The sequence below is a fragment of the Taurulus bubalis genome, assembly GCF_910589615.1.
Source record: "Taurulus bubalis genome assembly, chromosome: 13".
Lineage (NCBI taxonomy): Eukaryota > Metazoa > Chordata > Actinopteri > Perciformes > Cottidae > Taurulus > Taurulus bubalis.
This window is the reverse complement of record NC_136601.1, coordinates 18,467,710-18,539,798: the sequence shown is the minus strand read 5'-3', so window position 1 is coordinate 18,539,798 and position 72,089 is coordinate 18,467,710. Positions and strand designations below refer to the sequence as shown.

Sequence of the window (72,089 nt, the reverse complement as noted above, 5' to 3'; positions counted from 1 at the left end):
CACGAGGTTCACGCTGGAGGAAGACATCAACATTGCAACAAGTACTTAGGGGTACAGTTTATTTCAACTTGTTGCACAAGAGCAGCAGGGCTTAAAAGGTTTACATCAGAGTGGCCAACATTGAGGTCAAGATGCTATTTGTAGTTGCTTAATATGCAAACAGGATTACAGGAAATTTGTCAAACTCATATGGGAATGTTCAATATATTTAGATTAAACTAGTGCAGTGACCGTTCAAAACATGCCTTTTCAGACAGATGCTTCACCGGTGGTGTTTCTGCTTACAGTTTTGTCAGGAACCACTTATAAAAACTTCACACTCAACACTTTGCTTTCTTTGGTCCTGAGCTTTGCCGTGGCACGGTTGCATCACACGCCCAAGTTGTGGCTATGAATGGTCAGAAACCAAGGTGAAATACAACGTGGTTGCAGGGACAAAAACCCAGGGGCAGATTTAGCAGTAAGGCAAGGGAAGCAACCTTGGTCTTGTGCCTTCAACTAAAAGCGCCCAAAACTTAACTTCATTATGATGTTTAGATATGACAAATTTCGCTTTTTTTAACGTTGCGCCATTCGCACCATTTGCAACGTCCGTTTACTTGCGTCCATTCACGTCTTTGCATTGACTTTGTATTTAATATACTCACGCAAAACAATCCATGCTGCGTTTGGTGTGAACACAACTTTGTTCTTTGCCTGGGGAAGTACTGTGTGGGTGGGTTGGGAACATGTCCACAGTTTGTTTAATACATGTGTTATTTTACACGGAAGCATGTGGTTTTTATGTGTTGTGATTTATTATGTTCTGTGTTATTTTGGGTGGACTGTTTTCATCTCAGGGTCTATGTCAGTATCTGACAACATTGCACATAACAGCATTAATAATAACCTCTTATTGGTCTTGAGGAATCTGAAGGGTCTTGATCGTGTAATCAAAAGGGGTCACGTATTCTCGCATCTCAAATTGTTGAAGTCCGACTTAATTTCTTTTCAGGAAACACATTTTTTTGTGCAAATAAATAGCGCACACTGGATTTCTCAGCAGAGGTGTTCCTATTCTTTTTCATAAAACATTTAGTCTTGACTCTATGTGGGCAGACCCATATGGCAGGTACAGTATGTTATGATTTCAGGTCATATACATTCTCTTCCAATAATAATGCTGTATTATTAATGGCCCAAATCTTGACAATCCTGATTTAAGTCTTTTGATATGATGCCAGCTTCCAGCCCAGACCCAATGTCACTGTTGGGGGTGACTTTAATTGTTATCTGGATCAGTTATTAGACAGATTCTCAATTGCCTCCAGCCATGGCCTCAGTCCAAACTTTGAACAATTTAACTAAAACAAGGAACATGGTTGATAGCTGGCAACTGCAGCATCCTTCTGACAAAGACTTTTCTTTTTACTCTCATGTCCATATGTCTTACACTAGGATTGACTCTTCCCTCATATCTTCTGAATTACTACCCAGCATTTCAACTCTACTTGTCACAATATTTTGATATCTGATCATAGCCCAGTCTTACTTCAATTTAAAAGTATCCTGCCTCAACAAAAGTACAGCTGGCGCTTCAACCCTGTCTTGCTTGAAGACCACTCTTTCATTGAGCATATGACTGCACGTATATGAGTTTCTTGCCCCGAATAATAATGGGGGAGGTCTCTGATTCTTCTCTGTGGGCCTTAAGGTTATGATCTGGGGCCACATCATCTCATTTGAATCGTCTAAAAAAAATAACTTAATAGTCGTCTTATGGATATTGAAAATTTGCTCCCAGTACTCGTAGAAACTTATAGCTCTTACAGTCTGACGGCAATAATAATTTAAAACTGAAATATGAATATAATACTATAACTAGCAAATGTATCAGCAGCCTTCTACTAAAACTCAAACAAACATTTTTAAAATAGAAAATATGAGCAAGTATCCTCAGGTGAACAGTTAACCAAGCCATCCATAAATCTAAATCAGGTAAACTAGTTACTAGACCAAAGGAGATAAATACTTCAGGGTATATCTATTATATTCCAGCAAAGTAAAGGCCACTGAAGCGGATGTTTTTTGTTTAGTTTTAATAACCTAGATTTTCCCCAACTAGATGGCGCTGCAAGTGATAACGATAGACACCCCGATTTCTGAGGTTGACTATTTGGATGCAATTCAAGCTTTCCCTTCCGGAAAAGCAGCAGGCCCAGATGGCTTTGGCTGTGAATTATACATATGAATTCATTCTATGGAAACAATAGTCGCTCTCATGTTAAGGAAGGCACAATGGTAAAAATGGACTGTACTTGTATCGTGCTTTTCTAGTCTTAAAGCGCTTTAACACTACATGTCATCATTCACTCATTCACACCCATTCATCCACTGATGAAAGGGCCTACCTGCCCATTCATACACCGTAGGGACAGCTACAGGAGCAATTTGGGACTAAGTGTCTTGCCCAAGGACACATCGACATGGGCTAGCGGAGCCACTGACTGAACCACTGATCCTCTAATTGAAGGACGACCCTGCTCACCACTCAGCCACAGTCACCTCTTTTCAATGAAAAACAAGAGGCTCCCCTGCTCACTTTATGAAGCAAATATCTGTCTGCATTGAAAAAAGGGAAAGGAAGAGACCGACCCTGCAAGTTATAGACCCATTGCTCGGTTTTTATTGTCATCAGAAGCTAACAACCAAAATCCTGGCCACAAAATGAATCACATCTCTACAATTTTACATCTTGATCAGAATTATTCAGATTATTCCTGGTAGGTTCTCATTTAGTAATGTTTGTCGGCTTTTAAAACCCCAAACTTTTACTGAAGTTAAATGTCTTGGACAGGGTAGACAAACTAAAAGCTAACATCAGGAACTGGAAGTTGCTTTCCTTCTCCATGATTGGCCGCAACAACGCTATAGAAATGGTTGCACTTCCAAGGTTTCTGTATACCTTTTACAAAACCTTCCTGTCTATCTACCATTGTCTTTCTTTAAACATCTAGATTCAACTATCCTCACGTTTGTCTGAGCAAATGAACCCCCTCGCATCTCTAAAGCCCACTTACAGAAGAATGTAAACAGGGGTGGCCTCGGCCTTCCGGTATTTAGGCATTATTACTGGGCTGAAAATGTGAGGTCTCTCAATGCAAATGGTCTGCTGTGTACCTACTCTGGTTGAAAATAAAATCCAGGTCAGGCTCAGGAACCTCTCTTCCAGTTCTGCTCTTTTCTCGTACACAGCCTTCCTATAAATGACTTAGTCAGAACTTCATTCTCAATAAACCCCTTGAACGGCCAATTGTCTTTGTCCACACCCCTTCAGCATGCAATCACTTGTTCAAACCAGTATGGAGTGTTTCTGGACTGGAGGGAGAGGGGACTGTGCCGTATTAGAGATCTTAATAAATTTGCCTCATTCCTTCAGCTCCAAACTACATTTCACTTTCCTCAATTACATTTGTGCCGCTACCTTAAAGTCAGGCATTTCATAAAACAGTTTACAAAATGCAGACTTCAAAAACAAAAACAAATTGCTACATGTTTTATGATTTACTTCTCTCACAGCCAAACTCTAAACATTTTATCTCCCGCTTTGCTATTACTTTTATGGTACCAGTGAATGCCAGTCATCTCAGGGAGGCCTGGGCCGAAGCATCACAGTATCAGATGAACTATGTCCAGTAAACAGAGCTGTTAAACATTTTAGATACATATTAATTCAATTTAAAGTTTTACACTGACTGGATTACTCTAAAACTAAACTTAGAAAGATATTTGAATCCGTTTCTCCTATGTGTTATATATGTGGTATTACCGAAGGATCACACACTTATTCTGGCACTGTCCAGTACTGAGTAAATTCTGGTGTGATATATTTAAATGGTTTCCAAACAATATTTAAAAAAACATCCACCCAGACTATAATTTGGCAATATGTGGATGCTCTGACCGGGCAAGGGCCTTTTCCCCTCCATCAAAATTAGGCTTTCAAGGCAGCTGATGATGCTGTTGATATTACTAAATTGCTAAAATTACTAAATTGGATTCAGGAGGTGGCTCAACAAATATATTTCTATTGCTAAGATGGGACAGTGCCGTTTTAGCAAACGTAATTCACAAAGCTTTCTCCAAAAGGTGTGGAAACCATTTTGACATTGCTTGATGGGACCTAAATGTAAAGCTCGTAGCTTTGCTGCTACGTTGTATCCTTACTCTTCATTCTACATGCTGATATTCTGGTAGTCCCCCACCCATATGTGTTTTTCTTGGTATCTTTGTTTTGTGTTTTAGTTTTTTCTTCCTCTCACCCTTGGCCCTAAGGGGTCAGTGTCCTTGCCAATATTGCTCTTGGTAGGCAGCTTTGCATTTGTTTTCGGGAGGTATCCCCTGTCTTTCTGTCATTCTGAGTCATGGTAATCAGTGTTCTATGTCTTCTGGTTGTACTTAATGTAAAAAGGTCAAAATAAAAATAATCACCAAAAAAATGAAACATTGGTCAAATACACTTAAATGGCGGTAACATGATTTGTTAGTATCAAGTATTACAGTTTGGGAAATTTACTCACAGGGGACTAAAAAACTCTGCACAAGTAGGCAACTGACTGCAACATTGGGGAAATATGCTTTTTTTTCTAAATAGGCATGTTAATTGCTTGCTTTGACATTATAAAGCACTGTTACTGTTGGCTATCTGCTTGTGCTGAAGTAGATTGGATGAGTGTTCTTGAGATATATTAAAAATACAAATACAGACAGAGATTGCTTTAGAGAAAGATATAAGGCACTTTGAATGTATCTCAATGTCTATTTAATCTATTTGGAGCTTCCTCAATGACCTTGAAAACAGAATTATAACCCACAAAATTCGGGGACTTAAAATCAATCCAAAAGGTTAAGAAATGATGATTCAGACATAGCTATTCACTTATATTTATGCCTTGAACTCCAACGAACCACACAGAGAACACATTTATTACATGACTCAATGAAATGTACCAAGAGGCAATGAATAAGTACAGCTTTATGGGATAGATCTGGCATTGTGAGCTGGATAAAAAGTGTGTTCTGTGTGTGCACAAACGGGAGAAGGCAGCCTGCTCCCTCTCTCTCTCACTGTGATCTTTCAGCACAAGGTAATGATGACTTCCAGGGTTCAGTGAGTTGGTCTACAAGCACTCCACTGACCCCCCTCTGTGCACTCAGCTCTGATGCTTGGCCATGCAAGGAATGTTCACACATACGGATACAAACACAAACACTCAGGCATGGGCTGAAAACTGGTAGCAGGCAATCTAACATTCCTGACCTGCAAGACATTGGCTAAATCTGGAGACCAGTCCACACAAAAAACAGCACTGGTTGTTTGTTCAAATGCCTTAAAAGTTAACGATTTTCTGAAAAGGACCTCATGTGGCCATGCGAATTATGACTGTTGTCTGTCAGAAGCAAAGGTGGCAGCAGAGTGATGTTGTTAAAGTACCGCAAAAGCTCTTAGGGAAGAGGTCTGAATGGATGGTTGGGTGACTAGGGACTGCTTTTGCGTCACCTTTTTACTACCAGCTGTCAACATTGTTTTTACCATGACCACCATCCTCCCCTAAACTTAACCCAAACCACAATATGTTATGTATATACATGAGGGCCATAAGTATTTGGACTGTGACACCATCTTTAACAATTTTGCATATTTACACAGCTGCAACGGATTTTATATAAAGCAGTCAATATGTATATATTCCACCCCATAGTCATCACTAAAAGCTGAGTTTCCTCCCTTGCTTTGCCAGGCCTTTATTGCAGCCTCCTTCAGTTTCTGCTTGTGTGTGGGTCTTTCTGCTTTCAGTTTTTTCTAAAGTAAATGAAAAGCATGCTCACTTGGGTTGAGATCAGGTGACTGACTTGGCCATTGAAGAATATTCAATTGTTCTGCCTTGAGAAGCTTTTGGGCTGTTTTCACAGTATGTTTTGGGTCATTATTCATCTTTACTGAGAAGCAAAATCCAAACAGTTTAGCAGAATTTGCCTGAATCTGAGTGTTTGCAGGTGTGCTTTTTATAGCGTATATATACCCAGAGTCAATCCTAATACTGACGGAGGAATAAAAACAACGTGGGTCATCACTTAGGTTTCGGTGGAACTCCTTTATTCAAAAAGCAGAACTTTATTACCACACGTCAACTTGACAACTTGAGCGCTTCATTGGCTGTTGTACTTGTCCATCTAGACAGTTGCTGGATTAACCCCATACATCCTGCATATGGCAATACACATAATAACATATAGTTGAGAACATACTTGTGTATGTTAACACCTCCACTTGTTCACACTGTTATCTTCAAAAGAAACAAAAACATCATAACAAGGTTTTCTCCCTTTCCATCATGTACATTTTCATACACATGGTTAATCCCCAAACATAAACTTTTCAAATTTATTCAACTTGAACTTTGTTGCAGGTTTTGTCATCACGTCTGCAACCATCTCGTCTGTTGGACAATAGTTCAAACTTATTCTCCCATCTTTAACAGTTGACCTTATGAAATGATACTTGATGTCAACATGTTTACACCTCTGCCTTCTTACAGGGTTCTTTGCTAAGACCATTGCACCTTGGTTATCCTCGTAAACCTTAGGATGTGCGTATTGACAACCGTCAATGCCCTCTAGTAGTTGAACTAGGTACATACACTCTTGTGTGGTCGTGGCTAGCGCCATATATTCTGCCTCACAAGTTGAAAGTGCAACAGTGGGCTGCTTCTTGGATTTCCATGAAATCAAAGAACCATTTTCATTTAGGCTTAAACAGTAACCTGTTGTACTACGCCTGTCAGTTACATCAGCTGCCCAATCTGCATCACTGTATGCATGTAGTCCCAGTTTCTCACTGGCACATTTTCTGTAGCACAACTCTTTGTCAATTGTGCCTTTCAGATATCTCATTCATGTTTTACAGTAGTCCAATGCTCTTCTGTTGGCTCAGTAAAGTACTGCGACAGTTTACTTACTACAAAACTCAGATCGGGTCTTGTACATGTAGTCAAATAGATTAGGCTACCCACTGCCTCTCTATATTTTCTGACATCACTCATTATTTCTGAATCATCAGTGTAGTTACGTTTTTCTTCACATGGTGTTCTAGGTTTACAATCATGCATATCAAACCTTTCAAGTATTTTCTCCACATATCTCTTCTGTGACATTTTTACACATGAATCACTCTGGTCAAAATCAATACCAAGAAAATGTTTCAGTTTACCCAAATCTTTCATCTTAAATTTTGCTGTGAGCATCCCCTTCACAACCTTCAGTGCATTTTCATCACTGGTAGCGATGATCAAGTCATCAACCCATATTACCAAGATCACTTTTTCATTTTCTGTTTCTCTGGTGTAAACACAATGATCGGCAGGATTTTGCACAAAGTCGTTTTCAATCAGATACTCATGCAGCATCTTGTTCCAATTTCTGCCTGATTGTTTTAGTCCATATAGTGACTTTTCTAGTTTACACACCAACTGTTCATCTGTGCTAGATTTCACTTCACAACCTTCTGGTTGTGTCATGTAAATCTCGCAATCTATTTGTGCATGCAGGTAGGCAGTTTTGACATCCATCTGATGTAAAATCAGGTTTTCCTGCGCCGCTTTTTGCATCAATACCCTGATACTGGTCAGGTCTGCAGTAGGAGAAAATGTCTCCTCGTAGTCTACACCCATCTTTTGGCTGTACCCTTTGGCTACATATCTTGCCTTGTATTTTTCAGATCCGTCTCCATTGTTCTTAATCGCATATACCCATCTACCCCCCACTGCTTTCTTACCATCAGGCAAGTTGGTTAGAGTAAATGTGTCATTTTCTCTCAGAGATAGCATTTTGTTGTCCATCGCATTAACCCATTCTTTTGAGTCAGATGAGGTTACAGCTTGCTTGAATGTTAGGGGTACATTGCACATTAATCTGTAACAATAATCTATGTTAGTCAGTACCTGATCATCGTTCTCCCCATCAGATACATATTCCCTTAAATACCCTGGTTTCTTCCTCTCTCTGGAAGGGTATCGCCTCGGCTCACAGTTAGTTTCCTCTGTCTGTGCTTGGCTATTCACCTCAGGAACAGTTACTGGAACCTGACCCTGAGTATGTCCTGGACTCACATCAGCATTTGGTCTGGATTTGCTAGTCCTAGTCTGCATCTCAAAATCATCCTCGCTAGCGGTCATGTCAGTTTGTGTCTGCTGCTCTGCAACTGTTTTGGTCACAAACTTCACCAACCTGTGCTTCTGCACTTTCCCCATGTCAGGATAGTAGACCATGTATGCTGGGCTATTCTTGTCGTACCCAACAAAAATTCCTTTCTCAGACCTTGGGTCCAACTTTTTCTTGTCCTGTTTATAGGCATAACACAATGACCCAAACTGTTGCATCCTAGAAAGGTTAGGATGTCTTCCTGTCAGCATTAGGTAGGGTGTCTGTTTTGTTCGATTGTTAAAGCATCTGTTCCTCACTACCGCTGCTGTCTGCACGGCATAGGTCCATAAAAGATGTCCTGCGGGTATGAGGGGATGTACAACGCCCGCCTCAGCGTCACGTTGTGGCGTTGACCTCTGCTGTCGATCAAGCAAACCTCCGCATCTCCTCTGTGCTCCGCGATTCCGTTGCACGGTGTGCCATCAGCCAACTCCACGAAGTGAGTATCGGCCTGGAACTTGTCGTCGCTCTTCTTGAACTTCGCAATATCCGTGATTATGTGTGAAGTCGCTCCTGTGTCCATCATCAGACCGCACTCCTTGACACCACGGCCTGGCTGGGTCTGCGCGTCCCTGTTGCTTATCCGGAATGCAGACTCTTTGCTGCTCACCTCCTCGGAAACCATCCGCGCGTCGTCCCGCCGTTGTTTCCGTCTGCATGTCGCGTCTCGATGTGTGTTGCTTTTACACTGGCTACACCACTGCTTGTGCACCACACATGTTCTGGCTTTGTGTCCTCGGATGCCACAGCTCAAGCACACCATGTCCGCACTCTCAGACCCGTGGTCACTTGCACTTGCCACAGCGGGTCGTCTGACACTTTGCTGCGTCCGCGCCAGCATGACATTGTCTTCGGACGCCGTTTCACGCATCCTCTCGGTGTCCTCGTAGCTCCGTAGTTTTGTTTAAAACTCGGCAAAAAGCATCGCCACCTCACTTTGCGTGACATGAATAGCAAACGGCTTAAATGATTCTGGCAGTTCCTTCAAAACCATTGCTACTAACAGCCCGTCACTCAATGTCTCACCTGCGTTTCTCAAAGCGGTGATGGCGGTCTCTGCGTGTATAATGTACTCAGTCACACTCTCACTGCTCGACTTTTGAAGTGAAGTCAGTTCTGTATACAAACTAATTACACGTGGCTTCCCTTTACCAGCATAATAGTCTCTCAGAATATGTAGTGCTTTCCGCCCGTCATCTGCAGCTTCTCTCATTACAAGCGACAAACTTTTATCGTCCAGAAACTGGATTAGCTCTGCGTATGCTTCGGCATTCTTCGACTCTTCTTCCTCCTCTTCGGTAGGCTCATTCAGGATAGTATCCTTAAGCTTTTGCAGCCGAAGATGGCCCAAAAATTTCGTCTCCCACAGTTCATAGTTCCTTTCATCTCCGTCGAAAACTAGCCGGGACCAACGGCTACTCGGCTCGCTGTTACGCCGACTCATGGTGTTAGCATCAGTAAGCTAACCCTCACCAGACACGCGGTACGTTGCGACTTTCACGGTGATACTTCGCAGGATATTCTTCTTCTGGCTGACCTCGGGTAACTCTGGGTAACCCCTGGGCCCATAACCTGTTAGCAGGTGTGCTTTTATAGCGTATATATACCCAGAGTCAATCCTAATACTGACGGAGGAATAAAAACAACGTGGGTCATCACTTAGGTTTCAGTGGAACTCCTTTATTCAAAAAGCAAAACTTTATTACCACACGTCAACTTGACAACTTGAGCGCTTCATTGGCTGTTGTACTTATCCATCTAGACAGTTGCTGGATTAACCCCATACATCCTGCATATGACAATACACATAATAACATATAGTTGAGAACATACTTGTGTATGTTAACACTGAGTAGATAGTAAAGCCCTAAACACCTCAAAACTCATCCTGCTACTTCTATCAGCTGTGACATCATCAATGAACACCAGTGACCCAGCTCCATTGGCAGCCATACCAGCCCATGCCATAGCACTGGCTCCACCGTGTTAACCAGAACTTGTGGTTTGCTCCGGATCAGGAGCTGCTCCTTTCCTTCCTTTTTAGGAATGTACCAAACTGTTGATTTGGTCAATCCTAAATCTTCTGCTAGCTGCTTGATTTTCTGTTACCTGCCTGGCCTCCTTCACTTGCAATGACACCTCTTTGGTCCTCAAGCAAATGCAAATCAAACATTTTGTATCATCTCCAAACCTTCTTATCTGCTTTATTTGTCATGAAAAAACACCTGGCCATCAAACCATTTGTAGAACAATTGTCAAATAATTTTTGAGAAAATGTGGGGGACTGTGTAAAATTTGTTGTAATTCCTAAACGGTTAATGCGATAGTTTTGTTATATTCATTGAATTAAAGCTGAAAGTCTACACTTCAACCACATATTGACTGCCTCATTTCAAATCCATTGGAGTCATGTAAAGAGGAAAATAATAAAAATTGTGTCACAGTCCAAAATCTTCTGCATAATATGTTATGTCTAAACTTGGCCAAGACGTTTCTTGCTACGCTAGTGGCTCTACATGGACATGTCAGTCCATTGGTCTGTCGGTCCACCACTTCGGTCCAGAATGAAACATCTTCACAAATACAGAAAGGATTGTCATACAATTTTGTACAGACATTTATGGACCCCAGAGCATAAAGCGGTGGACCTTTGACTTCACATGATGGCTGATGACTCATGCTGTTCTTCTCAAGGCCTTCCGCAATCGATATAGGAGCATCACGTAGTAATAGGGGCAATAAAACCTTGGGCAGAATGACATACTGGTATGTCCAAGCCTTAATCAGCTTCAGTACAAACACTGTCCCAGACTCCTCTAGCATCTGAGTGATCTGGCTGAGGGAAGAGTTGTCAACCAGTGGAGGTGTGCCGAGGATGGCAGAGGATGATGTTGCTGCCTAAACAACTGCCTGCACTGCTTTCCACCTCGTTTTCTTCTAGTCAAACTTTGTTGGAGGGTGTGCTGGGTTTATCAGGGATTTGTTGTGGCCAAGCTCCTACTCTCTTGCCAGGTAACTCCGGGTGCTATGAAGAAAGGTGGGGACTTTGTCCGCTGAACACTCAAGGTGGCTGCCCAGATTATCACCAAACAGCTTCTTGGTAAAAGCCAAAGGGGTTGGCAATGAAAGATGTTCTTCTGACGCTTTTTGGCCCTCTCTTTTTATCTCTGCTCTACAAAGCTTCTAAGCTTTTAATTCAGGATGTCTCACAGCTCTCCTAGTGGCTAGTGTTTCTCTTCACTGGCCACCTTATACAGCTTCTTGATAGTTGTATGCTCTTGCTGTTGTCCCTCCTGTTCTTGTTTTTCCCTGTTTCGACATGGTGGAATCTCTCAGACGCATAGCTGACATTGATAGTTGTCACTGCATGAAGCAGTCTGTCAGCATCAACATTGGCTGTTGTTTGTAAGATTCCACACACACCCTTTTCAAACGGCTGCCATTCACTCTAGTTGTTTGATGGAGCGCATTTGATCTGCAGTCAACCCACACTGCATAGGGCTGGGCCCTGTGATGTGGGTCCTGGCCGTGCTCCTTCTGTGTCGAACCAAGAAGTGCGTACCACCTGTTTCTCCTTGTCCAAACACTTCTTTCTAGCCAGATGGATTCTGAGGCCAGGTAGATTCTTGCACTTGTTCCTGCAGAGGCATCCTGCATAAATCATTGTCTGGCCATAAGCATGAGTAGAAAATGTTGGGTCTGCCTCAAAAAAAATGCTGAAGATATTCCTATTGAACAAATTAAACTCTTGGATAGTTTGCCATGGTATATGGACATTCAAGGTTCCTAGGGGGGGACTGTACACTCTTTAGTGATCGTTTGTATACTTTGCTATTAGAAAATGTAACATGCTAAACATCAGCATGTTCATTTGTAGCATGCGGTCATCTAGCATCTCACTCAAATCACTGCTATGCTTACCTTCACAGAGCTGCTAGCATAACTGTAGCCAATTAGCCTTGTTTAAACTCAATCCATGATCTTCCCCTAACCAGAACCAAATGGAAGAACCAAATCAAACCTTAGCCATAGAGATGTCAGATTAGAAATGGATATATGGATCCTATTTGTGGCAGCTGTATGCAGTTTTCATCTGGGAAGTGTTGATAAAAATGCCGATGATCGAGATCACCCATGGCATTTGGAATTGCTTTTTAGAACACATTCATGGAATCAGCCAATGCTAATAATGTAGACTAATATAGCATTGGCTAACAATGATTAGTAGCTTTTTTCTGCAAAAGTCCCTCAGAGCTTTTATATGAAGTGTATGGTGTTTATCCAACTGCTTCTGTGTGTTTTTCATCCAGTATCACACAATATAGATTTTTCCCTTTCTCTTTCATCTGCTTTTATGTTTACCCCGTCTGTTTCTTTCTCTCATTCTCTTTCTCTTGGTCGAAGAGCAGTGGAGAGGGGAGAGAAAGAGAGTACCCCATAAGGCTGGACTCCATCAGCCATTCATCATTGGTAACCGCACTCTCATATGCTTATGTCAGATGTTATAAAGTGCCCATGTGGGCCTTATGAAGGGCCCCTGTGTGCCATCTCTAATAAAGGGCCCTTCTATCCTCACGGCGACTCACAGAGTGGTCTGGCCAGGGGCTCGATCCTAAAAATAAAGAAGCAAGCATATGCATTTTAGGAATTGGTATATTTATGTCATAGAGAACTCATGCAGACTCACTGATGCTCAAACCAGAGATTTATTTAGAAGACAAATTAAAAAAGAAAAAAAAGAAAGTACTTCATGGGTTTTAATTAAAACGATTCATTACAGTTTTACAGGCTGACAGCAGCATAGAAATATGCAGTCTTCTGACCCTTTTTTCAGACGGCATTGGGATGAGGTTGGGAACATGTTGGTCAGCAATGCTGTTTACAGAACTGCCAAGCACATACATTCATCTTCACTCCCTGTGAGTTGACATATTGTCAAAATAGTAGCACTTAATCAGTGAGATTTCCCCGAGGAACAAAATGTACAGAGCAAACAGAAACAACCATGCACAGTTTGTACCTCCCACGGCTCACACCAGAGAATTTGTGTCCCAAAGCACTTCTGGCACATGAAATTAAGGGAGCTATAGCCTATGTAAAGCCAGGCTGACAACCCAGTTAATCAGCCCTACACTGCTTGATTTGTATGGGAAATGTGGGAGCAAGAAGCTTGATAGTCAGAAAGTTCGTATTTTTGAAATCATTTTTATATTTTTCCTACTTAAAATTGCTGATAGCAATATTCATATACTAACAATTGATTACATTACTTGTTCTATGTGAAAGAGGTCTCTCGCAGTGATGAACCCATCACCTGCCTCTTCTACTCCCCTTATCTTTAGAGAGCATTATGACTATAACATCTTTCAACTCATTGTCTTGGTTTTCTAGCCCCAACTCATGCCTCTCTCTCACTGCTTTGGCGCATTACGCCACTATATTTATCAAAGAAGTACTAAAGTTAGACTGTAAACTGGCAGACTGGCTGCCTGACGGACTAGCTAGTGAACATAGTGGAGCATTTAGCAGCTAATGAGCCAGATATTCCCCTCAAGAGTTGGTTGAGGCCATAAACAGTGCTAAAAAGAGAGAATACTGGACTTGTTATAAGGTGACCAGAAACACAACTCCATATGAATGCTAATGTATCTTCATCTGTTGGCCGGATGTGCAAATAGACAACTGTACTAACAACTGTCCTCCATATCAAGTTAAAAGGTGATAATATCTCAGTGTTGTGTTTAGAGCTTATTCCTGCTGCCCCCAAGTGGCAACATATGTTAGTTATTGCAGGTTTAACTAAAGTAACAAAAACCTATGGATGTCTTTTAAGTACACCGCGTGCAGTGAGCACTATATTGATAACCGAGATTAGCCTAGCTTAGCTCAATTTAGATCAGTTAATATAGTATACCAACAATTTCCTACTTTCAGTTACATCAACCCAATGCCGGATGAAGGCAATTATGCTAGTTAAGAAAACGTTTCCAACAATTATGCGTTCTAGTTTTGAAAGGTACAAATTTGTATCAGTTAATCACAGAAAAGCTACTTAGCTAATGTGTACAAAGAATTAAACCCTCAAATGAGGACGTAATGTATACGACCTGTTACTTGACCCAAAGACCTCCAGGAACTGGGCCAAGCTGAGGTATGCCCATCATACCTTTAAAATGTCTCAGAGACAGAACGGGAAAGAGCATGACTCCACTTCAAGCCATTCTCCGACATACTTGATTTCTTATCTTCCTCTTTATCCTCTCAGGCTCTTCATCCATTTCCTCCTCACTCACGTCTTTTGTCTGTGATGATGCTAGCACAGGGGTAATTGGAATGTGTGCACGTCTTCACGCAAGTGTGGGGTGATGGGGGTGGTTGTTGGGGCTCTGCTGCGCGGATGTCATAATTAGGAACTGGAATTCTGGGAATTCCTGGTAAGGTTGGACGGTCCGAGAACTTTTCATTTCCTGCAGCAGCCCAGCCCCCTCTCAGCCGCTGCTGGCGTTACGGAAAAATACAACATGTTCCAACACACCATCACAGCAATCAATAACTTCACTGTAACCCTGACTAACCCTAACAGTAGAACACACATTATAAACAACAAATATCCAAAACATCAAATTGTAACCTCATGGCACTGTGGTTCACAAGCATCTGTGACATGCTGGTTTGATCTGCAACCAACCACTAATTCATGGGCTGGCTAATTAACCTCAACTATTCTAAATATATCATGTGGTTTATTTATACCCCTATCAAAAAATGTATTTCCAAACAAGATTTTTTTGTAATGCAATCCTCATCTGTACAATAAAAACCTTCATTCTTTACAAACAGGTAGTCTTATTTGCGGCTGTTATAATTTCACCATAACAGTCCAATGGTGTTTTCTGTAGACACAGGCGCCAGTATAGAAACCATGCTCTCCAATTAAGACATGTCCACAAACACTTTTCTAATGAGCTACCTAAAAGGTTTTATTGCTCACTAATGCATAGTCTTAGAGGGTCCAACATGTGTCTGAGGGCACTGGATAATCACAGACACAAATACGAGTTTAGATATTGCTTCTTCAGAATCTGACTGCTTAGAACAGCCACAAAAAACTAAACTGAAGACTTGGTGAAATATGGCGTTTTATGTTGTTATTTTTAGTCTTTGGTGCTAAAACACTACAGTAGGTTAGCCGTTTTTGGTGCCATTTTTAGCAGCTGGTTCACAATTTTAAAGTGCATGACGAAACCAAAAACAAGTGTTACATTTGGCTGCTATCAGCCAAACATTTCAAATAGCCTCAATCACCATCCCACTACACGCTGGTGGTATTTGATCACATTCAGTCTTTTGAGTCTCATGTTTTAAGCTTCATCAAGTTGTTTACTTCTTGTTTTGAGGAACTAAAGAGTGGTTTCTGCTCACATCGTAACCCACGCATTCTTGTACGGATACCTTTAAACAAACAGACTGTATTCACATCGCATAGAAGAGACCTCACAGTGTCTTATGTGACAGACATTTGAGAGCACCGCTAAATTCAATTTAGTTTGGCAGCCTTAGTGATGTGGGGGCATGCCACCTATTAGTTGTTCACAGGTTGGTCTAGCATTTGCTTTAATTGGTTGTGTTTATGCCAGTCTTGCTTTGTGGAGATAATCACATAATAAACACATTGAATAGCCGAAGCAGAAAGCAGATTTGTAAAACCACAAAACCATATTCAGAAATTCATTAATCTCAGGCGACAGCCAATGAACGGATGGTGGTGCTATATATATGTACAGAGAGAGAGAGAATTCATATCATATGGGCAGAAGTGTTACGTGTGTGTGCGTGTGTGTGTGTGTGTGTGTGTGTGTGTGTGTGTTTAAGGGAGGCATTCAGTCACTTGTTTCTGTCATGGTTGGAGCGCTGCCAGGAGACGTTGTGTACTCACTTGGACAGGTGAAATGAGTGAAACTGAAGAGCCATGTGGTCCAAAAATGCCTCAGAGGCTACATTGGGTCAAATGAGTTCACCTCAGAAGACATATACATTACACAGTCAGTTTATTCATTTATTTTCCATATTACCGGCAAGTGAATAAATTAATGTATAAATGAGGCTGCCATATGCACATTTACACACCAGAGCCCACAATTTGGTCTTACAGTGGAAAGGGGTATTGTTCAACTGCAAGAATACTGTGAGCCAGCTTGTCTTCTAACACAGTCTAATGAGGCAGGAACAAATGACTATCCACTCTAACACTCTTTCTCTACGTGCACTTCTCTGAATATTGTCAATTATCCCCCATGTCTTGGCTGACCTGACTGAATGTGGGTCACAGGCTATACAATCACCTGGTAATTACCACAGAGTAAACAAGCCAAGCCAGGGGAGAAGTTTTAATGATTGTCAGGCTGCCACAAAGGACCCTTCATCTCTAATGAGGGGTAAGTGTGTCATATTATGTTGCACAATTGTTGGACCTGATCATGACGGTAAATATAGCATCTCTGGATCCAATATTATGGGATCACGGAGATTTTGAGGCATCAGTGTGATCAAATAGAAGTGTAACCCAGAAAGTCTCCCTTTGCCTCAAGGATGCTGTCCAAATCGACCTTACATAATAAGCCCTTTGCCCAGTTCTTGAATCAGATGATTAATTGCTCACATGTCTTTTCAGTGGCTATGACACTATGTGCCACCCACGGAGTCCGCTCTGGCCTCATGTCTCACTCTCATTAAATGGGGCCTTTGTGTCCCAGCTGCTCTCTTTTGTTCCAGCATGCCCACCTAGCAGAGGGGTGACCCCTGTGTCTCTAGCCATGATGACATCACCTCTGCCCTCATCGAGGCTAGAGCAGCCAAGGTGAGGGCTCTCATGGGCAGCTACGGGCCATCTCTTTCCCCTTATCACTCAATCACTCCTTTGTGCTTGCGAGGCCTGTGGGCTTATATGGACAGTAATGAGACGGAGCACTTTGTAATCTGCCAGTGCTCTAGCAATATAACCCATACAGAGCAAATTCTATAATAGCACATTGTTTGAGGCAAGTTAAGTGAGGGTCTGAGATGTGGCGCTTTCACACCAGTTGGAATCAGAGCCCAGAGTTTGCCTGCTGAGCTGGGCCAGTAAAACCTCTCTTTTCACGAGTCAGGTGAGTTAACGTACCAAAGAGTGCATTAATAGTAGGGGGAGAGAAAGATTTTGCAACTCTATGTTACGAAATTGTGTGTTTTTCTGTTGTGGTACGCACACTCGCAGTGCAAAACATCAAGTTTACATGCTCTTTAATGAGTTGAGACAGTTGTTCAACTCCTTGGACTCATGCAATTCTGTTGGGGGAGGACAAGCAGGCACTGTCATCCTGCTAAAACACGCATGTTTTTCTGAAATGTGGCTCCCAAAATGTTGACATTTAGGAGACACAAGGCTTCACCTAACACCGTACACACACACACACACACACACACACACACACACACACACACACACACACACACACACACACACACACACACACACACACACACACACACAGAGTAAAACTGAGCCAAATTAAAAAACTAAGATAACATCTTCAGCAGGTTCCTCATAGACTTTGGTATTTTATATTTCACGGCTTCTTCTTCTTCTCACAGCTGAACACTGCTCCCTTCTCATGCTCTTTCTCCCCGAGAGATTTTACAAGTTATGTGACTCTGTAATCAGCTTCTTCTTTTTTGGGGACTATTCTGTTTTTGTGGTCATGTCCTGCATCAGTCTCTCTAATGCGAAAATATTGATGTTGCTATTAAGAATAAACACGTTGCATTCTTGAGAGTCATTTTATTGCATAAAATACAGTCAAGCTCAGTATAAAATTGGCACATATATTTCTATTTTTAAAGGGATAATTCTACATATTGGGAAACATGTATTCACTTTCTTGCGAGAAAAGGCATATTTTCTAGAATACAAAACCGTCCTTCTTAACCTTGCATTGCTTACTCATCACTTTGTACACCATGTTACAACACTTGGAGCTGTTTTTGTGTGTTTGTTTGTTTTGTTTTTCTTCTTGGCATCGAGGCAAAACGCTGAATTCCATTCCAAAAATAATGATGCAGTTGGACACCTCCATTACAGCTGTACTATGTTTTGCCAGTGCAGAATCATGAGAACTTTTCAAACATCAAAGCCACCATTTTTAACATGTAAGATCCCATCAAGCATCACGTAGAGAAAACATATGGGGAAAATACCAGATAGGGGACATTTTAGCCTGCAGTGTGATTATAGTCATAGTCACACTGATTTGATAACAAAAGGCCAGATGGGGCATGTCAATGGAGAGGATACTATACGTTTTCCAAGACTTAAGTTGTTAAGTCTCTGTGGGGTCACTCAGGAGTTATTGTCCAGCCGTTTTCCACAACTCAGCCTGAACTTTTAGCCGAATTACACCCACATGCTTCCTGCAAAGTACTATAAGGAGACTGTAAACTAGTAACATTAATTGCTGTTACAGAAGCCTCCCTCCCAGTGAAGTGACCCCCCATTCACACACACACACACACACACACACACACACACACACACACACACGCACACACGCACACGCACGCACACGCACGCACACGCACGCACCCCAGCCTGGCCTCTCTGTTGTGGTTTCATTGGTTGATCACTTGCCAGGGCCCCAGGGGTCCCAACTCAGAACACATGTCTGCTTTCTGTATGTTTACAGTACAGCAGTCAAAGAGAATGAACGTTACTCCTGTCAAAGCATACTTGTCTATTCTGGACAGTGTCAACAAAAGGAGACAATGCCTTCACACAACATAAACATGAAACACATTATCATATCTCTGAAACAAGACAGATTAAATATAAAAATACAAACTCATCACTCTAGCTGTCACGCAACCATCTGGGGAAACCAGCCTGTGACAGTCATCACACTTTATACAGCATGGTTGTCATTACAGATCAGTGACAGCTCTGCATTTTGGTCAAATATTCGGGAGACCGAAACAGATGCAGCCAAGTGATGAATGACAAGTGCGAAGAGGCCTTCATATAAAATGACTTACAATTCATTTTGAGTTAAACTTTTCATCCAAAACAGAAGATATTTCTTCACTTCATACTACTACTAACAATTATATGTGATATGATTAAAAGCTTTAGAATAGTCACTAATTGAACGGTACGGTGGGACTTTTTGTCAAATTTAAACATAGTTCAAATATGTGTTTATAGATATCTGTCAACATATACAGTTGGCCGCTGCCTGCTCACTCCTTGCAAGCTGCTCTGGAAAATGTAATTGTTTTAGATCTTGTGAATAAAGTTTAAAATCATGATGTTCAATCATTTGATTAGTCCAACCTCTGAATGTTCTTGTTCCCAGTGCCAGTGTTTGGCAAGTTTAATTAAACTTACTAGACAGTTGTTACTTTCCAGCCTTAGAGATGCCTTGTGGAGGTTTCTTGTGAACAAGCAAAGGTTATGTTGGCATTGTGTGTATCACTGAGTTGTACAAAAAATGAATGTGTTTCCTTCCTCATAAAACATTTGCAAAGCATTTTTTTCTCCTAAATTTGGATCCAACATTACAGCCATGTTAACTAGAAAGCAGTGTTCTTAATCCCCGCCTTTTATTGGCGCATTGCTGCATTTCTTGACACATTGGTCCACGGGACAAACACATGGAACAAGTGCTCAGTGGCATTAATGGTGGTGAACAACTCCACAGATTACCTTTAACTGAATTATACATTTTGTAAACAGTCAAATAAAGCTATCTTCAACGTGTCTTGTCCTTCTTGAAACGGAAGCTTGACCAAAAAACGAACAAAAAACTTAAGGCCCACTTACCAGCTGTTCCTCAATGGATTGCTCTTGTCATGGAGATGTGTTGAGAGACACCCAAGATAACTCAGCTTCCTTCTTTCACTGAGGAAGACTTTGGAATGGTAACGTGTCTCTGGAAAAAGTACACATGTGGACCGTGACCTGTTATTTATTTATTTTCATCCAAAATGCTAGCTGAAATTGAATACAGAGAAATCATGTCTGCATTGGCATTTGATCTGCTGTTACGGCAGTAAGGTCTTAAGGCACTTAGCCTTAAGATGCGAGAAAATAACAGAAATCTTTAATTGACTATAATGCTCGAATACGTCCAGGTCGGTACTCTTGGTTTGAAGCAGTTTTTCCCATGTGACTTGAATGCAGCACCAGTAGGCCACGGTGACGCACTCTTACAAGCCCGTGGTCCGCTGCAGCTCACTGATTGGTCCAAATCGAGGGTGTGTTCGCAGCGTGGGCAGCTTTTAACAGACGTGAATTGAGCAGGAGATTCCAGTTTGTGGTATAGGCACAACTGGAAGCGATCCAAACACATCATCCAGACGCGCGCACGGTGCGCCGCATGCACACCCTCCTGCGTACGGCTGCTGGAAATCCAGTGGACTTTGAAAATACTGCTGCATTGCAATTTCCGCTCTGTGCTCGTCTGGATTAGTCCAATTTGTGGCCCACAGACGGGAACAACTTGTTTTTATTGAGGAGATTAGATCATACTAATAGTACAAGTAATCTTTGTATTAGAGTACCATCATGAGGACAAAAGTAAGACAAGATCATCATACATCCATGGCAGACAACAGTTCTCACATCAACCATAAGAATATAAAAAGATTTAAAAAAAGTTGAGGTTTTCTATGCTTCACCATCTCCTGGCCAAATACCTCCCATTTCTCAGCTGTGGTGACTTCTCCAAAATTCATTCCACTGACTAAAACCTCAATTAAACCGATAGATACTGAAGTCTGATGATAATAATTATCTATATTTAGAGCTATAAGTGATCATCATTTTGGTTAGATTAGAGCGGGAGTCCAATTCCTGCTCTAGGCAAACTTCATTGATGGTCTAAATATAGGCTGGGTTTTAACGTTTTTCCAGCAGACAGAACCAGAGCTTCCTAAGAAAATGAGTTTCTAAAATAAATGAAATGTTATGATAAACACATTTCAAATTCACTGATCTATGAAATTCGTCCGGCCACAATCAGATCCCTGTTTGTCTGTCTCTTCATCCATCTTTCACACACATCCCGGCCAATCATTTTCCTATGTTTGTGGGGTGCCTGAGCAGTGGTGTAACGTTTTTGTCTGGTCCCCACGCCCAACCCAAACACACACAGACACTAAACCACATCACCGTTCTTCATTATTACAGCCACACTATGAGGGGAGTTGGAGTTTGTAGAACCTGAGCAATTTAACAGAGATAAGACAGCCACCGGCTGTGGTTTGCAAGTCATCTCGATGTCTCCCTGGCTTCCTCCAGGTGCTCCAGTTTCCTCCCACAAACCAAAAGACATGCCAGTGAGGGGAAAAGAAAAATCGGAATTACCTGTATTTGTCGGTATGTGTTTGGCCTGGGATTTGCCCGGAACTCCATTTTGTGAAGTTGCTCTAGTTCAATGTTATAATTAAGAAAAAGGAAGGAACAATTTGTAACAAGTGATACAAATTGTTCTTTCCTTTTAATTCCTTGTTCCTTTCCCGGAGGCTTGGAACCCAAGTGCAGTTGCTCATCCTGCACTCTGATGTCCTGCCATCGTTACCACACAGCGACATGCATGCATCGTACCACTGTCTCTTATAGAGGGCTTGACCTGGAATTATTAACACCATTAGGTCACTGGAAACATTTGTAAGACAGAGACTTTATGTTCTTTCTGCTCGCTCCGTCTTCTTGTAGTTATTCCACATGGCATCCCCAAGTGTTGCTCTTGAAAGAGATTCCTCTGAGGTCTCCAAATGCTCAACCATGCCAACGTTGGTCCTCTATTCTTAGTTCTGTCCCTGTAGTGCTGAGAAGACCTCATTGTCACAGACTAAACTGGGGATTGTGTAACAGACCCCTATTCACTTCCCCATAAAAACAGTCATTAAAGGCGTTCTATTTTTAGGAGCTTTGACTTGTAAGTATCCAGTAATTACAGCATGATCTCAAAATCCATATAGACTATTGCCATAGTTCTCACATCCTGTTGTCCGTGTAATTAGTATAAGAATATTGATGGCAAGGTTAGGATATAATTAATTTTCATTGAGTGTTTCTGCAGACTTTTCACCTTCTCTCTGTGCAAGCACCTCCCACAGACAGCTTTGAAGCTGTGCTGCATTTAATTACTACCTTACATTAATGACTTAGTAGGCTGCAAACCCACAAGTTAAGTCTATTTTATGTGGAGTGCTTGAACATCATGCTTCCATTTTCTCCATTTTGTTGGCAAGCTTGGTATTTCTTGATCCTCCCCGCTCTCATACTTAGCCTAAATAAGTGCTGCAGTTTTATGGCAAAAACAGACTTTCTGTTGACTTTTCACTGCACTAACAACAAGCAGGATTAGGTTATTTTGCAATACATGCAAATCAGGAGGATTACGCATTGCATTGGACATTTTAGGATTGACTTTCGCAGATATTGGTCTGTGAAACACTGCTTGATCACCCCAAAGCTGTCACGGTCAATTCACTCATGCATATTGCATTATAGAGCCTGTTTTATTGCAAAAAGGGGACTTTCACTAGACACTCCCCTAAAACCTTGGACGTGGATATCTGCGTCTCTGATTGGTTGTGAAGCTCCAACCGACAACACCTGCTTAACTCCTTCATCCAAATTGACACCCGGGGCTCTGAGAAATATAGGCAGCATCCCTTCCAGCTCATGCATTCAGTCCCACAGCTGCCCCACTAGACACCAAGCCGCAGCTGCGCTGATCACTGATCCAAGGTGAACCCTCACTCACTCACACACACACACACGCACGCACGCACGCACGCACGCACGCGCGCGCGTACACACACACATACACACACACACACACACACACACACACACACACACACGTACACACGCACGCTGCCGGATCTCTGCTGGAAATCGGAGCACACTACCGGGGACGCAATGATGGTCAAACTGGCCGTGGCGCTGCTGGTTTTGTCAGTGCTGGAGCAAGTGGTGGGATCGGATAATATCGATCTCCATGACAGCCTCCCGGAGAAGCCTCTGAGCCAAAAAGGACGGCTGTCCCTGCAGAATACAGGTAAGAAACTAAGTGTCGGTAGAGTTAAGAATGTGGAGATTCTTGGTTGGTGCATCTCCGTACACGTGTTTCTGTGGCTGCAGATTAAAACCATGCTGGGGACTCGTGCGGGCGATTTGAGCACAATCTGCAGCTTCTAACTTAAATCCCGGCGCCACGGTTCTCATGTAGCCTTTTCGATCACTCAGAAAGACGAGATCTTGTAAATACTCACAGACAGAAATCCAATATGTTAGTAAACTATTAATAGAATGGCACAAGGTAATAGGTAATGTATACGGCAGCGCATCTAGGTGCGTGCGCGCTGCCGTGCGAGTGTGAGCGCGTTATAGGTAAGAGTTTCAGTTTGTTTTTTCTTTTCTGGACGGAATCCGGGTTTTATGCGTGTGTATTCCAGGCGGTCTCTTCAAGTGAATGCTGGGTGATGTGTCGAAGCTTAGCAGGGCAGTGATGCTTGTAGTGTGGATCATCGCTGAAGGCGAGCAGGACTTTATTTCTTGAACCAATTATCTGGGGGAAATACCGTAAAGGCACACGCGCGTCCTGCCTAATACTCACACAACACCACCTTGGACCGCTATCACCCAAACTCGTCTTGTTCCTCTATATTGGCTGACCCCCACACGTACGCAGCATGACTTACGACTCATCCTGCGAACCTGTGTTCACATATTACAGCATAAATGTTGTCTTGCCTCCACAATGAAAAAAAAACCCCAATGTGGACAAACTCTAACGCAGGTTCCACGACAGAAACCCTGGTAGCACCACTGCGTAATCCAACGCAAGCTCGTACGATCCAAGCACATTCCCGTGATGCCAAAACAAGCCCTGCTGACAGCGGCTCACTTTTCCTGCGCACTAAAGTTAAGCTCAGTGCCTACCAACCCTACCCCCCTACTGCTGCCCCCCAAACAGAGGCTCTTTGTTGACAAGCGTGATTTCTAAAAAAGTCACATTCAATCATTATTTTCTGTCTTCTTCACGCAACGGTGCGCACTTCCGACTGGGGGATCAGCTCCAAGGCAAATCACGCGTGTAATTATGTTTTACTTAAGTCAACAATTGGCTTTTTTTTCATAGCCAAACTGTGTACTGTGTTGGCTGCCAAGCTAACCTGCAATTTGCCGTATTAACTTAAGAGTAAAACACATATGGTAAGCAGCAGTTTCTGTGACAGGTTCCCTGCTGGTTGTCAGATGTCTCATAATACAAGCTCTTGGACAGCAATTTGGGGCTAAAAGAGAGACCTTCACTTTCACATGGTAATTTCTGTCCTCAAACATCTGTTTTATTCCTGTCTCTCATGGCCACAGAAAAGAGAAAAGGGCACTTGAGAGCCAGACAGTGGTGTGCAGGAGCTGATATTATGTATCCACATGACATGTACTTGCACGTTTCCCGTGTTTTTTCCACGTGTTTTTTGCCTGCGTTGCTGCTGTCGCTTAATGAGGGACCTTTTTGATGTTGTGATTTATTAATGCAATCTCAGGTTATCTTTGAAGGCAATCGTGCCGGACTCGTTGTTGCACATTTAGTTGACGGACAATAGAGATGACTGCATTTGTGTCTCCTCCACAAGTAGTCATGGCTGTATCTGCAATGCACCATCCCATCTCAATGCTATAGGCAGTGCAGTTGGATTGTGGTGCAGAATGACACAGTAATATCTGTCACAAAGTATTCCTCCGCAGGAACCCCTCAGCTTGGGAATTTAGACTCCCCCCCACCACACACACACACACACACACACACACACACACACACACACACACACACACACACACACACACACACACACTCCCACCCCCCCCACCAAACCTGCATCCCTTTTCTTTCTCAGACTCTGGGTCATGAACACGCGAGCGGCCACCTGTGTCTGTGGGAATAGTTATAGGCCACATCAGCGTTGTGATTCGTGCAGCAATCTGAAGTTGTGCCTTGAAGCTCCGTGGACTTCATTACCGACACGCCTGTAACAATCTGCCGCTGTCTCTGCTGTGAACAGATGATACGGTCCCTCCCCCTAACCTGTTCTCTCTTTCCAGCTGAGATCCAGCACTGCCTGGTGAGTGCAGGGGATGTCGGCTGTGGTGTGTTTGAGTGCTTTGAGAATAACTCCTGCGAGATACGAGGGCTACAGGAAATCTGCATGACGTTCCTGCACAACGCTGGCAAATTTGACTCTCAGGTACTAAACTGGTCCATCTGTGTGTTTTGCAAAAAATGGTATAACCAGAGGCAACATTCCTTTTCTTTTTTGCTGCTCCACACTCGTCATCTCTGGACAGATTTGTTTACTTTGCTTTTATTTCTTCTCCAAAACTTATAACTTTTACTAGAAGTGCGATCTTACATACACTGATCTCCTCATCATCTGTTTTCCTCTCTTGGGAAGTGCACTTCCCTCTCAGTGCACTGGTGTACAGTTAGGACTAAGGGTCATGAGCCAGTTGGCCAGACGCCTAGTTAGCTCCATTTTCATACATAGCGAAGGCTGTAGCCCTGCCAAGCCAGGTCTGACTGGGTTCTTCACATTTCTATAGGATACCATTCTAGGAATCTTTGGCAGACAAATCCAGAACATTTCAGCAGCAGAGTAAGTTCTTGCTATTCATGGAGAATTCCATCTGTATTAGAAGTGTATAGCTACACATGCATACAGCGTTTGCCCCAGTGCATCCACATACTCTCAAACACGACTGAAATAGATGCGTAAGAGTAAAAATAACCAGCAGATGTTTGCTTTAATGGATGTGTGAACTCTAAGGTTTCAACAACTTCAAGGAACTGTGTCTTCTGTTCACTCAACAGTTGTGTCTCTTTATGTACATAGGGGAAGTCCTTCATCAAGGATGCTCTGAAGTGTATGGCTCATGGGCTACGGCACAAGTTCAGCTGTATCAGCAGGAAGTGTGTGTCCATTAAAGAGATGGTGTTCCAGCTCCAGAGAGAGTGTTACATCAAACACAACCTGTGCTCTGCTGCTAAGGACAATGTGGCCGTCATGGTGGAAATGATCCATTTCCAAGATCTCTTCCCGAAAGGGTGAGTGGCTGCTCCGGACAACATGTTTGGATACATTTTCACGAGCCAGTCCCTTCTTTTTTATCTCTTGAGTGTTTACCTTCCCTGGACTCTTCTGCCAGTTTAAGCCTGTTCTCTTCTTCCATGTATAGTAATAGTATCATGCCATTTACTCCTGTCGTTTCCTAGACCTAGATGTAATGTGCTTCCAAACATGAATACACAAGTTTCATGTGGGTTATCTGCCTCTCTCTGCCCAGCCCATATGTGGAGCTGGTGAATATTCTCCTGAGCTGTGGCGAGGAGGTGAAGGAGGCATTGACTCGGAGTGTCCGGCTACAGTGTGAGCAGAACTGGGGGGCTCTATGCGACAGCCTGAGCCTCTGCTCCTCCCTCACACCACCATCTCCCGCTGGCTCTGCCATCGAACACCACCGCCGCCCCTTGCCTTCCCATCCTGAACCGGAGCACCCTCGCCCCCCGCGGCAAGGCGACAAGGAAAAACCCGCTAAGGCGGGCTTCAACGCTCACCCACGCAATCGCAGTCAGGGACCCCGCCGCCAGAGTCCAGAGGCCGGAGTTGTGGCTGAGCAGGAAGACCCCGAGGCCACTGACATCCGGAGGTGAAAGCACAGGAGACTGTCCCGACCTTTGACCCCCTACAACGTGTAAAAACCACACTTGCAGACTTATGCACACCTTCACACAAAACCACAACCTCACACACACACACACACACACACATGCACACACACACACACACATGCATGCACACACACACACACACACACACGATCCCAGACAGACTGAGCAGAAGGAAACAAGCCCCGACCTTTCCTGTCCTTATTCCGCCCTCTCCAGTCATTCCAGCAATCCCACATAGTAAACTTGCAGGGTAATTGTGGTGTAGCTTGTACTGTTATGCCAGACCGTAGGCCTCGATTTAAAAAAAATTGAATAATCATTGTTATTATCATGATTATTTCAACTGTTAGGACTATTTTTGGCTCTAATATAGCATTTCTCAAATCATACTTACTGTAAGATTTGATTGTATTTGTATTATTTATTTTATTCTGTATGCAATGTTGAAGTATCAAAATGTACATAGAAATATACTTATCTATATTTATATAAACATGTATAAATATAGTTACAATATGCAATACTGATAGATGAAATAGTATATGGTGTGCGGTCTGTTGTTCTCTTCACAGCATTGCAGCCATCACACATCGGTCTGTAGATATGTAACATACACCATTTGTTGTCTCAAAGTGGGAATGTGTATTATAATTATAGATACTTGATGATTAAATACAAATTGTACAGGTTTCAAGTCCAGTTCTGGCACATATGAATTGTAGTGCATGATGGCCACAAAGCCAACAAACTTGTGCATTCTTAAAGTGAAAATCCACTCTAAAGAGGATGCAAAAGTAATACTATGAATATGGACGGTTATTTCACACATGTATGTATTGATAAGTCTTTCACAAAGCTAGAAATAAGAGAGCCAAGGCTGACCTCTGATGTCAACAAGCACTGCTGTCTGGGCAGAAATGACTGGGAGACAAACATGGACTCTTTTGTTTCATAAGTATTAATGTAACGCTGACATGACGCAAAACGTATCCCGTTGCTCTCATTCATTGTTAATCGTCCTTTAGAGCGACGTCTCAGTGACAACACAGACTAATGTCACGTTTATAGCTTCAGGAGACGTCATTGTTCTGGTTCATGAATGGTAATTGAACTGTCAGGTGTTGTGCATTCTCTCTCTTTGAGTTGGTTTTCCATCTAACTGTCAGCTATCGGCGAACAGCAGCAAAGAGAGGATGTCCGATCAAGTCCTTTTCAAAATGTAAAGTCACACACATCAAGGTGCCTAAATTTATTACGTTATTGTCCACAGTGACCGCTTCTCTGTGATTTTAAGTGAATGGATAATACTGTGTCGTGGGGAGATTTAATGTTGAGCTATTTTACGACGATGTTGAGCCACAGAAGTCTTCGATTTTGCACTTTGGATGATTGTCAGTTGTGTGTTGGACTGCTGCGGGTTAGGAGAGAAGGCCAGGTTACCAGAGCAGTCACCCTCTACACCGGACCTTACTGTATCGGATATATTCATCTGAGCAACCTGGGTTTTTCTTATCAAAAAACGGCAGCAAGTTTTGTATCCACACAAGCTCTTATGGACCACATTGAGCTACTTCCTCAGAAGATCAATGTTACCCTTTTGTGGTGTCCCAGTGGGCAGGAGAGATGCTCGACACTAACCCTCCAGATCTCTGGCCCCTCTAAATTAGCCCTTATTCCACTCTGGTTCCTTACCTAGGTCAGGGTAGACGTGAAGGCCTGTTATTCTACTCGCTAGAGCCGCAGGCAACGCAGCGAGGAATCAGGAACTGGGTTAAGTCCACACACGGGGGCTCTGGCGCTGTTTTTCTAAATGTTATATTTACTGAGGCCACCAGAGAATTCCTCTGGGCCTCAGCCAAGAGCCAGCAACACAGAGGCAGAGGGGAGTGGAGCCAGAAGGAGAGAGACAACGTTCTTTTTTTTATGTGATGATTCACTCCTTCTTTTACTTCTCCTAGGACTCTTCTTCTCTCCCTCCTTTAGGTCAAAGGCAGGCGTTTATCATTTCAGGCCGGTCACATGCTTGTAGCTGTGGAAGTGCAGTTTGTGAACACATTACACCACATACAGTGATTGGTGCAAAAAAATAAATTAAAACATTGCTTAGTTTGTGTTGCTCAGTTAAGGGTTTCTTTCATTTTTCTATTTTCCTGATGTACTTACAGTAAGGTAATGCTTTTCCTCCCCATCATTTAGAGACTATTATATACGCAGAGGGTTTGAATCATCAGTAAGACTTTCATGCTTTTCTTGTCTTTTTTTCTTTGTATTCTGTTGTGGAAGTTGGGATTCCTGTGACATCCCAGCACGAGACATAAGCTAATCCTAATGAGAATGTACTGTATGTGTGTGGAGTGACAATCTGTTCAGCTCTCTGTCATTAGGTTTGATATGGCTTTTTTTGTAATAATGTAGTGGCTTGAATGGCTTTTCTTTATGTGTTCAGAGGAAAATAAAACTAACCACGTGTCAGGTATTGTTAGTGCTCCATCACCACGTTACGTCTTTTCCTCCATTAAGCACAAGGACTACATACAGAACATGGTCTAGAAGTTTGTAACTCACCTGTAAGACATTGGGCATATTAGCCTATCAATATCTTTGGACTCATGAAGTCAGATGTATCTTGTTACCATTAAAATATTTTTGTCTGTATTTTGTATATGTTGCGTGCATCAATATAGTTTTTATTGACATTGAAGTACGATAAAATTGTGATATGAACACCATGACATTGAAGCACAGCATGACATGAAGCGTTCATACAGGAGGACGTAACATTCAGTGGTGAATCAACGATCTCTGAGAAGGTTAGCAGAGAAGCCCTCGTCATCTCAGGTATACACACCTGTTAAAAAACACCCTGTTTGCCTCGTTCGACTTGTCTCCTCTTACGAGCTTTGTGAAATGCAGCCTTTGTTTAAAGTTTCAAGGGCTGGAAAAATACCCTCCCTATTGAAAGGCCTAAACATTTACGTCAGCTGCTCTGGATTGTTTGCAATGCTTGGGGTGGCTTCAGGGTGTCCACTTTCATGAATTGTCCCAACAGTGTACATTGCCTCACTAAACATTTAGACAATCCTCTGATTTGAAAGGTAGACTTCCAACTGTTGTATTTGTAGCTTTACGTCATTCAAGGGGTCAAGTTAAGTGTACTGAGGTGCATCTCTGCTGGCCATATATGGGAATTTGACACACAAAGCTTGCCCACATTTTTATTTTATTTAAATTGTCTCAGAGTAACAGGGCTACATGACACGAAACATTTCACACAGCTTCTGTAATATCAGCATCTCTGCCGTTCAGTGTGAATCTGCTCCTGCACATTCTGTCACAGCACCCCTATCTGAACAAGTCATCCATGAGGGTGTAGTGATACAAAATGACCACTGGGTGGTGACATCTATCTGTTTATAGACCTGAAGGCAAATGGTGGGAGCAGGTGCAAGTGATTGGTTGCACATGCTTTTAAAACTGAAAGGAATAGTTGATTTACATATTTGATGACTTCCTTAACTTCCTGTCATCCTCCCTCCTCTTGGATTAAAGGAAGCACTCAGGAAAAGTACATCGCCAAACAATCTGTTATAGAAAAACAGATGCATTTCAGTCAGGTTTTATATTAAAGGAGGTCTGTCACAAAGCATTCTTAAAAAATCACGCATTATTGCAGATTGACCCAGATTAGGATCTAAAAATCAGGACATCTTCTTATCTGCTGCTTCAGATTCGACCCTTCTTTTAAAAATCTATTTTATGTGAATCCCCCTTCTTTATGGTTTACCCCTTCAGTCTGACTCCCTATACACTTTATACATAGCAAAACAAAATATGTTTTGCTCGTTATGGCAGAAAATACATTGCTGGAATGGCCAGCCATTTTGTAAAATAGGGTCAAATTTCTAAATATGGTATCACACACAAATTATAATATCTGCAATAAATCAACCGTCCCAGTGCAGAGAGAGTAAAATATATATATTATTCCCCCGACCCATACACTGTTGGAGTCACACATAATAGTCAGGGAGCTGATAAGAAAGGCTGCATGGATTACAGTGTGTGGGGGAAATTATGCTGTGTCACACTCAGCCTGTTGAAACAATGCATTGAGTGAGATGGATGACCTCCAGGGCAAACAATGGGCTGGACCAGAAATCTCCCAGTTTGCATGGTTGGTATGGAAACGTAGCTTTATCAGTGTGGAGGCCGGAGAAGTCGCAAATGAGAGGAGGCTGAGCAGCAGAGAGAGACAGGGGCTCTGATAAGAGAAACCTGAGATAGCCGGCCTCGGGTGCTTTGTGAACATCTGCCCCGTGCTCCAGTCTGAACTAATGAATTAATGACTGGGTGCCTAAGTTCCATGGATGAATCATTAAAGAACCAAACAGAGTAAATGTGCACCCCACTTCTGTCTCCTGCTGGGCATCAGAATGATCAATGTCCTATATTTACCTAAAGTTGGAACAACAAACTGCATAACATAAGTGGAACCTAATCAGCAAAGCTCAGTTTCACTGGGGAATACAGAGCGAGTTGCTCTCAGGGAAGAAAACGCTGACGCAACTCACTGTGCTCAAATTACTGTCAGCCTCGAAAGACCTAGAGCAGGCAGCAGCACACATAAGATGGTGGAGCCGACACACGTTCAGACTCTCAACCGTAGGCACGCACAAAGTGCACTGACTGGTATTAAGTCAACAGAGTGCCAAAGTTACACATGGTTTGCTGAGTTGGTAGATATTGGTCTGACAATATCAAACCAGTAACATGTGAACCAGCAGTCTGATATTTAAACTAAATAAATAAAAAGAAGCTCAGTACACTCTGTTGTGTGTGTTGTTAAACCACCCTGACAGGCCCTGCTGCACATAAGAGTGGTGTGGGGTGGGGTGTGTTACTACAGGATACACATTAAGGGTGGGTCTGCCTTGGGGGACAGGAGCACTACGTTAACAAGACTGTCTCAACAAGCACGCAGCAAATAATACTCTGACTGGGGTGGAAGGGAACTGGAACTGAGTATCTCTTTCAGATACGTTTTGGTACGTTGTGAAACCAGTATGTCAGGCTTTATTTATGTTCATTTTGATGAGGGATTGCAGTCAAATCGCTTTCAGAGAAAAAAGTCACCTGACAGCCTCCAGCAGTGGTGACATGGCAAAACCATGAGGATATTCTATTTGACCTGCTTTGAAGCTTCGTGTCTTAATAAGGCAACTTTTACTAATGCATTCACACAAAATGGTCGACAGTCAAAACAACATTACTGACCTGCACAGGAATTTGTTGCTCAAGTATTCATGTGAATATGACAGAGGACCCAACCGTGTTTACTAGGGCTGTTTACATTTTTGCTTGAGTAGCTTTAACACAAGTAATTGTACTCCCACCTGAGTAATGTATACTGTGGGTCTAGCAATAGTACTTATATTGAAAAAGGATACTCTTACCTCTCCTGGTGAAGGATCATTAAGCTTTTAATTAATTGACTTCAGTAAAGGGGAGAGCACTACTTGAGATTCTGGCTTGCTAGTAGACATCAGATGAGGAAGATCATATTCTATGTCCTAAAGATGTCATGTGTATTACACCATGGGGTGGTATGATTTGATTATATGATCAGGGCCCAGCACAGATCTGACCAAAGTAAAATTAATCTAGCTCTTAAACTCGATTAGGTACTGAAAATAGCAACAGCTTATTTTAATGAGATTGATGTTCAGTACTTTGCTACGGACTCGGGTTATAACAGTTCAACCACATCAAACACGAGGATCTATCAATCTTTCCTGCATCAATATCAATCTAATCCATGTATGTCTGATACACAACACTGCACAACTAGACTGCTGTAGGCTGAGGTGGAGGGAGGAAACACAATTGCTTACTCAAATTAACTCATCTCCATTTGGCATAAATGCAAATATCACTACTAAACCTTTGGTTTTAATCCTTTGCATTGCATTGGCCTACTTGTATTCAAATGGCTCTTTCAAAGTCTTGGTTGAGGGTTTAGATATAAATTTCCTTGGCTCTTATATGTGTTTTCCTGACGTTACATCAACTCCTCCCATTGATTTCAAGGCCTCCTTATTTGGGAGGAGATCGTCTTGGGTCCATGTGCCATTCATTGAAAAGGAGCTCTATGGGCGTGGCCTTAGTGGCTATCAACCAATCAAATGCCAGGCATTAGTCAAGTTGGCGGGGCTTCTGAGGGAAATCCTGACACACAGTGGCTGGTGGCTGATGGCGGGGGCGGGGCTTGTAGACGGAAGTGTCTCCCGACTGGTCCAGCTGTCATCTAGAAGAGAGAAGAGACCATTTACACCGGCTGCTTAGGAAATGCAGAAAAAGGGAAAACGCTAAAATATGGTAACATCTAAGCGATAAGGTCATGACGCCGAACTGAAGGTAGCTATGCCCGACATATTACTCATTACGCATGTGTGTCGAGATGTTAGAACAGCCGTCGAGGTTGCGTTGCGTTATTTCGAGACGCAAAAATGATGACAAGGTTTGGTCAGGCTTGTGTGACATTGAACATACAGGACACGAAACAGACGAGGTCGTCTAAAAAGCCCACAACGCTACAACCGTTTCTAACCGCACAAGTCCTGTGAATTTCCACCGTCGTTGCGCAGATACCGCTGTCGTGTTATACTTTATTGAACCGTCGCTGACGTTGTAGCCGTTGAGTTTCATTTATTGCCTCCCCAGCTGGTTTGCAAATATACTACAACGTCTCTGCTGCGGTAACGGCTATTATCCGAGCGTAGCGGCTCGGTGACGGGAACTATCCGAGATCGGAGACGTCATCAACGGTCTTTTTAAATGGTTGCGTACGAGGAGGTCATTGCTGGGGGAGAAGAAGAAGAAGAAAAGAAAAGGGGACGATTACTCGGTAAGTGTCCGTGCTGGTGAGCCAACACGGCTCCTTGTGCTCTTTGCGGATGCACCGTAATGCATGAACGTACATTTTAAAACGGGCTGCTGGTCTCTGCATGATCTCATAGGACGCATGGAAGGTGGCGGAGCAGCTGTTAGCTCGCTGCTAGCTGCGTAACGACCTTTAAGAGACGTCAGCTTCGCCGTAGCCCCGGCTGCTAGCTGCCTGCGTCGGGTGTGGGTAATTTGCCGTGGTTGGCTGCCTGCTATTCCGAGTGTAATAGTGTAATATTTCGTCCAGGCCTCCCGTGGCCCAGCGAGTCAATGATTTAATCTCATTGATTGCATCACAAGACCAGACAGGGTGCAGCCTAAGCACATTCACAGGGTATGGCGAGGCTATTTCTTTTTTTTTTTTTGGCCAGATCAACTTGAGCTGTAACAGCCTTATGCTTTTTGTCACTCATTCCTCCTCCCCCCATTCCCTGCCCCTCCTCATATTAGGATAAAGAAGACGGTGAAAGCCAAAAGTGAATTGAAGACTTACTGGGTGTCCTAAATGGGGGACTACGGGTTTGGAGTTCTGGTGAAGAACAGCAGTGGTAACAAATCTCCTTTCCCTGTAAGGATCCCTCCTCACCTCCAACCCCAGCACCCTCACCACCCCTCCAATCCCCCCAGCCCCCCTTCCTTCGTAAACAACACCTGCTCCACCAATGGGGGCAGCGCTTGGCTGTTCCCTGCCGTAGCCCAACACGGTAACATGCAAGATGAGATTCTTGAGTCAGACAAGTCCAAGGCCTTGGACCTCCAGGACATGCAAGAGAAGTCTCAGGTCCAGACTCAGCCTCAGGCCCTGTCCCCGGGCCATCAGGATGCTGTGGGAGGCCTAGGAGAGCTGGAGGGAGGTCTTCCTGAAGATGGCCAATTGGAGAAGGGTTCTTTGGAGAGCAGTGGTGGAAAGGAAAAGCTGAGGATGGATTCCCCTGTGCTGAGCGGGTTTGACTACCAGGACAGCCTGGGAATGGGCACAGGTTGTGCTCAATCCACCTCCTCCTCATCTTCGCTGACCAGTTTTAACAACTGGTCCGCTGCGGTCCCGTCCACCCAGTCTCCAGTGGTCGGAGAAGACGTCGGAGGGTTCTTCGGCCCAACTAGCTCCAACGCTAACGGACCTCCCCTGCTGTTCCAGAACTTCTCCCACCACGCCGCGCCTGGCTTTGGAGCGGGAGGGAGTTTCTCCCCGCAGATTGGCCCAGTCTCGCAGCACCACCCGCCCACAGCTCACCCCCAGCACTACCACCCCCACGGTCAGGGAGTCCCACAGCAACACCGCCGCTCCCCAGCTAGCCCTCATCCAACCCAGCCCTCCTTCCCCCCGCATCCCCATCGCACTGGGCCGTTCACCCAGCTGCCCCACCTCGCTTCCGCCCAGAGCAAACCCCCTTCACCTTGGGGAAGCTACCAGAGTCCCTCCACTCCCACATCCACCTCCTGGAGCCCCGGTGGGTATGGTGGCTGGGGAGGCACGCAGGGTGTCCGGGAGTACAGGCGTGGGGTAGGTGGCGGGATGACGGGTCTTAACTCCATCTCCCCGCTGAAGAAGTCGTTCCCCAACAATCAGGTAGACAGGATTAATAACTGACACGATTGCACACAATGCATTTAGTCAGTAGGCTTGTATGAAACTCATCTGTTTGTCCTACAGGTTCCATCTCAGAAGTTCCCAAGAAATAGTTCTGGTTTCAATCACAAGGGCTGGGTTGAGGACAGCATGAGCCGCAGCGACAGTGTCTACCCTTTCCAGGTGAGCATATCCCAGGTAATGCTCAGGCTGGTGTTTAGGGAATTACTAGTTCTGAGGCCTCGTAGAACTAAGTGCTGTTTTAGTTTCAGTGCGTCCTCAAGGGGTGGATGCTAAGTTGAACGCCCTCAGCTGTGTCAAATGCAAAAAAATAAACCACTGAGCAAAACCGTTCAGTGCGTGACAGTGAAGCCAACCAAACGGATGAATTGAAACGTATTGTGTGTGTGCTTATGTCTGAGTTCTTCGCTAGATCATTGCGTTGAAGGAGAGCAGTGTTATCGTCCGCTCTGATCACATGGCCTTCCTCTTGTCCTGATTTGAGAAGTCTTGTGCTCCTCCTCAGCTTTGCATGCTCTCAACCCATTTGGATACCCAGTGACGCACCCTCACTTGTGTTATCTATTACTCATCATAGATTTCCTCTTTTTGTTAAAAAAAATGTCACACTAATATTTGTATTTATCTGAAATCAATGGATGTGGAAGAATGTATTTCCTTTTTTTTGAGTAGCACTTTATTTTTTTAGAATGCTATCGGCTGCAGTAGAAATTGAGATTTGATTAGAGATATGCCGGTGATTTTGTGTAACATACTCTGGGCTCCATTTTCTGTTTGCATGGCTTTCTGCTGAAGGTCTTTTCGGGGATATTCTCTGCAGTTTTTTTTTTTTTATTAGCATCATGGCAAACTGTCAGGGCTCTTGCAGCTTGTGCTGCTTTAGATGGTGATGTGGGAAACGGGGAGGCTAATTGTTGTCTTCCTCTCTTTCAGCAGGAGAGAACACGGTCCTTTGATGGTTTTAGTATGCACTCTCTGGAGAACTCCCTGATTGACATTATGAGGGCTGAGCAGGATTCCTTGAAAGGTTAGTTCCCACACTAGCAATTGTGAGGAAAGGATACTATTCCTCACCGCTGGCTGTCGATAAATACAGACGTTTGTTGCATCTATTTCCCAGCAAGAAGATATTGGGTATTTTATTCACAATACTGTCTTAACAGCAGGTTTTCAGTTTGACCAATGCATGCTGCTAATAGGGTCCCAAACATCACATAACTAAGGTACTAATGGCACCACCAAAAAACAAATATTAATGAGCTTCATCAAATTTACATTTTGTGCAGTGCTATTGTGGTTTATGTAGGGCTGGGTATCATTAAAATTATTTCAGAATTGGTGTGACTGTGGCTCAGTGATTAGTATGCCCGTCTTTCAATCAGAGGATCGGTGGTTCGAGCCCCGGCTCCGCTAGTCCATGCCGTTGTGTCCTTAAGCAAGACACTTGACCCCTAATTGCTCCCCGTAGCTGTGTCTACGGTGTATAGAGCAAACATGTAAGTCGCCTTGGATAAAAGTGCCAGCTAAATGTAATGTGCCAATATGATATCTCAGCTTTAATAATGGCAAAATGATGTGGTTCCCACTCATTGATCCCACACCAATCTTACTTTTAATATTTGAATATCTTGTCGACTGCTTTCTAGAATACTCTGTCTCTCTCTAGGTAGGGCCAGGGAGTATCAGCTAAAATGTATAATATAAAATATATATTTTAATATTGGACACTATCAGGCTATCTCCCTGTATATAATTTTTCCTCTTAACTTCAATATAATGTGATTTTTAAATGCAGTGTAAGCACACGGGGATGTCAAACATCAATGCATCTTAAGTGCCGACCAAAATGTGTCCACAGCAGTTTAAAAAGCTGATATTGCATGTCTGGGTAGATTCTTTAGATCATATAGTTCCTCATTTCAACCAACATTCTTCCCATTTTAGATCATAAAGGTAAATTAGCGCTCTGCTGTCTGCTTAAGTTTAAACTATTCATATTGGATGGATATGGCCTCTCTTGTCCAGTGACAACAAGGGTTTTGTAGAAAACGATTGTTATACCTCTCAAAAAGTAGTGTTTTCGTATTGGTACACAGTTCAGTCTTGCGTGAGTACATTTCTGTCTTATTTTCCGTAATGCATGATGACAATCGCCTGCAGCATTTCTGCTGTGAAGATTCTTTGATCTCATCGAATTCTCAGTAATAAATGTCAGCCACAAATTACTTTTTTTTCTTTTTTCATCACAACCACCTCTCTTTTACAGCTTGAAATGTACATCTTTGTCAATAATAGAATCCACTACTAATTTGCAAGTCAAACACACATTCTTGGATGTATTTTTCTAGCCTATGATATTGCACTAATAGGCCCGTGTAAGAATACGCTGAACTACATTTGAAGCTCAATTTGATTTGTCTGCCATTATTTACCCAAATGTGTATCATGGTCCTTTTTTTTATGGAGAAATCTAAATGTAAGACAAAGGAGGTAAATGTCATGACATGGTGTTCTGAGGTCTCTCCTGTGTTTGTCATGTAGGACGCTACAACTTCTCTCACCAGGGTGGAGACGGGCCTCTACCTATGAACGGTATGTAAATGACATGCATAATAATATGCAGTGCTGTAGCAGTCAGGACTTGACATTAATGTCTGCCAAATGAAGGTACAAAATCCGGTCCTTCATTATCAATCAAACCTAGTTAATAGGATTCAAAGCGCTCACATGCCTCTGGATATCACATAACCACACGGAGATAAAACAAGTGGTGAAAATACAAACTCGCCTAAAGGCAGAATAAGTTTAATTTGTCATTTGAGGTTTGTAAACGCAACATTCAAAGTTGGCACTTCCGCCTCGCGGCACCACAATCCACTCTCGTTTTTGCACAAGCTTTCTCCTCTTGGCATATTCTCACCATATTTGTGTTTTTTCCCATGGCCACATCCACCATTTTTGTAGTTTCCTCTTGGATGCGTGCTTACAAAATGGCACCTGGTCACTACATTTTTTTTTTTTTTTCTAGAGGTCACTGCCCAGAAACGCCCTGAATACAGGACAGTAAGAAACTGCAGGCAGAGGGCATATATGATGGTTAAGAGGGATTTTTTTGAGTCGAGACATCGTTCTTTAGGAAAATCCTAGACACGCTGCCTGAAGTCATGTTCTTGTTTTGTTCCCGTCTAAACTGCTGTGGTAGTCATTGTGACACACTTATTAACATATTAACTAAAATATGACCAGACTGGCTACACATAAGAAATATATATTGTTTTCAGCGTGGTTCAGATACAGCAAAGAATAAATAAATGATACCGCAAACATATTGTCAGAGGCAGATGATCTACGTATGCAAGTTGTATTTTTTTTTTTTTTTTTATTTATTTATTTTAAATCCATACATTTTACCATGCATGATAATGATGATAAATAATGATAATTTTCAAAGACAAGGATTCACACTGTTTCTTCATGCATATGTGGAGTAACTGAAAGTGTTGCACAATACATCTTAAAGCATTCAATAACTGCAGGGTATAATTATGTGCCATGATGTTTCTGTCTCTAATTATATGTATATATTTACTTGTGTTTTATGGATACTGATGGAAATAGTTTAAATAGTCAGTTTTCCCCCTAAAAGTATTAAATGGATACATTTGATAAACTATTTTGGCAGGTGGAAATTCATAGTGGTTATTACTTTTAAAATGCAGTAGCCATTTTAGTAGGCCATCTAGCAGATTGAATGTCAAGCCCTGACTGTGTTTTACTTGCTGCTCTTATTTTGTGCCTCTTTTTTTTTTTTTTCAAAAAGCCATTTCAAAGTATTTTGTGTTATTTTACATGCAGCAAGAAGTTATGGCAGAAGACGAGGTAAAGCTTGTGAATACGTCTTGATTTCTTCAATGTGATTTTTAGAAGGCAGTGATGACCCCTGACATGTTTGTGGTTCTGCTTCTGTGTTTGTCTGCTTGTTGTTCAGTGTCACTGTGTACCCTGCCTTGAATAATGCCGGGGTTTAAGCCCCTCCTTCTGTAGCTTTCCAGTGTTGCTTGCCGAGGCCTAGTAGTGGTCATACTGCTTTCACAGATTCCATCAGATGTAGTAATCATGGCTGCTTTCGGGTGTATTTCTTGACATTAATTTAGTTGCGTCTAATCAAATCCCCCGCTCATTAATCCTGCAATATTTTTGGTTCAAGCTCGCAGGTGGTGAACCAACATGTGTAATCCAGGTTGTTTCCTCCACTAGGTCATTCGTCTCTGTTCCCAATGGAGGATGAGCGCTCCTTTGGGGAGGACGAGTCCGGTGACCAGGGGCTCACTGGCCTCGGTTCAGCCCACTGTTTCCCCCACCTCAATGGGGAACGCGTGGAGCGATATTCACGCAAAGTGTTTGTTGGAGGGCTGCCCCCAGACATAGATGAAGGTAAAGACATGTTATGGCTACAGAGGATGCTTTTAATGCACGTTGTTGTAGATTAAATCTATATAAAAATGACGATGGCTGACATCATTTTACGATGAATTGTGAGAACTGATTGGAAAGTAATGTTACAACTCTAGTGCCTCAATTCAGCTATATTATATGAAACTTAGATTTTTTTTTTTAGGACAACACAAAATGCTGTTACTGATGGCTTTGGGTTCATTATTTCAGATGAAATTACTGCCAGTTTCCGCCGATTTGGTCACTTGTTTGTTGACTGGCCTCACAAGGCAGAGAGCAAGTCCTATTTTCCACCAAAAGGTGAGTCAAACCAGTTGGACATTATTTTTCTGCCAGCGTGTTGACTCTGCAGCCCTGTGATGAGTATTTGTGCACGCTCATTGTTCTGTTGTCCAACCTTTCCAGGATATGCATTCCTGTTGTTTCAAGACGAGAGCTCTGTTCAGGCCCTGATCGATGCCTGCATTCAGGAGGATGGCAAGCTCTACCTGTGTGTCTCCAGTCCCACCATTAAAGACAAGCCTGTGAGTGTGTCATTCTGTTTAGCTGCTACGTGCTTGCAATCTGTCTTGCCCAGCGAGAACAAAACTTGACACAAATGTAGACTTGCACAGGATTCTTTGTTTAAATGTGTTTGGCATTTCTTGCTTAGAAAACTGGAAAGTTAAGTTCAGCTCCATTTTGTTTTGTTTGTAATCGATCAGATGTAGCCTGTAGGTTTAGTCACTGCTCATTTTCAGTTGAAAGTTGTATTGAAAAACACACAGGTAACCATGTAAAGTACTAATCTTGAGTAACTAAAGGCCATTTTTTCACTTATTTCTTTTTATTATCTACTCTTATGTATGTTATTGCAGTATACTTTCCCTTACCTCAACATCTCGAGTATTTCACCATCATTCTAGAGGCTTTCTGTATAAATCTCCCACCACCAACATCCTGCAATAGCAGTGAAATTGAACCAAAGAAATATGATAATCCATATTACATGAGCAGCAAGCTGCTTTTATGTTCACAATCCAATGTATGAGTAAGGCCTAACTTGTTTTTCCTTTTCATCTCTGTTTTTGTAGGTCCAGATCCGGCCCTGGAACCTGAACGACAGTGACTTTGTGATGGACGGCTCTCAGCCATTGGACCCCAGAAAAACTATCTTTGTAGGAGGTGTCCCTCGTCCCCTACGTGCAGGTAAGCGTGTGTGGTGACCCCTAAATGTGTTTCATTCTCCGGCCTTGATTTGATCCCATTAATAGCACTGTACATTGCTCTTCCAGTGGAGCTCGCCATGATCATGGACCGTCTATATGGAGGAGTGTGTTACGCTGGGATTGACACAGACCCTGAACTCAAGTATCCAAAAGGGGCGGGGCGAGTAGCCTTCTCTAATCAGCAAAGCTACATTGCAGCCATTAGTGCCCGATTTGTTCAACTGCAGCACGGGGAGATTGATAAACGGGTGAGTCCCTCTGATGTTTTCAGCGTCCTCTACTATCTTTAACAATGAAGAGTGGATGTTCATAAAATATTCATTTAAACTTATCTGACATGCTGCCACGCATGCATTCAAATAGTTTTCTCGACCTCCATTTTAACAGTGTCGCTGTCGTCCATTTCGTCTCTTTCTCAGGTGGAAGTGAAGCCATATGTCCTGGACGACCAGCTGTGTGATGAGTGCCAGGGCACCCGCTGTGGGGGGAAGTTTGCTCCTTTCTTCTGCGCCAACGTGACCTGTCTGCAGTACTACTGCGAGTACTGCTGGGCCGCCATCCACTCCCGGGCCGGACGCGAGTTCCACAAGCCGCTGGTGAAGGAGGGCGGGGACCGACCACGACACATCTCCTTCCGCTGGAACTGAGGCGAGAGGGCAAGGGAGGGAGACGAAGCAGGATGGGGGAGGGATTGAAAGAAAGGGGGTAGTAAGGGAAGGGGTACGGGCTATGATATGAAAAATAAATGCACTTTTCTTTTAAGTAAAAAAAAAAACAAACATAAAACAACTTAATTTATTTTTTACTTTTATTTTAATTGGGCCTTCTAAAAGAAGTAAATGCTAAGAGAGTGAAATCCCATTTATGTTTTGACTTTAAGTGTGCATGAGCATATGGATGCATTAGATTTGGATTTAGATGTTTTCTGACTTGACTGTACTTTCTTTTCGTGTTAGCTGGCAAAGCTGCTTACATTTGTTGTCAAGAGTAACATAAAATTTAAGTGAGGTTCATCATACCTAAATCAGTATACTAACTATGGAATTTGAGTTTAAGAAGGGTGCATTTTTCTTACTTTTTGCTTGCAGGATTAGAGAACAACTGTACCATTTACCAAAGGTTGAGTGCAAATGGTTGGGTTGAACAGAGGAGGGACACCGTTTCAGACGGTCGGACGACTGAGCTTCACAAGAAGCTCGGTGCATAGCATCTGGCCACGTCACAAAACTAAATCTCCCCTCAGGCTGGCACACACGCGTTTCGATTGCTGGCTCGAGTTTTTAGGTTTTGGTTTAAAAGTCGACACTTTGTAACCAGAAAGGGCAAACCAAAGATTGGCCGAAAACACATCATAAAAAAAGCAGATGTTGATCTGAGGGTTTTCAGGATAATGTTGTGTCCTCTTGTCATGCGGCTGAGGAAAGGCTGGAGTTGTCTGGAGTTTCGGTTTGTGGGTGTCGGCTAATAAAGACACAGCCCCTCAGGGCTCAGGTATTGGCAGTAGTATTTGCTCACTTTATATTGTCAGGGATATTAGCACTGGAAGCTAACATGCTAATGTAGTACAAACTAATGGGAATGCACAGTCCAGTCTCCCTGAGCTGTCCTCATGGTGTACCACTGCACGCTCTACCATGACTGGAGCTTCTATCACAAGTGTTGTGGTTGGATATGGTAGTAGCTAGAATTTGCTGTCACAGAGATAAAGATATTATTTTATACATGGCCTGCTGATTTTTGTACAGTGTTTTATAGCTGATTATTTTGTCATGAACATATATACATTTATTATGCACTACTTTTCTAAATATTTTTTTCAATAGTCATTTTAGGCACATTTTTCACAGATGGGAGAACTCCTTTTGCAATACCTCATTTTTTTCACTTGGTGAAAAATAATTTTGTACCTTTGTTACTAAGAGATCTGCATTTATGGTAAACTTAATTTAAAAAAGAAAATGAATGATATTAATATAATTTTCAATTAGCTTTTATATATTTAAGTGCTGGTAAATCTGAAAATTGTCTGGTGCATTGGTGTGATTCTGTAGATAAAAAAATAAATAAAAAATGAGGCTATCATTAGCCAGTCATATATGGATTCTCCTCTGTCCTAATACACATAATTACAGGATCCTAAGGCATGACAAGACCTTTCTAAACTGATTTTGATAGTCTTGAAAGTATATTCTGATATTTTGCTCCTGTAGTCAATAAGATTATCGATAGGGTAAATGTTTTGGCTTTGGTCAATGTGAAATCTTCCCTTCTATCACCGGAGTGGGTATCAGCTGTTTGAATATTTAGATCCTCTTTCTGGGACTGCCTGTAAGTTCTACTTATTCTTGGCATGCATAATGTAATACAGAAATAACATGGCTAGTGTTAATGCAGGACCTAATGTAATGCACTAGAGCTCCTGTTTCCTTTTCAACTTTCTTTTCCTTATCTCTTTGAGATCACCTCTCTTGTAGCCTCTCTTTACATGATGGAGTCTGCCTTCCTTACACAGACATGATGTTTATGCAATCTACACAGTGACAACACTTTGGATGCGTTTTGTAATGTAGAGGACACTCAGTAGGACATAGGTGAGGAGACTTGATCACTTGACCCCCTTTGTGATGTGGCATGCTTTGGGACATAACCTGAATGTGATTTAATGTTGCAAGTTAACTTTGAGCCATTATGTGCAATACTTATTCTTTCCAGAAACAAGTCTCCGCAGTGTAAGTCATTTAATTCATATAAACCATGCAGTCATTTACACATTATTTGTTTCCTATTGTTCATGCTGATGTCTGCAAGAAAAAAACTAATTTATACCTGAATTTATTTTTAAACATTAGTTTTGTGCTTATTTACTTATTTTGCTACTACCATGCTACTGTGATTGAAAACATTGTATATACTAGGTCGATAATGTATTTAGCATTTGCTATATTTTCAATTGAAATGTATAACTATCATTTTGATCAGATTTTTGTTATATTTTTTGGGTGATGTGTTAAACTCGTTGATGTGTCTAGTTTTTCTAATTGCTGTATTGTGCTCCACATTTTCAGATGAAAAAGAATATGGATTATGTCTGTTAGTATTACCTGATTGCAAAATTTCAATAGTTTTTAATTGTATGCTGGGAAGGTTATATTTATTAACTTTTTTTTTTTTTACCTGATATCATTTTGATTTTTATTAAGTCATTTCACATTTATACGTGAGTTCCAACTTTTATATTTTCTTCCTGATTAATTTACGCTACAATACAGACGTCAGTTTTTATAGTTGGTTTGTAGTATTGAAGTAAAACAAAGATCTAATGTCATATATTCATTTGCGGCCAACTGTTTGTAACTGTATGCATACATTTGAAGTATTTGTAATGTGAGTTGTTGAACGAATAAAACAGCTGTGAGGAAGAATTCTATGCCTAATGTTGATTGACAGGAATTTCGCCTTTTCATTTTCAGAGTGGCACTTATTCATTGATTTCCCCCCTGAAGGTTGTCATAGTAATTGGGAATCTCACTCCTGATGCTTTTGTTGTGTGGCAGCATGTTTTTGGTACATCTGGTGGGTTATGTTGAATCAGGTCAGAGGTATTTATAGGCAGCCTTGGGCTTATTTCAGGCCTTGGTGAGTGCTATTTAGCTCCCTAAATCTCCTGCTTTTCATCCCAACAAACCTGGTCTAGTCTCAAGAGCCAGACTTTTTTTCTCAATAAAAAAAAATATACACATAGGCAACAAAATGGCATGAGATTTTATAACTACAATACATTTAAAACATAAGTCCACTTAACAATGGCTGCACAGTACTGACTTATTACAACATGGAGGTCTTGAAAAAACATAGTGCTTTATTTCGCATTCAAACCTCAGCTCAGGGGAAAAACAATAATCTAGATGAAATACAAATAATCTAATCCACTATTTATTTTTGAGTTGCAATTTAACATTTCACATGCACAACTTCTGAACTATACATGCAGCTAATGTAACGCTACATTTATAAAAAAAAGCAACACTTCGGCCAACTACTTGCATTTAATGCATCAGCAATAATGATGGTACCACCATTATTAACACTAATACGGGGCTTTTTTCTGTACTTTTCATTACATTTTGCAAATATCACTAGTTTTTTACTGAACATATTTTAATACGTCCTCCGTAACCGTCACTGCTTCCTGGGAGAGCTGCTGTCGTTCGGGCGTGATGACGTCATGTACCTGGGCATCACTGCGTTGGTGAGCCCCGGTACCCGGATGACTGCCCCCTGCTGGCCGACAGCGGAACGAGCACGAGCGAGGCCCGCAGGAGGGGGAAAACTCTCAGCCCGTCCGAGGAGAGGTGGACAAGATGTTGCCAGTTAGGAAGGTGTATGTTCCATATTTTAGTTCCCAGCTGGGCTCCAGTCAAAGAGATGAGCCACAACCAGACCAGCCGTTAGACCGGACCACCCAGACCAAGACCCCCTCTCGGCACCGGAGTCGTGACGCCCGTGGTAACAAGCGGGCTAACGTCGACGTGAGAGGTGGGAAAAAACGGCTCCTTTTCAAAGTCAAATTACCAAAATGCAATAGCACTTTGTCCAAGAAGGTGGACAAAACACCGAGAAGATGGACGGGAGAGCCCGAAAATAAAACCAAGACAACTGTGAGCCGACAAGGTGATTTTAACATTCAGGTTGATGTTATTGGTTATTATTAGTTAACTAAATGGGGTTAGCGTTAGTTAGCTAGTTGAGCTAAGCTAGCTATCTGTAACCTTTCTAGCTGGCTAGCATGGATTGTTGCCTGTGGACCAGAGTAAAGCTATGAAAATAAACACGAGCTTGTCTCGCTTGGACATATAAGAGGAGACACTATGGACCACTGCTGTTGCCAACCACGTTATCAATACATATCTGGACTTACAATTAGCCTTTTGGCTAACACTCACAAATATGGCCCCTGTACAAATATATAAAAATAACTTATTTTGTATCTATTTATTACAATAGAGGCTCAGGCAAAAAAACATCCCACTTCAGTAAATTGACTGTTTATAACTAATGTTTACACAAAGGCCATGACCTGTGATTTGGGGTCAAGTAGAGATTTCTTCATTGAGTCGGGTCACAAGATTAAAAGAGAAGGGCAATACTGCCATCCAGTATAGTATCCCTGCAACAAACATATGATTTATAATTAAGTATTTGGATTAGATTTTGTGAGAAGAAGATGGTGCTTTTTGTTGTTGTGCTGCGCATAGTGTTGCATTAAATAGTTTTTATTAAACTGTTATTGTGTCCACCTGCAAACAACACCCCACAATCAATTTCACCTCACAGCTAACTTCACAATGTCTGTTTTATTTCCACAAAAAAAAAACATTTAAGATCACCATCTAAAAGTCTAAATCTTTCAACCGGATCACTTTGATATAAAATATCTTGATAAAGAGTGTAGCTCGCGAGAAAATTCAATATTACATTACATTTCATTTAGCTAACGCTTTTATCCAAAGCGACTTACATGTTTGTTCTATACACCACAGACACAGCAACAGGGAGCAATTAGCGGGTAAGTGTCTTGCTCAAGGACACAACATGGACTAGCGGAGCCGGGGCTCGAACCACCAATATCAAGCATAGACCTACTTATAAACTAAGCCAAAATAAGCTATGATCTAGTTTTGCATATTGTGGTAGCCTGAACTGTCAGCAAAATCTGCCTCATTTTTGTTTTATCTTTGTCAGGTGCTGCAACTGAATCTGACTCCATTGGCAGAGATGTTTTCTGCTTCTCCCAAAGACCCACCAGCACAGCAATAAACAAGAAGGATAAGGTTGAACTTATGCAAACTGTATATGTGCATAATGGGAGGAGACGTATAACACATGATGGAACTACAAAATGTTTCCGTCTATTGTTTTTCCTTTCAACTTAATGACAAACCAAAAAATATAAAGCATTATAACATGTGAATAATTCCTTAACTTTATAAGGCCCACTTTGTAACCTAATTTTAAAATGACCAGTTTCCTTTTGAACTTTTGCTTTGGCACTGGAGATTATGAGTGTATTGATCACAAAGAGCAGAAAGGCGGGCTGTGTGCCCCGCTCATGAAGATAAACATTAGCATTGTTACGGGCGCTCACTGTTTATCTTCAGCCCTACTGTATACTGCAGCATCTTTGGAGGTAAACATTAATCATGTGTGTTGCAATCACTTTAAGTCTAACTAACCACCAGTCACAGATGAAAACTATCTATCTTTCATTGGCTTTGACGTATACATACTTTATCTGATATTTATTCTGCACGTTTGTTTAGATAACACACTGTATGTAAATATGATTACATTTGGACTTTAATACTAGCCAATACAAGTCAAAGTAAATGTGTGTTCTGTTAAATCCATAGTCCTTTATCACAGAGGACATACGACATGTCACAGCAGGAAAAGCACAGGCGTAAACAAGAACATGAATGATGGCTGCCTTCGATTTTAGGTCACTGGCATGGCTTAGTGGAAAACTTGGATAGAACAGAGTGATTGGTTAATGTTGTCAGTAAATCCCTGCGCTTTTCCTACTAGATGTTTCATTTCTCCCTCTTTCTTTTCCTGGGAATATTTCCCCTGTAGGTCAAGCTTTCAGTTCTTAGGACCATCTCCAAGATGCTGGAGGAGAACAGGCTCACCAGACAGAGACTGGCCACCCTCAGCCAAGCCCACTGAGGCCGCATTGACTGACTGAAATGGGCCACAACCATTGCAGGTTGCTAACCTTAACTTCTTTAACTGAGAGATATCATCCATGTTTCACCACATCAAAGTTCTTACTAGTGTATTAGTTTAGTTCCGTAAGCATGGGATGTTGCAAACCATTGTTACATCAAGGCACCATAGAGTGGTCCATCTACATGTATGTGTGTGTATATGCGTGTGTATATAACATTTTCACAATGTTCAATTAACAGTGTTTTATTAAAAGAGTCCATCTTCAAATCGGTGTGCTAAAATCTCTATTCAAATTAGTCTGGTTTCATTCTCAGTTTCATGATGTAGGCAAATTAAGGTTTTCAGATTTTAAACACAAGTTAAAATACACATAAATGGAATACAGTTAAGTGACTGCAGCACATGCAGGTTTTACTGCTCTGTAAGATGAGGCTGTTTCAGAGCAGTATAGTATATAATGTATTGTATTGTGGACATACTGTGATAGTTTGTTCCACCCTAAAAACAATGGATGGAGAAAATATTATTAAAACATTCATGGTGTACTACAAACGGATGTTTAAAAAAAACATCAGAAAATAGAGTTTATGAGATTGAATAGCTGCTTATGATGAGTTTACCAGCCCATAGTACACATGTGGCAGGAATTACCATTATACTATTTCAGATACAACTCTCTTAAGTGTCCACCAGAGGGCGCCACCTCCTCTAATATAAATACCTGAGTGGTAGTTTTCAGCTCATACTGTATCTCATCTCATACTGTAAACTCTCCTTTTCACGCCTCGCTCACAAAAATGTCACCAGCCAATTCTAAAATAACATCAGGAAACTAATACATTTCTGTACCTGTTGATGGTGCAACTTTCATCGCTGTGTTAATGCTGTGTGGTGTTATAATGGCCACAATAAAAATAAATATATATATTTTTAACTATAAAAATGTAAAAATAAACATCTGTTATGTTTTGCATTTGAAATAGTGGCCTGCATTGTGCTTTCTATGAGCTAAATAATATTTCTAAATATTTTGAGTGTAGATTGTCCGGACCTGATTTGTCTGCTTTTAAGGTTACAAACGCTGTTACGTGGTCAGCTGCGGTTTCCATACACGTTTAAAAAGAGAACAGTGTAGATGATTTGCGAAGACTGTTATCTGAGCAAATCTTTGATTTCTGATTTCAACAAAATGAACTGGCTTCAGGTTTTAGTGATAAATGTGTCACCAGAGGTTTACTCCTTTTTTACCAGAATGTATTGACTAAATCTACTTGAGAGCAGCATATGGCTGTGATTATTTTAACAGTAATATAATTGCTGTTAAACCATGGGCAATTTAACTCCAAATTGTTCTGCAGTTGCTTAATGTTTTTGATTGATTAGCCTCATTGCCTCTGTGTTTAGAGGCCAGTTGTTTTACCCTTTTCTCCCCTAAACACAACATGACAGATTCAACGGTGTTCTCACTCAAATTCACAGAAGCATTGTGACTGCGAGAGCAGTATTTGCATAAACATCGACCACAAGTCTTCAGGGAAGGACCCATAACAGCTGTGAGTATTTAAACGCATTTTTTGTCTGTTGTAACCTTTCAATGTTTATTGGCTCATTACATATGTAACCGACAACTTTACTAAGATAGTGCTTTCTTATCCTGGGACCTGTTGTCTGCAATATGATTATTTTGCTCATTACATAAGGTCCTCAGCATGGAATCCCAAAAATACAAGATGTTTTACCTGCACCTGCTGCATATCATTTAAAATTATCAAATAAATTGCTTTTGAAAAATTCCTGCAGCAAAACCTGCGCACAGCTGGATTGAACTATATTAATTAAAATCATAAGATAGAAAAATAAGATGAGCGCACTTTATCAGTTCCCTATTATGACACAATGACAAGCAGCTTGGCTGTACTGAGGAATGTAATCATACTGTGCTAGGTTCAGAAAATTAAAGATGCTTTAATTCTGGTGGTTTTCAGGCAGCTTGTCTGTGGTTAACTACATATGTACGATTGATTCCTTGCTAAGCCCTCCCACCCTCGTTACTGTTTCTAGGCCTGTCACACTTTAGCAACCAGCGGGTCAATAGCACTCTAAAATATCAGAGAAGTATACAGAAAAGACTACTATATGCATGTGAGAGCTTCGTTCACATTTTGTGAATAAAGAGGCCATTGCAATTGAGGGGAAAGCCCAACGGCCCCAATTTAAGGGTCAGACATCTCGAAAACTCATGTGCAGGTCAAACATACAGGAATAATGAAGGGTAGCTCAATATATTGATGTGTTTTAAGCCAATTGTGAGGACCCATCCCTTCCACAAGGGGTTTCGTGTGCTGTCTGCTGGCTCTTCTTTGTCTTTCAGGATGTTGATTGTCAGCTGATGAGCCACAGCTGAGCCGGGTGTGAGCCAGCTGTAAAGTCCCTGAACATGAACGCTCTCTTCTCTCCTTTGCCTCACACAGCTGCTGTTTACACATGCCGACATTACTGAATACTGACTCTGTGTTTGTTTCGTTTAGTTAATGTTATTCTGTAAATAAATTGTGGTTATTGATTACTTTTCACTCGTCTGGTCTCCCATTCATGTCGCAGCCTTTGCAGCGCTCCATCGTGGCGTCATAAGGGATATCATAGATTAAGAATGATTAACATTCAACCGTCTTTCTTTGCGAACGTGTTAAGCCGGATGATTGTATAAGCATCTTACATTGGAGCAAACACAGTTGTGTGTGATGGATTCAGCCTTGAATGAGGTCATCTTCACTGTTTAATCCATATCGGACAACTCTCCTCTTCATTTCGATCTGCTGTCGATTTACAACCTCCATACACACCGCTGAAGATTTCCCCCAAAACGATGTCGTCCTCCTCAAAGTATCCAGCCTCAGCGAGCATCTAGACTGCGGCAAAGAGAACAATGTTCTGTCCGAATAATACCAGAAGACGTGCCACCGGTCCGAGACGGGCTCTGATGGGTGCATACTGCCACACCGGCACGGCAGTTCTTCATACACTGAATCGGGTCATTTTGATTAGATTACTGTTATAAGCCTAGTGTTGCATGAAAGGGTCGATTTGCGTTCTCACTGGGAATAAACCACTCCAGAGTTCGTGTGGAGGTTAGCCGAGACCACTTGTTTCGCAACACATCCAGGTTTTGAAACGACTAGTCCAAACGGTTTCATCAGCGTTCCTGAAGATCACAGGCCGGTGGACGCTGAAGCAAACAGAGCTGGTGGTTTTGAATTGGCAAACAGGCGCTTTATTGAGTGTTTTATAGCATTGAGATTGAGGATAAATGGCTGTTGGGGTGGTGATTTGCAGTTATACAGACCTCTTTTTTTTAATCAGAGCTGCAGTCTGCATGGAGACTGCAGACTGGCAGCTGTAGCTCCAGAGCACACTGAGAAGCCTGATGAGCGGCGGCCGTGTTGTGGACTGAGGCCCCATGATGTGCAGTTTGAAACCAGCTGGTTTTGTTGCACAGGACCAGTTCAGGAAATAATATAGTCCACAGAAACAGTGGTTGAGAGGAAACCCTGTAAAAGACACTTACCTGTCAAATAAGCAATGACGTATGTTGTGTTTTATGTATTGTTTGGGCCTAGCTATGAATTCATTGTTTAAATATATTACGTTGCCCTCTGTTGTTGCAGCTATACAATTCAAAGCCTCTTTTTGTATCGTAAGCAGCTTTCTGAGGTTGTCTATTTAAATACTGGCAAAATTAGAACGAATATGCAAGAAAAAAAGGGGGAAATATTTTAGGTTTTTCCTTCTAAATCTCTGGCGGGACAAAAGAGACTTTGGCGAGCAGCCACAGTTCAGGTAATTAATGGGAAAGAAACACTGAAACAACTAATTGATTGATCGAGAAAATAATCAACCGATTAGTCGACAATGAAAATAATCGTTGGTTATCATTTGTCCCGAGAATTAATGCAGATTGTAACATTTCCCACTAAAGGCAAAAGTCAGATGTTCATGTTGTTTTGTCCAGTTGAAAAGGGGCTCTATCATTTACCATTCTCAGAAGCATCACCAGTGATGGTGATGCTTCTGAGAATGATACATGATTCATTATGTTTAAACCCACCTACGGTACCACATCACAGGCACTAGTAATGTCAGGAGATATGAGAGCTGTATTGTTACACTTCTGGCATACACATCTTGTTTACTCAAGTCACATCCTCATTCCTTCAGTGTGCAGTTTCACATCATAGTAGCACGTCTCTTGGAACTCAAGTGTTGTTTCATCAGCCTTTATTGAGCCTTGAGCATTTCTTTCCAAGCCAAGAACAAACTGCTTTAAAGTGAAGACTAATGTGATGATGACTTAGTTCTGGTGGCATCTGCAGAGAAACAGGAGACACATTAACCAACCAGGCTGTCCACCGAACTTTTCATTGAAACCACGTTTAACAAACGGCAGCACGAAGGTGGACGACAAAATGAAAAAGAATCCTTTAATCACATTGTAAACACAGATTTATTTACAGACCACTCTTCCTTTGGATGACCATCATCTGCACTACCCAACGCAGACTAAGATATTAATGCATTTAGAATTTGCCATAAGAACAACCCATAGTTAAAATTATATTTGTGTCAATTATTTTCAATTCCTAGATTGATCAACAGGGGAAAGTCTATATTTGAATACTCTATTGGCATCAGGTTGTAAACCATGAAAAGAGTTTGAAGGTTTTAGCAGCCAATAGATCATAGATTATAATTTTCTTATCAATGTAGGAATAGTCATATCAATTCTTAATAATATTCATTGTTGGATCGATACACGTTCTGTCATTTGTAAATAACAATAATAATAATCCCCGTAGGCCACGATGAATACAAGCATGATAGTTTGGGAGAGGTGATATTTCACATGTGATCACCTGGTTTTAGCCTCTGCAGGTGGTGCTTGTGTTTGTGTGCAGGTTAGAGACACAATATGAAGGTTATTTCAAGGGTAAAGCAGGTTAAGGATGTGGTTTTACTTTGTGTGCTTTTACTGTGTAGTAGCACACTTATTCCTGGCATCGCTTACAATGTCCATTCATCTCCAGTTGGATTGCATTTAAGCAATACAGCCCATTAAACTGGCTCATGCAGCACTAACGGCTCCATATTTGCATATGGAAGAGAAAGAGTTCAGTGACATGAAGCTGCCGTTACTTCCTCTTTGCTTATAATAAACAGTGCTTAATAACCACATTGCACACTAACTCATTGTGGCTGCATGTGTAGTTTGTGTGCATGTGTCACTTGTGATCTTAATCTTAATATTTTCCAACTGTCAGTGTGATCTGCTGATGCGCTTTTATGAAGCCACAGCTCCTCTTCGCGAAGACGTTTTGAATGATACGTTTGTGAGGTCATATCACTGAATCTTTTTTTGTGGGTATCTTTTTACAGTTATGTTAGAAATAAGTTGCTACCAGATTCAGGATACTGTATCACATGTACATTCTCACATCTGTAATTTGATGTGGTGAGATGGGGATTTACCGCAGCTGCAGTGCATTCGTCAGTCAGAGGATTCGTTTAATTAGTTTAAGCTTTTTTATAACCTAATGAACTGACTTGCTTCAAACAACAACTGTGCGGAAACACAATGAAGCGCTGAAAGATCCATCAACTAACCGTGACGTATTGATTGCACTGACTGAGAGGCCTGAAGAAGCAATAATGAGAAAACGCATCTGACCACTTTCAGCCTCTCAGGAGATAATTACCCTCTCAGATTGGTTTGTCCTTGCAAGTTGCATTAAGATAAATTAAAGCCCCAATGTCTTCTTCATTGAATATATGTGCATTCGTTAGCCGTGTTGTACTTAAAACTAAAAATATATATATCATGAGCATATTTACTTTTGTTACCTCGCTGTAATTGCAACAGTGCTACTGTAAAGCTCCATTTTCCTTTGTAATACAATGTCTGGAAAAGCCAGTTCCCAGCATGGATCATGTCAGACTTCCATTGTGTCCTTGATTGAACAGTCATTAATATATAGAACAAGACTGCAGTTTTTAAAAAGTACACTCTAACCACCATGCTTCAGTAAATAAACCGTTCTGGAAGTGGTGGGTGTCGGCGTTATAACACAGGACTCATCCGAAGGCACGAGATCCAAAATGCACCCCCAGATAAACATCTTGAGCGCTCATGTTACTTTTAGCTGTAATCATTCCTCCCCTATACTTATAAAGACATTAGACATCAGTTGTCTTGATAGTGTCCCTGGTTGTGTTTTTATGGGCTGTTTATTTTGACTGCCTGCACATGAAATATTGATTGAGTCCTGATTGGCCTGTGATGGCTGCAGGGGAAAAGTCTGTGTGTCGCGGTAGTTAGTGTGTTTAACTCAGCGGAAGGAGAGGCAAACCTCCCATCGTACCATAGTTTGAAAGGTTGTATGACCATATTTAATTTGTAAAATAAAAGGAATTGTTTTGTATTCAGCACATGGCTCCAGATTTATTATTGTCGGCATCCTGTAAAAATGATAGAGAATAGATAAAAGCTGTCCCCTCCGATTTAACCTCTCAGGCGTGTGAGGATCCTCGTAAAAAAAAAGAAGCACTTTCCGGTTGTGAAACAACGATTTTACAGTTGCAAACTGTCGACATTTGAGGCGTGTCTCCCAGCACCAGGACCGGTGGACAGGAGCGAGCTGTTTAGTTAGTGGAGGAAAGACAAAGACATGGATGATGCTTCCCTTCCTCCCTGCTGCAAATTCAAAGAACTATCACAACTGCTTCTTCTGCTGCTATATTGTAACTTTAACTACAATATCCAAAACCAATATTTCATCTACTCCTTTATAGTTTTATCATTTAAACCCCTGATGTAACGGCCCATGTTAACGTGTCCATTTTTAGCCTCGGCATAAGCAATTTAACATGTCTTCACGGGTCGCTACTTCCCGCCGTAACTGCTTTTACTTGATGGGACTGCGTGTGAATTACACTCAAGCATTCACGCAAAGCAATATTTCATCTTTTCTCATATTGTTTCCCCGTATCATGTCTGAGGATTGAGAGGAGAAATGCAATGATGCAGTATTCTATGCATTTTCACTAAATACTGATTGACTGAATGACTTCTTTCACACTGAAATGAGGCGTTAGCCCCTTAATGGATTTGCATGTGTTTACAGGAGAGCGAGCTCGTGCTGTGTGAGCACTTTGCCTCACATGGAGACTAATGATGTTGAGGCGCTAGGGAGTCGAGCCCCGTGATGCCACTGTAATCCTGCTGATTACAGAGAGCACACAGGAGCTCTGAGGGCTGATCACAGAGCTCTGGACAGCTCCACTGCACTCCAGTCACCTCACAGGTGGCCTTTGAATGTGTGGGCATCTGTATATAAGAAAGACTCATATGGCAGACAAGGAGACAGACATGAGAGTAAAGATAGACACTGGGGGGTCAGACACAGCAATAGGCATATACATTTTGCATCAGCTGCTGCACATGTCTCCTTGGCTGAACGAACACTTAAAGGCACCGTGTGTAAGATGTAGGAGCTTCTAGGTAGGGGATGGGTATCGTTTGGGGTTTTTCCGATACCGGTGCTGATACCGGTGCCTGATCCGATAAAAAAAAGAAGAAGCACAAAACAACGATTGACGACATTAAAGAAAGGCTTTTTTCTTCTTCAAATTTAACAATATATTAACTGTTTTACTATGTATACTATGGATATAAATACATACAAAACACTTGACTTCAAACTACAGATTCAAACATTTTAACTTCAAACTATGAACAATATATATATATATATATATATATATATATATATATATATACATTTAAAAAAAAAAGAACAGACACAAGCATCAGGTGGCCTGATTGGGACCGTGTGCAACAGAACTCCACTCAGAAACTGTTGGATTCTACAAACTGTTAGATTCTACAAAACTGCTGCTTTACTGGACTATACATCATCATTAATATCAACTTACAGAGCTTTTCTGACGCAGATGGAGCTGCTCTTGAATGAACCGAGGAACAAACACGTCTCCTAATAATCTCACTTTGTGTCAGCGTTTCTCCTGGAGAGCTCCCAGCCGATGTTCTTGCCGGTCAGCTGCGGTTTCTCAGGGGAAGTTTAGAGTTTAGAGTTCGGGAGTCTTTTCCCTCTCTAGAAACTCTGTAGCTTTCAACGAGGTTTGGTGGAGAAAACGAAGCGTTTCTCTCTCGGAGTTCGGCTCTTCTTCTTTACACCCAATTGTTTTGTTGCATTTGCTGCACACTTTTTTTGCGAAATACAGCCACACCGTCTACCTTTCGGCATTGTCTCTGTTAAAAGGTTTTCGGTACCCAACCCTACTTCTAGGTGTGTGTTGCAGATTGCAACCAACTAAATACCCCTCCAATCACCCTTACACCTTTCTACGCAAGTCGGAGATCTACGGTGGCCTGGATGGTTATCTTTGGGATTTTATTACAAGGAGCTACTCTTATCAATACTCTGCTCTTATTCATGATTAAATCATTACTTTACACATATCGAAGGTTTAGGGGAGGTAAGGTTAGGTTTAGATTAGATTAGGGTCCAGTTAGGGTTTGGGTTGGTTAGGTTTAGATTAGGTTAAGGTTAGGGTTAGGTTAGGTTTGGGGTTAAAGGGTCGCACTCCGATCACACATGGACCGTACATTTCAATACATCTCGAGAGTCCCTTGTTAATACTATTACGGATGGTTAAAATCACGATATATAAATCATAAATCAAAAGTTTTAAGAGAGCACGGCTTATCGGGTTGATGAAATGAGGTATGTTAAAATGACTGTTAATTACTTGAATAACACAAATGAAATAATACCGTGGGATGTTTTGTTGCATACTGGGTGCATTTAGTCTCACTCAGAAAGATATTAAGCCGTCTGCTATTCATGACAATTTTAACATCCATGCCCTTTTGGACTGTTTTTTAAAAAGCTGCCGCGTCTCATCCCATCACTGAGAGGTTTGAGGCGATAGAGCTGCTGCTGTTCTTCTCATGATGTTTCCTAATACTCTGGAGCCCTACAGGTATGCGCTTCAAACAGGCATGCGACGCCTCTGTCTCCTCCAACGGAGCAGACACTGGGACTAATCGCAGCGGGCGCCACGCACCTCAGGAAGGTAGCAATTTTCCATCATTACTGTTAAATCCCGCTTTAAAGAACCGGATTCCACAGACCTAATTACAAGGTGTTAATAAAAACAATGTAATGACAGTCATTTTAAAGCTTGCCCCAAAACCATAATCCATTTCCCAACTGACTCTCACATTTAATGGTTCCTCTACGGTGCTATTTGAAAATTTAAAAGCGCCCTGATTCTTATTGATAACCATTGTGATTACTCCCACAGTTGGTGTGTCAGGACCTGCAAGTTAGGGCTTGACTTCGCAAAGTAGAAATACAGCTCTTCAGATGTCACACTGATGCGTTTCATCCTGGTGCAGAGACAGCCGGGCCAATCCACCAGCCTAATTGCAGGAGTACACAGGGGGTTGATTTACTTATATTAGTAGTTTTCTTTCTCCAAAAAATACCATGCAGGCATCAGCCTCATCCCATATTCACGTCCATTAATTCAAGAAATAAAGCACTGTACTTTCAAAGGCCACTGAGAGTGAATAAAATACAGTTTATACTGTCAGTTATTATGATTAATCCCATGTGAGCTGTCCTCAAGAAACAATCGTCTCCCTGCGTAATTACTGCGAGATGAGGCTGATGTGAGCCTGACCTCTCGGAGGGGCGTGGCCCGGCTGGGATCCCGTCCCAAGCGCACCGTCCAATCACAAGTCAGGACGCGTCATTGACTGAAATTCCCCTCGAACCTCCCAAAAGTTGTATTTTTCCCATCGCAACTCTGTCAACTTTGTAACAACTCTTTGTGTTTGCACTCCGTGAGAGAAAAGTTATGCGTGGTCTGGACTGGAATTAGATATCGACCCAAAGGAAGCATGTCTTCCCCCGGAGACTGGAGAGAAGATCTCTCAACAGACGAGGATGTACAGCCACCGCGGGCGGAGAGCCGCGCGGCGCAGGTGTCCCGCCTGCCCTTCAGCGTGGAGGCGCTCATGTCGGACACAAAGACCCTAAATGTGACGGACAGAAACGATGGAAGTCACTCTGTGAACGACGAGCAGGCGCACAGGCCGGGGGACTTGTCCCAGAAATTAGTTTCTATTAAATCAGAGCCGTCGGAACGAGGGGGCTGTGCGTCCTGGAGATCCAGCCCCATTAAGATGTCAGCACCACCCAGTAAGTGATCCGGGGTAATGTCTGGATTTGAAGATTTATTAATGCAGATTTATTGGTAATAAGGGGTTATAGTCGTTAAACGTCTTTTGGTGCCTTAAATCACCCCAGGACCTCATCTAACATGCTTTAGAGAAGTTAATGAAGTTCATAACTGCCAGGCTCCATAAAGGAGAGATGGGCATAAGTCTAATAAATGTACATATTTTAAGTTAAAGAATGAACTTATGAAGGTAAAACATGAACCGATTTAATAATATTTTAAATTCAGATATTTATAAATAATTGTAATTTAAAAATATGTCCTCACTGTTCCCTATTTCCTGTTCACGGCTACACCTGAGGATACTAATAATTGTATAAAAACATTTTTTAAATCTTATTTTATTGATAATTGATTGATAATTTAGTCTAAAAAACTCAATCTGAAAATGATGACAAATAGTCATCACAATTTACCAGAGGTTAAATAAGTAAGGGGATGATCAAATGGATAGTATTGATAATCTCATTACAGTGAGTTAAAATTGCCTCAAACAAACGTTTTGAAAAGAAGCAAACACTATTTTTCGGCCCTCATTCATTTATTGAGATATCAGACCAATGAGGTAGTATATCTGACTCAACATTTCAGCCTCTCATCTTGCCCGTCTCCTCTAGGGCAGCTCAATCCAGCAGTCTGCTCCTTGAGGAGGCACAAAACCAACCGCAAGCCTCGCACGCCCTTCAGCACCACGCAGCTCCTGGCCCTGGAGAGAAAGTTTCATCAGAAGCAGTACCTGTCCATCGCTGAGCGAGCCGAGTTCTCCTCCTCTCTGTCGCTGTCCGAGACCCAGGTGAAGATCTGGTTCCAAAACCGGCGAGCTAAAGCCAAGAGGCTTCAGGAGGCTGAGGTGGAGAAACTCAAAATAGTGGCTGGCATCGGGCCCAAAGCCGTATTCCGCCCGGGCTTCCCGTCTTTGGGTTTCCCCCTCAGTGTGAGCCTGCATGCTGGATCAGCAGCACTGTACGGACTGGGCTGCTCATACGGCCGCGGCCCCATCCTCCCCGCTGTGCACCTGGCCATGTGCGCCTCACAGGTCGGCCACAGCCTGTTCCACCTCTCCTGAGAGAAACCAGCACAGAGTTGTGGATGTGTTAAAAAAAAAGAAGGACATGGGTGTATCGTGAAGTCATGCACCTTATGAGCGACTTCATGGAGGAGCCAAAGCTTTTTGATCTTCACTGGTCTGTCTTTATTAATATCCTTTTACAAAGATTACAGACTCTTGAAGATCTTTGTTTACTGTTTGCCTATATGCTGAATCAGCTCGGGTCACTGAAAATGAACAGAATATATCAGGCCACACATATTCAGGACCGTTTTCCTGAATAGCCGATTGCATTTTTCGCATCCTTTTTTAAATTTACTTCTTGTATTTGCAAATGTATACAAGTGCACTTGTATTTGCCTTGAATATGCAGGGATATTTTACATCATTCTCATTTTAGAACAATAAGAGAAGGGCCTTTTGGCCTGGGGAAGTGCCGGCTTCAAGCCAAAACATTCCCTATGACATATGTATTCACTGTATAGTCCTTAAATTCATTCATATCATGATGAATATCTATGAATTTGTTATGTGTTTGACATTACATTAAAGCTTTTAGTTACCCCTCTGTTTGGTTCTCTTGTTGATCTCCACACTTTAATGCTGAGCTCACTGTCTACAGCTCAGTTATCTAGTGACCCACAACCTTTAATGTGTGTACTCCACATCCGGCACAGTGATCTGGTTCTTGCAATCTACGTTTCTTTCACAAATGCTCTGAGAAGTTAAAAAAACACCACACTGATATTGAGCAGAATATGGGTAATGCGAGCTCCACCAGATTGATTATGTTGTTTGTCATTTAGTATTACGGATCACCTTTGGAAGTGCAGCTACTCCCAACAGTCATTTCCCATCTTGATTAAATCTTACGGTTTTCACAGAAGACATTTTGACCTAAGAACAGATGAAACTTACAACACAAACGATGGCGACGTTCCATTAAAATGTCCCAGTGAGCCGTGATGGTGTGACATTCATTTTATTATTTACTCTTTTACTTTTGCCACTGTTATATGTCAAGATGTGTTATATGAATCAGATTTTCAGAGCCTATTTTTAAACTTAATTATAAATGGTTTAGCTCCATCCTGGACAGAAGTAACTGCTCTGCTCATTGCCGTGCAGACTTGCTGTTTTTTTTCTTCTTCTTCTTCTGCTCTTTCCCGTTGAGTCGTACAAATTTATATAACCATTCGTCTTGCGCATTATGTAAGCTGATGACACGGTGATTAGTCTATATGATAACAGTAATTCATCTTGGCTTAACAACAGTGTAACAGTCTTAAAGGAGACATCTGTGTGGATGGTGAAGAGATCAATTCCTCAATAAATGCTGTATTGACCCAGAGAGCTGAGTTCACAGCTTCAAAACCTGTTGTTCTTCCTGCATCCAATGCAGCGAAGAGAGGCTGAGGCCGAGGCCGCTTTAGCCGCGCAAGAGGATATTAGAAGCTCCTGCGCTTGTACATGTCTCTGCCGCCACGGCTCTGCAAGCAGGAGGACTCAGCTTGCTCGGTCAATATAGCACACACTGAGGAATGTATGTCTTCAAATGACTGCATCTATTATGAACACTTATTGGAAATCCAAATAAAAGGTGGTTCATTCTCCCTATAAGCACTTGACACTGTGATAAGCCTACCAAGACCATTGCCTTGCAGATATAATGACAGTTGTTCGGAGAAAAACAACCTAAACTCTTTAGCTTAAACAAGGTATCAGCTGAGTGTTGAAGTCGTTTAGAGTCTTTTTCAAACTTCATGTGGAGTTTCTGTCCATTTTAATCAAGGAACCTTTGAAATAAGGGTTGTTGTGCACGCGGACAAAGACGCATTAGTCAAACGTCTGAACTATTCAGTTTACTAATCTGCCTTAGAGTGCTACAGTATTAAAAACATGATGTTATTCTGTATGGTCGTCTGCACCTCATACAGATGAATACGTTAACTTCCACTGTATGCATTGTGTGGGCTGATACTCAACTGGGTGGCCTGAGTAGGGAGGTGTTGCACTCTTAAATGAATATTTATTTACCCAGCCAAATTTCCTCTAAAGATGTGAAATTATGTCTGCCAAACTGAATGTTTTCTGCAAATAGCACACCTCGCATTGCCCTAATTGCAAACATGTGTTTTTACAGCGCTCTTGGACACCACAGAGGTTGAGATTTATTTGTTTCATGTGAGCTGTGTTTTTAAACTGTATACTTTAAATGAACTTAGTCTCTCTCTGTGAAGTGTGTAACAACATTATACCAGGCTGTCCCTGCAGTCCCTGGTTTAATTGTCCTTGTCCCTGACTCCAACGCTCTGTGAAACTATATGTGGAGACTTAGTGATAAAAGCACAGGGCATTATATGGTCGCTCTCTCGCTTTCTCTCTCCCTCTGTAAACTTGGGAAAAGCTTGTTACCATTAGCACATATTTCACAGTCCATTTGCCTCCATCCATTTTGAAATTAGGGCCGGCATTAGGCTGATAGCGAGGTCTTTAATGGCTGTGATTGCCCAATAACCTCAGCCTCAAGTTTCAGATGTTTCCAATGTGAAACCTTCACGGAGGAAATGATCACAGGCCAAAGTGGAGCAAACAACAATATAAAAATACGTGGAGGGAATCAATATCAACACAAAATAGACCACTCTGAAATACGCAGTTAGAGTTATTTAATATACTGTGAGCTAATCTGAGTCTGAACCACAGGAATAATAGTCAGTGAGTTCAAGTCATGCAAGATTCATATCCTCAGTCGAGAGAGGAAAGGGTCCAGAAGGGCTAATACAGGCATAGGTTCAATTTTTTTGAGACTATCTTAACACAATACTCACATAGATGTACATTGAAAGTGATTCTGGTAATAATTCTTCCTCTCCATACCGGCCGTGAACAGATTCCTTCCAAACTCAATTCCAGTTTAGGGAATGGGAGACAAAATCCACAATCCTCGTTCTGTGCAAAAAATCCTTTCTTAAGTTCTGCTGATGTTAATATGAGGCATTGAATTACACAAATAAAGTGTGTATTCTCCATATGTACAGTCCTTTTAAATATACAATGATCTCTTTGTGTTTCCCTGGACAGTGTTTTATTGCCTAGTTAACGTAAATAGGTACTAAAATGACTGAACTGAACCATATAAAACATTTTTTTCATAGAAAGAGGACTGTGGATTTTCTCCTCCATTCCTCACACCTTAATAATCTTCTCACACCTGGTATAGATGGACAGGAGGAACACCGGCAGCAACTGGGAGAAGAAATAGCAACCTATACTTAAAAGGTCCGTTTTTTGCTTTACTTTTGAACCACAACTGAATAGTTACTGCTCTATCGATATAATAAATATGACATTACATATATGTATTAACTTTGCTCCTCACCTGAAGATCTTGCAGTTCTGTCTTAAAGCCACTAGGTGTAGCAGCTTCTCATCTATTGCTGCACACCGTTTCCAAAAAGGCCACAGAGTCCATATTACCAGAGTTATTCTTGGCATTTAAAAGACATTTCAGAACACGTGAGGCAACAACATATCATCTTAGATAGAGATTTACATCTTATCTAACCTGCAATTTAACAGGCTCTTAGATAATATCTGTTTAATTCATCATGAGTGCCCTGGTGAATAAAAGATGAAACTCTTGTGCGTTGTTCATTGTGACGGTGGTAAAAGGCATGAGTATGGGGATTGGGGATTTCTAGAGTTCAGTTGAGCGGGGACAGAAGCATTTGGGTCCTTACACATGCATGATTGCAAAGCAGAGCTGCCTCAACTCTGCTCAGATTGAGAATAGGATTAAATCTGATTGAGAATGAGTGCATGTGAAAGATTGCTTAGTTCCACCTTTGTTTATTGTGATGAATGTTGATATTCACAGCAACATGCAGGCGTTTGATTACTTCCATCACACTGCCACTTCATTAAACATGACTGCACACTATTTATGACTCCGTTTAGTCGGTTGGAAATGTGTTTCAGGCAAAAAAACACAGCAGTCAGAGACATTGTGTTAAAGGAGAAAGAAGAGCAAATTTGGGGTTTCTCACTGGCCCTCTCCTCTCCTGTCCCAGCCTGTTAGGCAAAACTGAGATTCGGAAGAAGATTTTACAATCTAGCTGCACGCAGGAGTAAAACTGAGATACAGTACGCGCTTCATCGCACAGCAGAGACACACACAGATTTGAGGATCGCTTCCCACAAGGGTGGCAGTAATGTGAGATATGACAAATAAAAAGAGGGGTGAGGAAGAGCGAGAGTGTTTTCCTTCATTCTTTTTTTTACTCCACACACCTCACAGCCCAGAGGAGTGAAGAATTGACAGTTGTGTTGTTTCGAAGTGCTGTAATTAGAGGACACGCTTTCATCTCGTCTTCAAAGCTGTGGAGCAGGTGTGTGCTTCCCTGAACAATCCCCGCTCTATCAGCCATCTTTTTTTGTCAGTTTCTGCATCTCTGAACACATTTTTCCCTCCGTCTCCCTATGCTTCATGTGGCATAACAGGTAGGGAGGCCCATTAACAAACAATAATGTAGTTGCACTCAGTCAACCCGCGTGACTTTGCTGTGGCGGATTCCTCACTGGGAGAACTTGATCTCAACTGAAAACACGCATGCACAAACAAACACAGAGGCCGACCTCGTCCTCAGAGTAATCCTACCTCTAGCAGTTTCTGCCTTTTGTTTACTTCTTTCAACTGGTTTTCAAGAGAAGTTTCCCTCAATCAGGTCGGCCAAACGACATGACCTATTTAAACATAAAGACACACCTTAAAAGCTTTGGCTTTGAGGTTATCAGACAGAAAGCTTTCTCTGAGGGTTATGCTTTTCTTTTTTTTTGTATTTGAAGATCTGGGTCACCGATGGCAATGAGGGGAAGAAGTCATCACAGAAATGAGAACAATACACTCCAGGATATTATTTTATTTTTTTCATTATTTGAAATACTCTCCTACTTCACCCTCTCTCACCCTCTGTGTTTTTCTGTCTCTTTCTCTAACTCTCAGTCCCTGTGGATTGTTTCATATCCCAGGGTGTTATTGCAGGGAAACTGTTCTCACCCCCTACAAAGCCGCATCAGCAGCAGCCTATAGTATTGTGCGCGCTGACGTAATTGTGTTCGTGTCCGTTCCCGTTGAGCCCACGATGCTCTTTGTAAGGCCTGAGCTGAACACAGCTGTCTTCAACATTGCCCTCTGCGATTAAAGAACATCATGAAGTTACATAGTCACTGTTTACAGTACTGTGCATGCGGTACATACTGTCCTCTTTCCTCCAGATTGGCTTCAGCCTAAGCTTGGTACCATACCATTAAGGATGAGATCTTTTTCATGTTCTGAGGTGACTCTTCCAGATAGGACACACCAATGTCATTAGCGTCTCGCAGTCACATCCATACATTGCCCCGTGGGAGGTTTGCATCCCGTGTTTGATCCTCTTTTTTTCCCCAGCGCTGTGCCATCTGTAGCCTTCACCATTGTCCGGGTCTCTTCACAAATCTGTGCGTCGGCTCAGTCTCCTGAGATCCTATGAGTCATCAATCTCCCCCATGGCCTCTATTGTACTGAAGGAGATCCAGCCCTCCAACACTCCCATGTAACTTAATAACACACTTGCCGACATGAGATATTCATCCAGATACACTGAAAGACGGATTCAAACCGACACACGCAGTCGGGATTATATTCCACAAATGTTCAAAGCACTGAAATCTGAGCCACGGTAAATATGTGAAAGAGAGAATGTGTTGTAATTCAACAGCAGAGGCTCCGTTTAGCTGTCGCTAGGTTTCCACTTTAGTTTGAGAAATTATCTGATTCTGATTTGCATCCATATCTTAAATTGCATAATCCATCCATGTCATTTCAGTTAATCATTGACGATGTTTATCGTTTCTGTGGCGGATAAAAGAAGGAAACATAAGCCTGCTGGCTTTATCTATGACGTTATCGTTTTATTCCAAGTTAACAGACTTAAGAATTCAGCTTGAAGGAAGTAGGATATGTGGGCTGTAATTTGACCACAGTAAAACATCAGGATAGGACTTTGAGATGCTCAGCTCTTTTCTTCCATTCACATGTACACATTTACAAGATATAATGCATGTAAATATGCCCCAGTAGCTATAGTCTTGTAATTCATGTAATTCAGCAAAACAGGCTTGACCCCCTATCTGGTCACATATTGAATTATTGATAACCAGAAGGTGGGCTAAGCAGGGGATCAGACCTCCAGATGGGACAATTAAAGAAGATTAATCCTCAGAAAAAAAATCCATCTCCACTTCCTTTCCAGCACTACCCAATGTTGATATAAAGCAAACCCTTTGAATACAAATCCTTTATTCTCCTTTACCGCTCTTGTTAGTGGCTCTCTGAACTTTGTTGCTAATAGCCGGTTAGTCAACCATTTTGGCCCGGACTGAAATCTCTCAGCATCTATTGGATGGATTGCCATGACATTTGCAGAAACATTCATTGTTCCCAGATGATGGATATCAATGACTTTGGTGGACCCACTCACTTTTCCTCTCTTGTGCCACTAACAGGTTAGCATTTGTGGTTTTGAGTAAAACTTAATAATAGCAATTGGATGAATTGCCATGAAATTTGTTTCGCTGGTCCCCTCCGGAGGACTTGTAACAACTTTGCTTATCACCTGACTTTTCATCTCGTGCCACCATCAGTTCAAAAATATCTATCTGTTCAATAGTTGGAAAGGCTGTTGACTGTTGTAATAAATTGGCATACTAAGAAGCTACATATGGGACAAACCATGAATAAATTAGTTGTTTATGACTTTACACAACATTCATTTAGCCACGTCATTATTTATTGACTTAATTAATGCAGTTTTAATGCTACTCAGCTTCTCCTTCCTGGTAAAATGTTTGAAATTCTGGTATGTAAATGAAATAGAAGCGTGTTCGCATTACAATTTACGAACAGTCAGTATAATTTCTTTCTTCTGTGTATTTGAAAGTGTTGTTATATCAATTCACTGTGTATTTGCTGATTAGGATTATAAGACATATGCAATATTAACAAACCATATCAGGACAAATGTATTAGGACCACTAAAGCCATTTAACTTAAGTATATTGTAATTCTTATTTTAATATGGGTAGATCAAATCAAGCATTCTGATTGGTTGAGAGTGAGTCACGGGGTGTACTTTATTCAGCCATAAAGTACTGTACAGCCTGTTTACATTTAGAGCGTTCCATATCAGTGCGCACTTGAAATAACAGGTAGATGTAAATTGCGCGACGTTAGTTGTCATTTCAAGCATTTCATTCATTTGACAGTTACCAAACATGTTTCGTGTAAACTTTGATATTTGGGGGGGAATGACTTTTGATGAGAATGTCAGTGGTGAATAATGTATTTGTGGTCCCTGTTCCTGCTGTACAGTCAAACGTTGATACGGCTCACAATCAGGAGAGCAGAGCAGATAACGCTCTGAGAGCAGACTAGTTAGCGGGGAGCGAGTGCATAAAACCGGAAACTACGATGAGGAATGAAAAGGGTTTGATCACAAAATCGCGATAATTTCCAGTGAGAGATAATTAAGTCGGTAATTTCCCGACGCGAGGCAAGTTCTCTAAACATCATGGAGGAGAAAAATGACGGAGAAAAGACGGACAAAAGCAGCGAGAGCACTTCTTTACATCGGTGGCTGAGTGTCATCCTCCACCCTGCTTTCAACCGGCCTGGTCAGACCAGGCAGTCCGTTTTATAGTCCCGTATGTGCGTCCCGTATGTGTATGACGGCAACCGCCATAAAATGCGATACACAACGTTTGGTGGCTACAAATATTTTGTGCTGAAAGGGAGCTTACTATTACTATTTATAAAGTCGCAGGTACCCGTATTCTAAAAGCAATAAGGTACGAGAGGCAGTACTGTATCTACAATAAATGTACAGTTCAAGGGTTTCCGGCCCTCCGCTGCGTGTCGGGCCTAACAACACCCTTGAACAGTACATTATTGACGATACAGTACTGCCTCTCGTACCTTATTGCTTAATTATATTTTGGTCACTTATATAGAGTGCTGTAGGGAGAACGTATTTGTGTAGCCCAACCCTGTTTCGACTGGTGAAAGACATGGAAAAAGCAGGGCTGCAAGTGAAACCATCTTTACTTATCATAGATTTGGTACACAGGTAGACAGTCAGGCAGGGATCAGGCAAAAGCGTGGTCGAGGAACAACGGGCAGAGATCAGCGCGAAAAAGAAACAGGAACATGAAGACTCGACCATCGTTGGACACAGACGACGATAACAATCTGGCACAGAGACAGGGTACACAGGGTTTAAATGCACTGGGGAGGTGTAGTTGACTGGACACAGGTGGGTTCAATCAGGGGCGGGGCAGACAATCACAGCGGCGGGAAAACACACAAAGGCAGGAAGTGAAGTGACCTGAAACAAGAGGAGAGTTAAGTAACACAAAAATAAAACAGGAAACTGACAAATGATGACATAAGCAAATATAACTTAAGAGACAGGATGAGACATGTCAAACGCATTAACATCACACTGTTTTTTTCGACAAAAATCTAATGGGATTTTTATATTGTATTCTAGATTACTACAGAAAATATACTTGTGGAGTTTGCACGTTCTCCCCGTGGCAGCGTGGGTTCTCTCCGGGTTCTCCGGCTTAGGTTAATTGGAGACTCTAAATTGCCTGTGTAAATGGTTGTCTGTCTCTATATGAGCCCTGCGATGGATTTGCACCTGTCCGGGGTGAACCCTGCCTTCGCTCAGCGGTGATTAGCTCCAGCCTCCTTGCGACCCTGAATAGGATGAGCGGTTTCGGATAATAGAATAGAATAAGCTCTGGCAATCAAACGTTTATAAAACTTGCACGTTTTGTTCAGCCAAATAATGGTCACAAGTGAACACCACTTTTATGATTTATGAAGCGTGAAAACATGCAGAAGTAAAAAGCTAACGTTAGGCTATCAACAAACTGCACTGCTGCGGAATGAACTTTCGAAAGTCCTTCTACACTTGCTGTCACGGGGTAATATGACATCAGGGTGGTGTAAAGACTACAGAGACCTGGGTTCAAGCCCCAAAGCATCCATCTCACTGTGGCGTCCTTGACACCCACGCTGAATTCCTACAGCCACGGGGAGGCTGCTCTGTAAATGACCGTGACCTTTGACCTTTGCATGGATGACCAGCTGGGGCATTTTTTTCTCTCCTATGGGAGTCATTATTACAATGTTAGATGCCCAGTAAGCCCTAAAGTGGCTTACAGCACGTTGCAAGGGTTACAGCAGTATTTGGTCAGCTGGAGAATTGTGAGGACAGCTGGATGTGTAAGTGGTAGGGCTCATCTCCTGGTAATTCAACAGCTTTTAATTAAAATCAAATAAATTAAGAGTCTGTCCGGTAGAGGCCAAAAAAAGCTGTCAGACGTCCTTTCTTGTCTAAGTTGATCGCTCAGTGCTATCTGTGAAGGTGAGAGAAAATGTCTAATGTTTTCCATATGATTGGAGTGTGATGCTCAATTAAACAATTATGTGGCTGAAACAGAGGTGGTAAAATGTTTTTAGGTTCTCTAGCTGCAGCCAAATAAAGGAACTAAAATGCTTCTCCCAGCTGTGCCCCCTCTGTGTGTGTGTGTGTGTGTGTGTGTGTGTGTGTGTGTGTGTGTGTGTGTGTGTGTGTGTGTGTGTGTGTGTGTGTGTGTCTATGAGCATGTTTGTGTCCACTTGTGCTCGCGTAGTCCCATCTGAACTTTCCAGAGGGTAAAAGCGGCTCCTGCTGTGCTCCTGTTTGACAAGTCCCTTCCTAAAATAGGTCATATTGTCTCTGCTGTCTGCTTCTCTTCTATGGAATTGAAGAGAAAAACTAAAAAACACAAATGCACAGTCACAGTGCCATCCCTCTACAATAATGAATGTTTGAGGTGTTTCTATTCCTGGATCATTTGAGTCAAGCTGTGTTGTCCTGACTCCTCTCTTTGGCCATGTCTTCTTCTTGATCATTATTATTACTGGTATAAATTAGGATTAATTCAGTGCATCAGCCATCATTCCTGCCTTCATCGATTTGGTAAAAGAGACAAATGAGTCACGTTGGCTTCAGGAACTAGTCTATTTTAAAAGGTTTTGACTCATATTACTTGACTTTTAAAATATTAAAGCGCCTCACCCTGGCGTACATAATTTTTGTGAATTGCAGCTGTTCTCACATCATCTCCAAGCACTTTGAGTTCGTTCTCCTCTGAAGGGAAGCTCATACTTTGCTCTTTATTATGACCCAGTTGGTCAGTGCACAGAAATGTACAAATGTTTCATTTCAAAATTTCCCACATTGCAGACAAGGAAAGCAAGCTGGGGATTTGTGTTGCTTCGGTGAATCTATGAAGTCCTATGAAGCATGGCAGCATTTTTGCTACACAGCAGTTTTCAACTCTGTAAAACTGCTGTGTAGAGTTTGTAAAACTGCCAGAAATACTCTGTCAATCTACTCAGCCAGTTGTTATGGCAGCACTATTTGTTATCCCCTCTTGAAAGAAAGAACATTGCAATGATGTATCAATTGAATTCATGTATATATTTGCCAAAAGAAAATGAATCAAATTGTTATTTACAAATTCCAACCAAATGGTAAAAAAGTATTCTGTAATCAAATTAAAACTAACGAGTCTCTCATAGTTATACATCACAGTGTTCAGGAGAAATATAGCATGGTTGTAGTCTTCCAACATGGCCTCTGAGCATCTGGCATGAACAATGTTAAGCTCTAATGTTAAGCCCAAGTTTACGTGTCTTTCTGAGACGTAGCTGCTTCGGTTAGAGAGCGGCGTGTAACTTGAAAGCAGTTTTCTTATCGTTTTTTTCTTGCCACAGTGTTTTCTCTGCTCCCAGTTTCTTCCCTAAACTCTTGAGCGGTCTTTCTACTTCGCTGTCCTTATCTCCCTCCCCTCTCCTCCCTCCTGCTCTTTCGGTCTCTCTGTTGGGGATGTTTGTGCAGCTTGTCACTGCGCCATCACTCGAGTGGGATGTCTGTCGCTGAGTGGTCTTCTGTGCTACACCCTCGCGCTCTGTTAATCCCCTTTTCAGATGCACAGAGCAGAACCTAAAAAATGTGCCTGGCTTTTATGTTCTCTCGGGAGTCACGATGATTTTAAATGCTGTCCTGTCTGTTTTTCTATTCCTGCCATCAATGTTTTTTCAAACATTGATTTACTTTGTCATTACAAAATATTAACCAATGAGCAATAACAATTAGTCTCATGCTAGCCTTATGTTTGCATACATTTACTGTGAGGCTTACAGTAAATGTATACAAACATAAGGCTAGCATGAGGCTTATTTGTTTACAGTGTAAGCAGAGAGAGGGTGTATATGTACTTGGGAGCAGACCCTTCACTAAGCCCCACCCACCACTGCCTGTCCGTCAAGCAGTCCGAGCTACCATGGAGCCCACACTGTCACTAAGTGCACTAACTCATTTTTGGAATAGCAAAAAAGTGATTTCAGATAGAAGCAGTCAGAAGGGTCTACAATATGCGTTTTAAGGATGTATCCAGGACGTCAAACTTGTTCAGCAGCAAAAACAGGTTAAAAAGATAAAGTGGAAATATGAACCACCTCATCAAGGTTTCAATGATTCAAGGATAATTGGTTTTCAATATGTGACACACAGTTGTACAAAGAAAGGGAGTCATTGATGTAAACACCTATGAGTCCCCCTCCTCTCGTCCCACTGGAGTGTTTACCATAATGCCAAACGCGCTATAGTAAGAAACCTGAAAAGAAGAAGTTCATGGGAGCTACAGGCAGCTCTAAAGCCGGGTATCTTCTTTTGCTGTTTCAATCGTTAAAAAGCAAAAGCAACATACATTCAGTATGTGCTAATAAGTGCTAATGCTAGTTAATAGTTAGTTACCATACTCTGCTAATGTCAGCGCCACAAGTTTTTACATAGAAACGCAACATTTTAGAAAAGATTATCTCCTCCCAAACTCTCCGTGAACGAGTATCAGTAGTATCTGATATCGGCTGATATACGCTATCGGCCAGTCTGTGTTTATTGTGCGGGACTTAGAAAATTCATGAATTTGTTACAAAGGAGCAGAGATACCATGGTCTGTCTTCAAACTAATAAAACATTGCACGAGAGATCTTGTCAGTACCTAAACATAAAGCTTACTAAGAGCTGGTTCCTAGATGTTTTCAAACTTTGACTGAGATGGAGATGTGGCCGTCTAACATTACAGTCACAGAAGCCAGATGTTGACACATTTTTATGAAATTGCACCACCATCTCATGTGATCTAGTGCACTTCTGTCCATCATGGGATAGGGATCCCTTCTCTGTTGCTCTCCCTCAGGTCTCATCCTTTTTTGTTGTGAGGTCCGTAGACAGAGGATGTTGTATGTGTACAGATTCTAAAGCCCTCTAAGGCAAATTTGTGATTTGGGGCTTTACAAAATAAATTGAATCGAAATGACTTGAATGTGGGCGTTACAGTGAAAACTGAAACTGTGCAAGATAAGATAAAATAAGATAATCCTTTATTAGTCCCGCAGTGGGGAAATTGCAGGATTACAGCAGCAGACAGGTAAAGTGCACACAAGAGACACATAGTAAATACAAATCAAGTAATATAAATAAATAGTAAAAACAGTAATAAAACAGTAAAGAAGAAAAACAATCCACAATAGCAATATTAAATATACAGACGGAATAAACGGCTGGGAGGTGTTGGTCATCAGGGGTAAGAGTTTAGCCATCATCCTCCTGTCTCCCAGG

General features: G+C 41.9%; 3 protein-coding genes across 7 annotated transcripts; all 3 read left to right on the top strand.

Annotated features, from left to right (window-relative positions):
- Positions 1–23,203: 23,203 nt before the first annotated feature.
- Positions 23,204–26,996, top strand: stc2a (stanniocalcin 2a; the record flags this gene model as incomplete). The annotated part of the gene is made up of 4 exons (XM_079228373.1): positions 23,204–23,342; positions 25,391–25,533; positions 26,179–26,390; positions 26,630–26,996. 4 exons carry the CDS (start codon positions 23,204–23,206, stop codon positions 26,994–26,996), a joined length of 861 nt encoding a protein of 286 aa, XP_079084499.1.
- Positions 26,997–34,461: 7,465 nt separating this feature from the next.
- On the top strand, positions 34,462–41,857 carry LOC306745871 (cytoplasmic polyadenylation element-binding protein 4-like; the record flags this gene model as incomplete). Of its 5 annotated transcripts, none has more annotated exons than XM_079228728.1 (11): positions 34,462–35,526; positions 35,611–35,709; positions 36,484–36,574; positions 38,089–38,139; positions 39,403–39,426; positions 39,805–39,981; positions 40,213–40,302; positions 40,408–40,526; positions 41,076–41,190; positions 41,277–41,458; positions 41,630–41,857. In XM_079228728.1, 11 exons carry the CDS (start codon positions 34,462–34,464, stop codon positions 41,855–41,857), a joined length of 2,241 nt encoding a protein of 746 aa, XP_079084854.1. The 5 variants fall into 5 exon arrangements, with proteins under 5 accessions (XP_079084854.1, XP_079084853.1, XP_079084857.1 ...); XM_079228727.1 differs by having other exon boundaries at positions 36,481–36,574; XM_079228731.1 differs by lacking the exon at positions 38,089–38,139.
- Positions 41,858–57,921: 16,064 nt separating this feature from the next.
- Positions 57,922–59,328, top strand: LOC306745996 (homeobox protein MSX-2-like; the record flags this gene model as incomplete). Its single annotated transcript, XM_079228861.1, has 2 exons — positions 57,922–58,222; positions 58,880–59,328. The coding sequence occupies 2 exons, from the start codon at positions 57,922–57,924 to the stop codon at positions 59,326–59,328; spliced, it is 750 nt and encodes a 249-aa protein (XP_079084987.1).
- Positions 59,329–72,089: the final 12,761 nt, after the last annotated feature.